The 72,089-nt window shown below is 49.1% G+C and overlaps 2 protein-coding genes across 4 annotated transcripts; both read left to right on the top strand.

Moving 5' to 3' along the window:
- Positions 1-31,784: 31,784 nt before the first annotated feature.
- On the top strand, positions 31,785-70,056 carry LOC122371609 (protein sidekick-1-like; the record flags this gene model as incomplete). The annotated part of the gene is made up of 6 exons (XM_043348033.1): positions 31,785-32,215; positions 39,992-40,239; positions 48,296-48,476; positions 50,372-50,495; positions 68,972-69,156; positions 69,872-70,056. Coding segments are annotated over exons 1-6 (1,014 nt in total), but the record flags the coding sequence as incomplete, so codon positions are not given.
- On the top strand, positions 51,341-59,083 carry LOC122371612. 3 transcript variants are annotated; one of them, XR_006254760.1, is made up of 2 exons: positions 51,341-51,835; positions 58,318-59,083. XR_006254760.1 is itself a non-coding variant. In XM_043348035.1 (2 exons), the coding sequence occupies exons 1-2, from the start codon at positions 51,805-51,807 to the stop codon at positions 58,258-58,260; spliced, it is 1,101 nt and encodes a 366-aa protein (XP_043203970.1). In that variant the 5' UTR covers positions 51,341-51,804; the 3' UTR covers positions 58,261-58,302. The 3 variants fall into 3 exon arrangements, 1 of the variants encoding a protein (XP_043203970.1); XM_043348035.1 differs by lacking the exon at positions 58,318-59,083 and adding an exon at positions 57,191-58,302; XR_006254761.1 differs by lacking the exon at positions 51,341-51,835 and adding an exon at positions 54,694-55,651.
- Positions 70,057-72,089: the final 2,033 nt, after the last annotated feature.

The following is a 72,089-nucleotide window of genomic DNA, read 5'->3' as shown; positions in this document are numbered from 1 at the left end:
CCTCAATATGTTGAGATGGTGGGATAGGCTGGGATGCTCACGAGAGAGGGAAGGGAAGAGGGAGGGTGAGGGTGAATGAGTAAGCGAAAGATTCAACGTTAGTTCATCTATATGTGCGATGCTCACTTTTTCTCGTGGCTGGATTCATCATTACCAAATCACCGTCTCAAAAATTGTCATTGTCTACACCTTTTCAACTTCTTACCAGTTACCACCCTCGAAATCTTATTGCTATGACGGCAACATTGTCCTAAAACAATGCAGCCAGCATTCAGCTCATCTGCATACAGTTATTGAAGCTCATATTATACAGCCTTAGCTAAAATTGCACAGTTGATGTTTCACTTCTCCCTCCAAGTGCCTTTGGCGCTGAATGCATAAAACGCCCCTCTTCCTCTGTCCTTAGAGAAATTGGAACATTTATCAGGGCCAGTGTGCGCTGAGATTCTATCCAAACAGTTTCTGAAGAGCTGAGCTGCTCTGATGAGCCGCAGATTGGCATCTCTGGCTGACTTAGCTGTTTCATCGGCAAATATGGTCGGACAGTAAGTCACTCTTAGCCCATAAAGTTACTTTATTAAATGCACAGGAGAATCTGTTGTATAGGGTGACAAAACATGGATGACTTGTGACAGCATAACGCCATGATTCTCAGGCATAAAGGCGTAGATATTGGTGCAGCATAAAACGTAAACATGTTTAAAATTACTCCGATGTGGTACTTGTTTATCTGGGCTGCATTTGAATAACGATCTCTTCAGTGAAACGACCACAACAACGCCATATTTGTTCCGATAGTCTACAGCGAAAGCTTTTTTCTCGGTAAGTTTGTAATATCGCTTGGTTTCCTCAGGAACCCATCCAATGTAATAAAGCCCCCCTAAAAAGCTGAGTCATCGCCAGTTATCCCGTCTTCAGGGCATTAGCTCTGCGCCTCGGAGCAGGCCTCCGGTTAGATTATTTGCATTCGTCAGCGCACGTCAAACAAACCAGCGCAGCTAAACAATAAACGACTGTGGCTACAAGCCATTTATTGGAGCTAAATACGAAGATAATTACGGATGTTGGGGCTTCAAGTTCCTTGCGGTGAGGGCAAAGTTAGGCTTCTCATTTCTGCAATAGGTAGGTATAGCTCTTATTCTATGCCAAAGCTGTCCTGAAACGTTGCAAGCACCTAGCAAACGTGCAGCTGAAACGGACCTTCTTTTGCTAGGTGTCACAATAAAAAGTGAATTCGTTTTTCAGTGCCCTTATAGGGTTTTATTGTCAAAGGCGGTTTTAGTTTAGAAATTCATTAATACCACTGGCTTATTTTGCACTTGATATTAACTGTTTTGTTTACTTAAATGCAGTGCAACTTTCCATGCTACTGCTATATTATAAATAGCGTTATAATTGTGCTTCGTTATTAATGTAGTTCGAATGGTAATGCTGGACGTTCTCATGTTTCTTTAACAGTTTGCGTACGCTCCCGCTTGTTGATTACTTACCAGTCAAGCATTTATTTTTTGAGGCTATATAGAGTTCATCCTTTTGGTCTCAATCATCTGTTATCAACCCGAACCAGTCTGTTAGAAGATCCCTATTGCCGATTATCCAAAAGAATACTATCATGAAATCTGCATTTTCTCTGCACACTTCTACACAGCCACCTGCTAATTCGTGTCTCTGAGATATACGGATTTCACTCAAACCTGGCATGTGGCCTACCGGTTCGATTCGAAAAGAGATAGTTTTGAACCTAACATCTATTCGAACACAATCGAACCAGTTTGTACCTAACGTTTAAAGTTTTAAAGTCACGAGAAATTAGTCAATTTTAACATAAACAGGGGTGATGGCTTTGGTTCAAAAGATCTCAAGGAACAATCGTTATCTGGTGAACAAAAGTTCAAATCAGCAGCATAATGCACTCTTTGTGTATGGTTGCAAGAAGTGCACTTGAACTTCAACTTCGGTTAAGTGCAGAAAGTTGCCGTTTAGACGTCTTGCACTTAAGATAATTTCCGCAATATAACGCTTTCCCGAAGCAACTAAAAGCAATTTCAACAAAAACAGCACTAATGTTTCAAATGGATAACGGATGTCGAATAGTTAAATGCCTTAGAAGTGACCTATGCCTTATTTATGATGCCAAGCGACTTCACATTTGACTATATTTTGATTTGACTGCAGCCACCTCAGTCCATTATTGTTTCTTCATGTTGATATAAAGCTATTTCAGAAATCTAATTTCCCACTAATATTCTATGAAAAAAATGACTTAAATCTGCTTACAACTGCATTCGGGCAAAATATAAACACATCAGTGAGTGTTTATAGTTCGTTTTTTTTTTCAAAAGGACTCTGGCTCCAAGTATGTTTTTCGAAAAAGCACGCGTTTTAGCGAGCAAAACGAGCAAAAACTGAGCCTGAGAAACTCGAACGTCGCCTTATTTTAACATGTGAAGCATTCCCGATGATTTCCATACGTGCGTTTCGGAGCCAGATATGAGAACAGTGGTGACGTCATGCTGACTAACTTGTATTGCAGTGTAACGTATAACTATCATGGACGAAACCGCTTACTCGATTATAACCTCGGCAACAGTGAAAAACGAAGTATCCCCCAAATTCGTCAAAACTTTGTCCCATCGTACGGACATTGGGTGCCTGCTGCCACCAGTGACGTCATCATAGTATGCTAATTTTTCAGGACACAATTTCCGGGTACTTACCGTGCACAATTTGAAATCGGATATTTTTTTCGATAAGAAATTCTTGGCCAGACGCTGAAGCTGCCAAAACTCACGTGAGAGCTTCGGTAATGCACTTTGAGCCAGCGTCCTTTTGAAAAAAAAAACGAACTATAGTGCTTATTTTATCAAAATGACAACATTTATGATTTTGTGGAGATGAATAATGAAGTTCATGCAATGAAAAACATCAATAAGTGAGCCTATCCAAAAAAAAAAAAACGCCAATACCTTTCAAGATCGGCATGTCAAGACCAGAGGTTGCCCTAATGACAAGCTGTTCAGGAATGAATGGCGCACTCGCAAAAACTCAGCTCCCCAGTAAAATGCGTCAGTCTAAAACCCTTTGTGGAAGCCCAGAGATCGTCAATCATGCAAATTTCTGCGCAAATGAGAGCAATCATGGTGGGAATTCTCTCCTCAAAGCGCCAGCGTTCACGGGCCCAGACTACAATCAATCATAGAGCTTAGCGGCGGATGCAGCTTTGTCATTAATTACACCAAATTTCACTCTTCCTGTTGCTTACCGCTGCACAAGTTAAGCATTGGAATTCACTAGCGACGATATAATTTTGATACCACCTTATGCCGAATATGAGTGCTATTTGTGGTATTCTAGCTGATGTTTTTCTTCCACATTCGCTTCCCATTGTCGAGCCGTTCTGGGAAAGAGCATGGCCACAAGGGCCTGCCGCTCGTGTCGACTGTGATTTACCAGATGTTTCTTCTTGGTGAGCCTCTTCAGCCAGCCTGGGAAGTTTCCTGCAGGGTTGCGCGCCCCGACGAAGGCTTTTATTTCCGCCCCATCGAGCAAGTTATCGATGTGCTTCGGATGGTCGGCGGAGTAACGGCAGCCCCTGCCTTTCGATAAACACCGCGCAACGAACGGAGGAGAGCAGAAACGAGCTGAGTGCAGGCTACGACGGTGGACGGCAGAGAAGGGTTAAACTCCACACGTTAACGCAGATTAGACTTCCTTAGGCTGGTATAACAGGCTAATCTGTCAATCATTCACATGTTATAGCTAGTGTATTAGCTGTTCTCTTTATCACGTTGATCTGTCCGTGTGGCGATAGCCATGTTCATTTCCCGCGGCGCCTGTTCTTTGTCCGTCACCTTCTCAGGCCCAGTGGCCGGCTGAGCCGGTCCACGCCCCGTCGCCGGCCCAGATCGCTAATCAGATATTGCGTTTCTGGGTGACGCGGCTTCTGGCTTCGGTCGGCTACACAATCACACGGGGCACACGCAAACAGACCTACTGGCCGCCGACCGACCGCGACTGGCCGCGACTGGCGCTGATGAGAGCCGCCGAGTGGGCGGCCCGACCCCGGCCGTGGTCACTCCGGCGTGGTGTGGGAGCAGAAACAGCCCCTGCGCCCGCCGTCTGCCCACCACCACTGACAGGCGGCTCCAATACCGACCCTCTCGGCTGCAGGACGAGTGGCAACTGTCCCTCATCCGCTCCGCTCTGATCAGAGTGGTGGTCACTGGAGCGTCTACTGCGGCCTTTGCCCCTGGTCGACGGCTCTTTTGGCTCGCGAGTCGCGAGGACCGGAAGATAGCGTGGAGGGGAGGAGAGGGAGGCTTCTGGTGTCTGGGTTGGGGCAGGTCGGGTTTGGCAGCGTCCGAGCAGGATGTGGGAGTAGTTATTGACAAAATGCATCTGCATTATGAATGCTGCTGTTAGTAAGAACGAGCGCAGCACTTCAACAGATTATACTGGTCGAGTTTTGAGTAGTGATATTATTAGTAATTGCTTTTTTATCATTGCTGTTAGCATGTGTACTGCGGGGGCATTCCCGTACCATTTGCTGCAGACACCTCAAATTTCGTGATAGAGGAAAGTAACAATTTCGACAATCAAAACGGTGTCTAATGGCGTGCTTAATGCGGTCATATCTCTATGTTTTAATTTCAATTTCCCCTTTCCCATCTATTTCAGATTCTCAGAACGTTCCTTTGGACTGTGGCCGAGCATAATTGCCATTGACATGTCGGGAAGAGCATGGCCGTTAAACGAAATAGCTCAAGCGCTGCGGTTTGAGACGGATCCAATTAAGTTGGTACAAATTGAAATTCAGTTAGACTAATCAGGCTCGTAGGAGCAATAATTTCTGGCTGGTTGGTGCTGCCGTTTGAGTCCACAGCGCGGCGAGCATCCGTGGAGGTTAGATGTGAACTATTCAGGATATCGTCAGTCACCATTGCCCCCGAACGGGCAGGGAAGCGGATCAGTGTGTAACTGGCCGTAAAAATTCATGGCTAAGAAATGTCAGGTGCGGGAGGGTCGGGACGTTCCTTTTTGGTCTTTTAGGAAATATGCTAAAAGAAACCCTTGTAGTGGCGATAAAAGCACATAAATCAGTGATGTATTAAAGACGACCATACACCATAACAACATTTGTATTAGCGTGTCACTGGGTTCAAAAGCCATCAAGCCAAAAATACGTACTAGATGAAAAAAAAATATATATATATCCAAGGCAATATGCAGACCCGATTTTCGAGTTCAAGGGAGTTCCAGCCCTACCGTGCGCATGTGCTAGCTGCCGAGATTCACATCATGTCACAGGTAGGTTTTGGACACTTTCTGTAAGCGTGGCAGGTATCTGCCAGATGAGCCCCGTGACAGATATCTGTCATATGCACCCGATGACAGATGACTGGCACCGGCCGGCCCTGACGGGGTGACGGCTGGCGCCCGCGACAAATCACAATGCGCGCACCGGTTCCTCCAGCGGTGCTCATATTTTTACCCGTTATTGGACGGGCGCTATATCAACTGCTTTCAGATCAACCGGCCCAGAAACGTCAGCGAAGGCACCAGGGCCCAATCTTACCAAATGCCGTGAATGCGCATTCACGGCATTGGGTAACATTAAAAACTATTCAACGCTCATTTATTCATTCGTACGGGCAACATGCATAATCAATATAATTCACGCCATCAAAATCATTGGACAAGATTAGCTGGATGTAAATAAAAAGGAAATCATTGATATCAGTGCCGTTAGCCCCGGCCAGTGCTGCCAAATCTTATTTACGGCATTGGTAAGATTGGGCCCAGGATTCATAGCAGTAACGCACTTCTGACTGTTAAATGAACTACATGTTGTGAATTCATGGCCTGCAATCAATCGCATTCAGACTTTAAATTATGGGCCGAGAAATAGTATTCACTGGATTTCCTTTCAAACTTGTCCAATTCAACGTGAATCATCATCAGGCATTTCCACATTTTTGATGTGAGAATTTATGACGCCATTATCACCTTGTAAAAAGCTGCACATTTTCTGTTGAATTTATACCATTTAGAATTCGGGTGCAATTTATCGAAAGTTCATGCCGATCAATTATCGCCCAGCTAAGGTTAGGAAATTAATTAGGGAACTTTAAGCCTATCGCAGCTAACTCCAAAATTAATGGTTGTTCCTATCACATTTGTGTTTATGGGTAGGAGGCACTCGGAATGAGCATGTCTAACTTTTACATTGAGATGTATGGGAGAGCCGCTACCCCATCTAAAGTAGCGTAGGGCCCGAGGGCACCAAATCAGTGAGCCATTAACGAGAGTATGAAAATTTATCTGTTGGCTTTGCTTGCACATGCCTACGTATACACAGTCTACTTATGTCAATAATACAGCCGGCCCTATGGCAGTGTAACACTGTCACGGCTGAGTGAGGTCGATCTGGTGAATTGGAACGACTTTTAGCGAACTGAAAGTTCTGAAAGTGTTGACTGCTTTTAGACAGGGAAACTTTCTATGGTGGTGCATTTCCCGCACTTGTAATCTTCTAATCCTATGAATACATTAGTAAGCCGATCAAAAGCCATTTCCAATGAAAAACACTTCTTTCTTATTGCTAAGCCGGCCGTTCGGACCCGGTGCCGACAGCGAACTTCCATTAATTTGCAGGCCACCGGAGTAGAGGAGGCAAAGTTGGGCCAGGCATCTCTCGATGGGGGCCGATCGAGTGTTGACTGAGCCGACACCGGAGCCAAACAAGTGAAGGCAGCCCGACCAGGGGCCGCTAACGGACACAAGAACCCGACTACGGGCGGTTCGGACACAGGAACCCGGTGAGGGAGGGGGAGAGGGCCGACCAGCAGTCACGGTCACAGCAGCTCCGCTTTCAAAACTCCCTTCCATCCAGTGACAGGTCAGACAGACGTAACAGGCGACAGAGCACAGTGCACGATGTCGCTCTTCCTCTCCCTCTCTCTCTTAGCTATGTTAAATGTTTGCCTTCAGATACATCTGCTTCTAAACAGAAGTACATTCATCGTTTCCTTTCCTTCGTTTGTTTTTGTCTTCGTAGCCACCAATCCTTGATCACAAGTCTTCCTTACACTGACCTGGCCCACGCCCTCTGCAGTCTGCAGAGCGCAGACATGTAAACCCTCTGTTGATGTTGACGGCGCGGGTTCTCCGAACCCCTCACCATACCGGTCAGCCGTGGTTGAGGTGGGGTCGGGGGTGGGGTGGGGTGGGGTGGGGGGGGGGCTGCGGAGCTCGCGTCCCCCTCCCCCTGGGCGGGGAGGGCTGGCTCGCTCGAGCCGCTCTCGCCACACAATAGCGGTCGTTCCGGAACCGCTGAGCACCGGCCGGCCGGCAATGGGCGGACATATTGGCCAAGGTTTTTGTTCTCTCTGTGAGCCGATATTGGCGAGACCGAAGCCTTCCCTGTTCCGACCGCTTTCACTGTCATGAGTCAGCCAACAACATGGGACTTCCCACTCGACGAGACAGCAAATAAAAGGACAGCTTCGGCCGTGTTAAATGTCAACTTTTGTTGGACGGCTTTTACGAGCACGTCAAAGGCATGGTTATTGAGCTGCTGCATTTTTAATCCTTTTTTTCTTTTTCTTTTGCTTGGGTCGCTAGTTAGTAAACGCACATGGACCTGCAATCTGTCACGGATTCTGCCTAGGCTCTGTGTTATATGCAGGCGGATTGTTTAATTATTATTAAATCTTTCGTCAACTAGTAAATCAGGTTTCTTGTGAGTGCATCGTCATCGGTCTTTCATCTATATTTGGGAAAAGTCGACAATTGAAATGTCGTGTCATTGCAACGCGACAGAACAAGCTTCGGCGCGACCTGTATCTCTACAAAGAACGGAATGTGCATCTTCCTTTGATTTTCACTTACGTACAAGTTATATGTTATAACTTGTACATTATATTATAACATATGTGTTATAACTTGTGTCTTGTGAGGTTCTAGCAACTTCAACAGCTGGCTTTGACTAACGATTTTCAAATACGGAGTGATCAGAGGAAGACAGCAAAAGATGAGCTCGCAGCTGCAAGGATTGGATGGGAGTTGTAAGCTTCATTCCAAGTTTCTTGGTAGTCTGACAAATAGTTCATACGATACAGATGCAAAGCTTAACCACTGCTCACACCTCACATTACTATAGCGGTGGCCTGTACTTGCGTATTGCAGCTATTTTTCAGCCAACTCTTGTCCTCAGCATCAGACGATGCTCATCAGGCCACTCAGGTGGGGCCAAATCACTGTGTCTACCGTGGCTGAGTATCTGTGAAATTGAATCTGCGCCGTCCGCAACTGACATGTTTTTCACTCTGCGGTTTCAGCCCATCTCTGGCGTTGATTTCTGTCCGTGTGAGGAGCGTCTCTAATGGCCGGCATTGGCTCAGCAACACGGCAAATCCTTAAAACGCCTCTGCGCCCGGGGCGCGGCCTAACTGGGAGGCCGCCACCGGAATGTTAATGGAGACAGCTAAACGGCCTGAATGCGGCGCTGATTTCTCATTGTTGTTGCCCTGATGGCGCCGCAGGGGGTGAGGCTGAGGGGTTGAGGGGGCGTTCTGTTGGCGGCTCTGGGATGGGACGCTGCCGATGGCGGACGGCGTCGAGAGACAAAACGGTGTGTCGAATGGCTGTGAAGCACGCGAGAAATGGCGTTATGAATGGGGTGTTCCTCTGGTGTGTAGTGCTGGAGCGTTCCGAAAGCGGGTTGGATGTTGGTGGTATAAGTAACAATTAGTGGTAAATTGAGGAAACCACATTTGCTGAGGAAACTTCGAGTACTCTGATTTTGATGCAAAGCGCTGTTTTCATCAATGTAAACTGGCATATGGTGGCTGAAAGAAATGGCAACCCATCAAGATCCAGCGAGAAATCTGATTATGAACCTTAGCTCTTACTACCGGATGTCCGAAGCTATGCGGACTGAGCTATGAGACGAATTATCCAAAAGAGAGTCCAGAATTCATTGCATGCGCCATACCGTTACCCCTTTGTCGACAAACTCTTGATGACAGCCCCACGAGTCAGAAGTTTTTTTTTTACCACGCCGGCGCGCTGTTGCCTGTGTCCTTATCTCCCGATTACACCGCCGTTCCCCGTGGGTAAATCGCCTCTCCCCATTCGCCCCGTACCCCATTATATTCCCTCGTGCTATCGCCCTCGCTCCGTCCCGTCTCTGGCGCCTCATAAATACAGATTCGGCGTCTCCAGCTCGGCGGCTGCGATCTGGCGGCTGGTGATGAAATTGAAACGGCGCGCAGTCTCATTGGCATTCGTCACCTGGGTCGGGCCGGCCTCGATGTATGTTTACTGTGGTGGCGGTCGCATCAGGAGACGTCCGATGCTCCCTGGTCGACTGAGGGCGACGTGTTTTTCAAGCTATGTCAACCCAATACATTTCCACTTCTCCGGCTACCTGTGACGAGGGTATTCGGGAAACCTTGAGCTGCTCGCTGCAGCACGAGATCATTTTCCAGGGGGTGTAGTAGGTATGGCTGTAGTCGTAGCTTAAAAGAACATGGGCTTTAGCTCAGTTTTTTTTAATGTGTCGCTTATCTACTCGTGCTTACTTACTCGTACACCGTCCTACTGAAACTGACATTGAAGTTACTGCTCATGTTTGCCCATATCTTACATTGGTGTCTCCCCATATCAGAAGCTTTCAAGCGCTGTAGTGCGCAGTGCTCTTGGGCGTTGGAACTTAACCCGCGCGGGGCTGGGGGGGGGGGTAAATTTTACCCCCCCTCGCGAATATTTGCGATATCTCAAAAACGGCGGCGCGCAGCGCCGCCAAACTTTCAGTACCTTTTCTTACATCAATTTGACACGTTCCCTGAAAATTTGAGCGAAATCCGTCGGAAAATTTTTGAGAAATTGACGTTTTAGTGACGTCATGTTCGCCATTTTCGCCTCAAAAACGGCAAAAGTTCAAACGCCGCTAACATCTTCATTTTTAAAGGAATCAAGACGTAACAAAAAAGGTTATACGTAATTTTACTTTGTCTATCAAATGGCTATCTCGGTTTTTTGAAAATTTTGGATTTTGGCCTAATTTTTTTTCAAAAAACTGATTTTTTTGGGAAAATCATTATAAAATCCAAAATTTTGAGTCTATCGAAAAAACCGGAATATATGTCAGAGACGTGGTCTATGTGCACCTACATACCAAATTTTAGAAGAATCGGTTCAAAAATGTGGGAGTTATTCAAAATTTTATGACGTCAAGACACACAAATTTTTTGAAAAATGACTTTTTTGGAAGTTCTAGACCTCGTACGGAAACAAAAATAGCACCATTCGATTCGCCGTGAAAAACTGCAACAGATAGACACCTTTTAGGCCTTAACAACCAACTTCAAAATTTGACCTCACTTGACCTGACCTTGACCTGACATCGACCTGAAATTCATCCAGAGGTGGTCCATATCACTTATTGAGTGTGCCTATTGAATTTTATGAGTAAAATGACCCATAAAACATGTGTCGCACATGCCCTTTTCTATATTTTGTTTTTTGGTGACCTGACCTGACCTGACCTGACCTTGACCTTGACCTCTGAATGATATTGTATGCAACGAATATTGTCTTGGTAGCCTAAGAACACGTTTTGGGCGATCAGTCTCAGTCCATGACTCCATTCTTCGGCAACTACGGTGCAAGGCCGATACTGTAGAAACTTGCAATTTGTACCCTTGACCTGACCTTGACCTTGACCTCAAACTTTAAATTAAGTACATGTTTTAGTAGTTCGTGATGAGAGCTTTCGATTGGCGTTTGAATTTTCCAAATCGGACCATTAGTTCGGGAGATAACAGGGGGGGGTAAAATTTACCCCCCCCCCCCCAGCCCCGCGCGTTCGGCTGGAGACCCCAGCCCCGCGCGGGTTAAGTGAATGTGATGTTTGTATTTGTGTGTGACAATGCACGAAAATTATTGCCCAATGAAACATGGTTGATTCACAAGCATGTGCATTGTGCATTGTGCAATGTAAGACATTCACGAGCAATTTATGAACAGCTTAGAAACACATATACGAGTGGAGGCAACTCGGACAGTCATTTTTAACTCGATAACTTGCTTTTCAGAGCTTAAGCGCATAAGATAATCCGCTGCTTAATGTCAACATTGTACGCCACCTTTTATAACATCAGTCATCAATCACTACAAAATGTTCATTTTAAAGTTTTAAGTACATTTATTGAACCCAACAGCCAAAAATTGTTCGAAAGTCCACCTCAAAGCATGTGTAATATACATGAACCAAAAAAGTATTGAAGAGTGGCATTGTTTTTAAAAGATTCATGTCCTTCCCTGGCGTCGATGGAATGGCACGGCGAGACATCTCCTGCTTCTCTCTCTCTCTCTCTCTGTCTCTCTCTCTCTCTCCCTCTCTCTGTCTGTCTCTCTCTCTCTCTCTCTCTCTCTCTCTCTCTCTCTCTCTCTCTCTCTCTCTCTCTCTCGCTCTCTCTCTCTCTCTCTCTCTCTCTCTCTCTCTCTCTATTTCTCTCCCATCCTCTCTCCTCCCCTCCTGTCTGGCGTCTCCACCTGTCCTGTGTCCATGCTGTTAAATTTCACAGCAGCCTCACATTCGTAACCAGGGTACCTACCTACTCACTCTCCCAGCACAGCTCCATCCCGTCAATACCTGTGTCGCCCTCCCAACAGCGCCAGCTCACACCGGTGCGTGACGCTTCTGATCGTTCATTTGGCGCTGTGTGTTTTCAGCCACGACTCACACTAAAGTCGGGCTGTGCTGACATTTAATTTTCCGAAAATTACAGAGCTGGCGTAGGTCCGCTGGACGGCTGACTCCTGACACCCGGGGCCGGTGCGTCACGGCGATTTGATGCCGCTGCACAGAGCTGACCCGACGCTACCGAGGCGTGAGTTAGACTGGTGTAAAGGTAAGATTGGCTTCAGGAACAGAGGCACATTTGACATTGAAGTCGCATGGGATATTGAAGGACACCGCTACCGAGGCGGGAGTGAGACTGACGTAGAGGTGTAGTTGGTTTCAGAATCAGAGTCGCATTTGACATTAAATTCGCTGTTTGTTGGGACTGGAAGCTGATTCGGTGTATTGGCTGGTCTGATACTACGCTTTCAAAAGAAACTCATCCATATTTTAGACATTATCGGCAGATTTGTAAGGATGGACTAACGCAGTCTGCGGACTTAATGGCTCATAATTTAATTAAGAACGTCTGCAGATGCGCATTACGGCATACTTTTGCTGTTTTGGTAATACCATGTAGCATGTACTGAGCAACCTCTCAGTTGCCACCATTTCGTTAAACGCCCATTCAGCCATGTGCAACCCATGGCTCATTCTGGGTCAACACTTTCCTGTCGGCCGAGCCACAGAACGCATCTAGGACGAGTCGGCGGCTAAATCTCCGGGTCATCATCTGCAGTAATGTGTCGCCTTTTCTCCACCGCCAGGTGTGATTACAGCCCGGGACACGCCGACAGTGAGCCCGTGGAGAAATAACGGCGCACACTTGGTGGCATTTCTGCTGTCCGCCGGGAGAGACAGAGAGAGAGAGAGAGAGAGAGAGAGAGAGAGAGAGAGAGAGAGAGAGAGAGAGAGAGAGAGAGAGAGAGAGAGAGAGAGAGAGAGAGAGAGAGAGAGAGTGAGATAGAGATAGAGAGAGAGTGAAAAAGAGAAAGAGAGAGAGAGTGAAAAAGAGAAAGAGAGAAAGAGAGAGTGAAAAAGAGGAAGTGTGTGTGAGAGAGAGAGAGAGAGAGAGAGAGAGAGAGAGAGAGAGGAGAGAGAGAGAGAGAGAGAGAGAGAGAGAGAGAGAGAGAGAGAGAGATATGTAGAGGTAAGGAAAGAGAGAAATAAAGATAGAGATAGAGACTGAAAGGAACTAAGATAGAAATAGAGATAGAAATAGAGATAGAGATAGAGATAGAGGTAGAGATTGTGAGAAAACGAAAGAGAGAGGGGGAGAGGCAGCATGAGAGGGGGAAGCAGTGCAGCGGATAGACAAAGGAAACGGGGATACATAAAAATAAAGCGATTCATAGTGGATAGAACACAAACTTTGAAGATCCACCATTGAAAACTGAGTGAGGAGCACGTCTCAGCGGACGCTGAGTCTCGGCGCCTCTCCAGACGGCGTGCTTCTCCGCTCCATTGCCGTCCGGGGGGCTGCGGCGGCTGATGACGCGCCGAAGGGCGTCATCAGCGGCGTCCGCCGGCGGCGCGCGCTGACAGACGCCATCCATAGCCAACCGGGGAGGCTGACGGTGTGATCAAAGCCGGCGCTTTTTCCGCCGGCAGCCATCGATACCCGCAGGCCGGCTCCAGCTCGGCGCGGTTGAGGGTAAAGAGGGACCCATTGTGCCCTACTGGGCCATATAACAACTAAAAAAGCCCTGATTTATGGCAGGGGCTCAGTGAGCTAGATTTATTACGCCGGGGCCAGGCCGGTACAATAGGCGAGCCGTAATACGAGCGAAACATTTTGGTTTAGTTTGTTGCAACTTATGCTTTGTGGTTTGACTACTGGAATGTGTATCGTTATTTCATCATTTATTATCTACTCACTATGACAGTTAATCTGTGCACCGAACGTCATGCTGGTTTTATAGTCAATTGGCGCACTGGTAATTTGTAACATGATGTGAGCTATGTGCTTCCACCGGAGATGTGGATAACTATTTCGACATAATGACGGTAAGCGTTGGCGGTGGTACTTACCGGCTGGAAGCGCATTATAAAAAGCAGCAATTGCACTGAATTGCTACCATCAGATATCTACATAGATGGGGACAACAGAGGTTGATAGCTATATTTACGTAAATTGATCTGAATCCTTTTTTAAATAATTATGCTCCTATCTATTAGGTCTTCTTCGCCTGACATTTTTCGACTTTCCTGTGTAATGCAATTGTTTTCGTGATCAATTGAACACCGACACAATGAAGCTCACTGAACATTTATACCGAGCCGGATCTGCTCCTGAAATAGCCACACATCATCATCATCCCCATGACATACAGACAGCGCCGCGCTAGTCCCTTAGGTCAGTCCACTGGCCCCAGTTCACCAGTTCACCAGTCCCCCAGGCCCCAGTCCCCCAGGCCCCCGTTCCCCCAGTTCACCAGTTCTTACCCCAGCTCCCAGTATCTCAGTCCCCCAGCCTGTTCCCCATCTCCCAGTATCCCAGTCCCCAGTTCACCAGCCCGCAGCCAGTGTCTTTATTTACCAGTCTGTACCCTGCAACTCTCAGTCCCCAGAACCCCAGCTCCCAGTTCACCAATCCACCAGTTCACCAGTTCTTACCCCAGCTCCCAGTCCCCCAGTTCACCAGTCTGTTCCCCAGCTCCCAGCTCCCAGCTCCAGCCACCTCGACTCTCAGCTGCAGCGGCCTCGGCCTCGGTCACCGGGTTAGTCAGGCCGGGATTTACGCGATGCCTTCAAATCAGGGAATTAGCCGCGCCCGTGAACCGATTACAAGTTCTAAAGCCGAAATAGCGGGAAAGATGTATGGTAGAGGTCTGCACCGGCCGGCTGCAGCCGCGGCTGGCTGCAGCCCCACGGCTGTGGGCCGGGGCGGCTGCAAATATCTCCAAGAACACGGCTACGGCTGTGGCCACGGCTGTGAGATTTCAAGCTCAATCTTAAGTACTCAAATATAAAATTTTAAATCCTTAATCTTACATTCTGATAAGCAGTCTAGCCTGTAAAAATCATGCAAAGGATGCCCAGCAACATTGAAAAGTGGTGAAGCCTTTGAAAACCTGTAATGGTTTTACCATTTGCTGTAGGGGAGTTTGCACTCTGGTACAGAATACTAATTATAGGTACCAATTGTTCCTTCATCATCAAGAGCTTGACAGTTTCAGAAAATGCAACATGTTGCATTGTCACATCCCTCTCAAATCAATATCACCTGGTCATTAGGAGAGCACCTTACAGCTATTGAAGACGAGCATTCAATAATTCTTTCAGGTAATAGAAAAAGAAATCACGCCTAGGTAAAGGCAGGTAAAGGCTTCATAAAATATTATCTAAAATAACTCTTAGATGTATTTCTGGATTTTCGGCAAGTCCAATTACATAATATAAAACTGGCGCTTTATGTTCTAACTGGTGTGTGAGTGACCGCTAACAGAAAATGCTGATCAACGAAACCAATGGAATTCGATTATAAGTGAGCATGAACCTTACTTACGGTGAAAACCCTGAACACGTAATCCACATGACGGTGAAAACCCTGAACACAATATTTCTTACGCGAGCTGTTGACTTTACTAATAAAATGACGTCTTCTTCTGAAAATGTAAAACTTGACAATTAATCTTTGTTTGAGAGCAAGTTTTTAACTGTATAGCATAATTATCTATTAATTATAATTTTTATGGCTGTTTATAGTGACACAAAACAATCAATTGCCTCTTCTTTGCTATTGACGTCATTAAAAACTCAAGTAAAATTTTTGATTGAAAGATTGTGGCTCGATTGTGGCTCGCAGGCGTGTTTCTTTTTTCCAACCAAAGGAAGGCGCTATACCCGAAGATGCTTCTTGGTAAACAAACCAAACAAAAACAAACATAACCTAACCTCACCTGACCTAACCTACAACCTACAAACCTACAACCTACAACCTAACCTACAACCTAACCTACAGACCTACAACCTACGCGCCAAAAAGTTCGGCCGGCGGCGGGGATCGAACCCTAGTCAATAGATCACGAGGCGAGTGTGCTCACCACTACACCACGCAGCCAGCTGGCCGGTGAGAGGTGTAAGTCACTTTTAAATGACGCAATGGGATATTCTCCGTATAGCGCCTTCCTTTGGGTGGAAAAAAGAATTACGCGGCTCGCAGGTCCTTGGGGATTTGAGCAAAGATCATTATTTGGAAAAATCAGAATAGATGAATGTTTTTCTTTCTTGGATGCTCACTAGTGTTTTGATGCCTTGCATATCAAATTAGTTTGAGACTTGCTCAGAAGGCTGCTTCAAGCCTGGCATATCACACCCCAGCAGGGGCGTCGCCGACGGGGGGGTCGGGGGGGTCGTGACCCCCCCACTCTTGAAAACTGGGGGTGTCGACCCCCCCACTTTTTGCGATGCTGAGTATGCTTTTTTAGCTTTTATGTCAGTGAAGCAGGCGTCAGCAACACCAACAAATACATCAGATTCAAAATCGCTTCAAGAGCTCCCTAAAGCCAAGTAGCCAATTACCTAAAGGTAAATTAGCTGTGGGCGGGGAACACCAGCACAACAATGTTTTAAGTAGCCCCCATCCTAGTACCTTTTTATCCCTCAAAGGATTGAACGCGCCAAAACTGCCCCGAGCGTTCGTCTGATCGTTTTAAAAAAAATGGTCGCAGTCGATTCGTCGGATCAGTACCTAACTACAAAACTACAAACTAGCCTCAGCCCCATGGCTACCGTCACAACTAGCTGTACAGTGCACATGTAGGGGAAAGGGAGTCAGATGGAACCGTCTCGGGCTTTCGCAAAGAAGTCGCGCAAAAAGGAGCCGATTGTAACAAAACTTCCGGTGCGCTCGAGTTAATCACCTATACTTAAAATAAATCGATATCCCTGATTCAAATAAAGATGACCTTAGTTCACTTTTTCATAACGTGCTTTTAATTGATATGGTAGTTTTTGGAGCTGATTTTGAACTTAGCGCCCATCTGAACATTTAAGAAGTAGTTGTGTTGCTTATTCATATAACATGCCAGGAAGCAATCGGTGGTGGTCATCCACTATTAGGTACTGGTCGATCTGACCTGACCTGATCTACCCCAAATGCATGGAGTCATCATCTTCGTTCAAACTAAGATAACATTCGTAATCAGAACCCCGAAAAACCATCACAACTTACATTCGTTAAGTTCTATAGCAGGTCCCGAGTTTCTCTACTTATTGGCGATGACCTGAGTCCTGAGATGACCCGAAAACTTGTAAATGGGTATCATCGGCTTTCTCTCGTCACGGGCAGCAATAGCATGCTCTTTTTTTCCGCAAACCTGTAGATCGATCAGGGGTCGAAAGCATGCCTCAGCGTTAGTTTAGTATACGTTATACGTTAGCGACTGGGAAACCATCAATAGAAGGGCTACAGTGAAGCAGAAAACTATTCGATAGCTCTTTTACCGCTCTTTCGCTAGCTTCGCGTTAGATTTCATCTCAGGTCTATGTTTGGCCCATAAGAAGGCAAACAGCTAACTGGACAGATTCTGCCGAAACATCTGCTTTGCAATAGCTTTCGATTCCGTGAATTTGTATGGTATGTACATATGTTGTCTTGTCACCACCGTCTTGATCTCTTTAAGACGCGTCACATGAGTTAAAATTTGACCATTCAGAATTAACGTTAAAACGACCTCAGGTCAACGTTATGTCCTGATCGAAAAAGGACCTCCTGCTGCATATGAATGGATCCGTGTTGTTGAGCTGAACAGTGAACACCTTCCATGTGCTGTCATCGCTCTACCGCGTCTTCGTCGAAAGTTGTAGAAAAAAATACTGGTGGCCATCGATGGACATTTCCACTAATGACCTTTCGAGTCATCACTCGCCATAAGTTGCACCCTGTCCCTTGGCAATGATGAGCTGATTTGTCATGGCTCCAAAGATATTTTGCGTTTCTGACGAACTTTTTCAAAGCAGGAGGCATTCGTGCTTTTTCTAATTTCTCATTATTTTCTAATGATGAGGTCACGTATTTGACCTGCCTTCACATCATAGATGTAAATCCTCAGTTAGAATCATGAATTGCTGACACGTATAACCCCATACATTAGGTACCTATACACTACAGTGTACCAAATTTCGAAGTTATGGGAGAAAAGCTACAAGAATGGCGAGAGGGGAAAGTTTTTATAGAGGTATACCGTGTAACTGAACTTGACATGGCGACCTGACCTTAAGTGACCAGTGATAATTTTTACGCAAGTGATGTAGGTAGGTATACCTACCTAATAGGTTATACCAAATTTGGCGGCGCTGCGCGCCGATTTGTTACACACGCACACACACACATACGCACGCACAAAACTGGGAAGTGTGGCAAAAAAACACCCCTACCCATCGGGTGAAGACTAGAAACCCGACCCCCCCACTCAAAAATCCGTGGCGACGCCCCTGCACCCCAGAAAATATGCAAGGTAAGAAAGAAGCAAGAGTTTTGACTAGACAATCACTGTTTGACAGTCCATCAACTTCAGTTTCATTTTCCATACCTAACATTGATAATGAAAAGCATCAGGGTCTGTTGTTCTGTCCCACAACCATGCTTCAGGATTTGGCATTAGATGTCTACACTGCTAGTGCTTCTATTCTGGTTCGTTGTTTATGTTTTCTGTTGATGTAGGTACCTACCTACCCATCTTTCTTAACCCCTTGCAAGGGCTTGTGTAGGCATGCGATGCGCATCAGGCTTCAGGCCTTCGGCCTAAAGCCAGATACACAACTACTTAACCTATGATGCTTCATGAGCTTGAGAATCTATAGCCCATTGCAATGTGCTTTTGGCTATATGTTTCAACTAAGAACAACTTATTATATACTATTTGGTTGCATTTCATTGAAAGTATCCACGGCCGGCTGACGGCTGGCTGCCCACAGTTTGCCACGGCTGTGGGCGGCTGTGGCTGTGGAGCCACGGCTGTGGGGCGGCTAGGCTGTGGAAAATTGCAGCCGTGCAGAACTCTAATGTATGGCGCCTCGTCATCGGGCGGTCCGTATATCGCGCGCGCTGGGACCGCCCGACAGGGGGAGGGGAGGAGGAGGGGGGGGGTCGGTGGCCAGAGGATCCTCCTCAATACGGGGGAAGAGGTAATGGAAATAGGTGTGGTTAATCATGCACCTAAACAAAGTCATGCTGCATATCTTGAAAATTGGTTATCTAAAAAACTGCCCATCTAAAACAACGTTCATTCATTAAAAAAATCGAAAGTTTCATCGCTTTAATTGAGATGCATGAACATAATTATTTAAGATATTTTGCGCTCTGGGTTGGTGCTTAAGATCGACTCTACATAGGTTTGTGTTGGGTTGGTGCTGGACTAACTCTAGGTGGGCTTTGGGTTGGTGCTGGGCTAACTCTAGGTTGGCTCTGGGCTGGTGCTGGACTGACTCTAGGTCGGCTCTGGGCTGGTGCTGGACTGACTCTGGGCTGGCTCTGTCCGCCGCTCGGCGGGTATCTGCTCCCATCAGCCCAGTCGGCCGGTCAGATCAGCGCGGCCAGCCGTCACTGCTCGGCCATCGGGGCTGTCATCAGCCGACTAAAGACACCCTAATCCGGGGCTCTGTCGGCCACAGCACCGAGGCCGTGCAGACGTGCCGCCGCGCCGGTCAGCCCGACGGACCATTGCGCCGCGTTCTGCGTGACCTGAGACAGAGCTCTCGATCGGAGCCCGCAGAGCCGGGGCGCCGGGTATTTCACACAGGCCATTACCATTCTTCCGTGAGCACTGAAGGCATGTGCATACATTGGTGCGAGTTCCAGGTAGTCACGGGTCGTGAGCTCCGAAGAATGTAAGGCATGCGCTGCTGCCGTTAACGCGCCTCAGCCTCGGTGTTCGAAGACCAGGCCGGGCGTTAAGCGCATTGAACGGTGCTCAGGCAATGAACTTTGCGTACCTATCCAATAAAAAGTTCAGGGAGTCTCGCATACGAACGATTCCGAAGTTCAATCATGCATAATGGAAAAGCGGATACACAAATGGGCATTCTATTGACTAGAACTGCACACTGCACAGTATTGAACGCTTTTAGCTATGCTAAACGAATGCGAACCGGTCACAATCAATATAAAAAAGTTGGCGTAAGAAAATCATTTGATTCTAAAATGTCGTTCCAGTATGTCCTGTGACCTCCAAAAGCCCCCAAATCAGTAAAAGTAATGCGCATTAAGGCCAATCTAGCGAAAAGCCGGGACCTAAACACAGGTTTTTCCCGCTTTCTCGGATTTATCGAACTCCTACACTACGCTTGCAAGAAAAGCAGGTGCTGCTGTCTGAATCGACACTGTACTGATACCCTATGCTCGTTAGGTTTATATCACAAGGCGTCGGAAACCATACCAGCGGGACTGTAGCGTAATCGAATTTCTTAAGTTCTGTGCAGTAATCAACAGTTGCGAAAACTTTCTGACCTCGTCATGCGCTGTAGGCTCTGATTGCTTCGAGGGATGCACGACGCATGTGTTTGTATATGCTCAAGTTTTGTCAGCTCCTGAGAAAGTTGGGCGCCCTTAATTTCGGTCCATTTCCTTCATAAAATTTTTGAGGGAGGACATTATAATGTCCTTTCTATAATAAAACTTGAATGCTCCTTGGGTTCAGCTGTTCTTGTAAGTCATCAGTAATTAATTCAAATGATTTACTTGGTTACATGAAACCGATTTTGAAGGAACCTTGTGTTCGGAAATGCGTACCTGAGCTGAGAGCTCGTCATTTCACTGTGAAGTAAGTAGTGCAAAGGAGAGACAGAAAAGAAATCATTGAACTTACTCCTAAGTTTTTGTTTATTCAGGTCCCTATAAAACGCACTGCTTGCATTTGAATATAACTAATTATTACAAGTTGATTCACTCCTCGCATTAGGACGGCAATTTGGGCGGCCTCTGTATAACGGCCCTGGTATGTCGCCGACCGCTCTGCCATTCCCGTCTCCCGTCCTGCCGGCATGTGGCTCGCTGGCGCCGCCACAGCCCTTGATAGTGTCACTCATATTTACACCGGAGACCAGCCGGGCCGATTCTCATTAATTTGGACGATCCCGGCTCACAGCGACAGGACACGTCGGCCCAGAGAGGGCCTCGGCGGCTCGCGACCGCTCCCACGACCCGCTGCGCACTGATGAATGTCCAACGGTTTGGCGGCTAATTCTTTTTCATTCTTTTATTTAATCAGGCATTGTTCGTTCTTATAAGAAGCGTTTAATTACATGATAAGTAGCCACTTGCATTCTATATTTCAAAATTCATAACGTTGTGTTTTCTCTTGGAAGCGATGTGGTTCAAATATGCTCACTTTCATGCCAGTGCCGTTTCACTAAGTACTTCAAATGCCTCGTAAACCTCGAATTGGATGATGTTTATGCAAAAATAGCAAGAATGATATCAAACATAATTACTGATTCGCATTTTGAGCCTCATCTTCAGACGTTTTACGGTAGCCACGGTGTTGATGAAATCACTTACCTATACCTATTCCTTGTAATTCGACGTAACACAAGGCTTTGTGACATATTTGGTTCCAAGCCACCTGACCCTCTCTTCAAATAGATGGGCCCCATCAGGTGTGTCGAATGTCGGTCGTCCGGACGTCCGCTCTTTTCTGACCACCCACGCCCCGCCGACCGGGTTAAATCAAACGTTGAATTCCGAGGGCCGATGTCCGCAATCACAACAGAAGACAAATGAGTCCAATTAATCAGTTCAGTCGACGGCGTCCGACCGCGCCGCGGAGGGTGGAAATGGCTCGGGTACCACTTTGGAGGGAGCATGCCCGATAAAGATCTTTACAACATTGTTTTTGTAGGAGACAAATCAATGCCACGAAATATTATGTAAGAGGTACTTGCTGGTATGAGCGTCTGACTCACTCAAAACTTTTTTACTACCTCCTGGAGAGTTCATTTTCATCAAACTTGCAAGATAATAGTATATTGAAAGGGTAACTCGCTGCTACCATTATGTGCATAGTAACGGTACGTGGTTAATATGAACTTATTCGCCAGCGAAGAGTATTATTACCATGTAAATATCAATATTACTCTCGCGATCCAGAACATCACGAAAACTCTTTCCTCCTGGGTATCGTGACTCGGGTACAGATAGTCGTTTCATGCGTGGATCTTGTTTACCCTCGTGAAGATGATATTTGAAATGGAAACAATCAGCCAATCAGAAACGAGATCGGCCGTTTGCGGTTTGAAGGCCGCGCGCATCTGTCAGTTTTCGGCCGTTGGTCTCCGAGAACGGATGTGAGCAGTGTCGGTGCCGCGCGGCGTGGCCGTTGGTGATTGTGCTTGTGTGTTGTTCATCGCCTATAGAGCCTCTGTGGACATTTTATTGTAAGTACCGATGTGCTAGAGCATTGCGTGCCGTTGAGTGGTGCTAATTTGACCTGGTTAACAGGACCCCGTGCACGGCCACGTGGCCTAGTGTTGTGAGTACGTACATTAATTTTGTTGTGATGCTATAAGTTTATGCATTTTGTTGGTGACTTTGAAAAAGCCTTGCACTGTAGTGATCCAGTCTCATTATCTCACGCAGACGGGCGACCACCCAGGAACGCCGTCGCTCGCTTCAAATATTGTGCGCTCTGCCTAATCCAATATGAGGGCGCTGAATGTCTTGTATTCATATTCAAATTGCATTCAAGTTGTATCGTGGTGTTTATTTACCGCTTGTGCATTGCTGAACGCTTTGTATAAATTTGTATGAATAAGTGAAGAGTCTCACAATGTTCATGGTTGGTGTGCCCCTCGTATTGTTTGTACGGAAGCCAAATATACCTACATTGTTGCTCTTGAAACATTTTTTTTTTTTTAGTTGGTGAGCTCCGGTTAACAGAAGCTTCGTGAAGCTTCTGAAGGAAGCGTCTGTGGGTCTGTTACCATCCTCTGGGGGGTTTACACTAAAGGAAAGAGTAAACATTACCATGTGACAAAGGGTAGGCCATAAAAATATACTCTCTGTAGGAGGGTAAAGCACAGAGTAGATGATGCGTTACTCCCTAAAAAAGGGTTCCGTTAAAGATTTACCCTTTCAAAGAGTGTAACCCAAAAAATGTTACACTCTAGACAAGAGTAAATCAAAAGATTTTACCATTCAGAAGATGGTAAAAAACGTCTGTGTGTCATGTTACCCCTCCCTGGCGAGTTTACTCTTCATGAAAGAGTAAAATTTACCATCTGGAAGGTGGTAAAAAACGTCTGTGTGTCAAGCTACCATGCTACGGCGGGTTTACCCTTCAGAAAATGGTAAAAAAGTTTTCAGTGAGCTTTTGTGCGTTTATGCGTAGGTATTTGCGTTCCAAGTATGATATTAAGTTTAAAAGAGGAATGAATGCAACCATGCAAACAATAATCAACTTACAGCTATCCAATCCAATTGTATCCCTAACTCAGAATTCCCTGCACAATAGTATTCTGTGCAGGGCGTATTGAATGCCTCGTATGAGGATATCGACGTCGGGACGTCGAGCGCTGAAAAGGAGGCTGGTTGGCGGCATCGCTCCCTCATCAGATAGTTGATCCATGTTGCTGGGCAGACTCCGACGAAACTGAATGCCTTCCAATGTATACCGCGCGCTGACTACACGAATGCAGCCGCCGCTCGCCGGTTCTCCGATCCGATGTCGACCGGTTTCAATGCTCTGTCACGTGTCGTATCCGGTCCAACTTTTGACCAGGAGGGCTCCCTGGGCGGCCGCGGTGAATGGTTGTCACTGGCGACAGAGGCCGGTGTCAGTGTTGGACGGCAGGTATCAGCACCAGACACAGTTGACAGACGAAATGCACTTCGGACCAGCGAACTTTGCCGCCGTCCAACTGGGCCACAACTGCAGCCCGGCAACTGTCATATCTGGTGTATGGAGATGGGGTCGGAGCGGCACCGGGAAAGCTGCTCTGACTGGACTCGGCCATTTCAATAGAGTACGAATTCATGGGATTGTCATGCGTGATTAGATATAAGAGGTAACTATAGATTAGCATATACGGATGTAAACATGACAATGCCACACACAAACATATACTAGGTAAACAAACAAACATATACTAGGTATAGTAGTTAATACTGATGAACTATTAGTCAGAATTGTGTCACTTACAAACTGGCACATTTGCTCGAAATTCGGGAATGATTTGCGCCATCTTTGCAAAGCTGTGTAAGTGTGTACAGAGTTTACTCCCGGTTCGGGATCTATAAGGGCTCCGTTTAAAGCCATTGCTGTCTATGTCGGGGAAGCCCAGCGCCTTTTGAATTAAATTACTGCGCCTCTGACTACATATTCCTTATTTCGAGGCCGAACATCAATTTCGTTCGTCTGAAGCACAGCGTTAGTTGCAGTTGAACGTCTCAAGGACGTCCGATATTTATGGCAAACGATTTTCACGGCAGCCAATAGTATGAGCGGGTATGAGTTTGAGAGCGCTATCTACTCAGCAGTCACCGGCTTAAAATAAGGCAGACAATTTTCATGGCACTGTTTCACGACACTATCACTCGAAAGAGTTGAACAACTTCAACATTTATGCCAAGGTAAATGATGAGTGTCACGCTTTTTACTTATAGACAGACGATGCACTAAAAAAGGTTCCACTTGATTCCCTTTCATATCTATAATAGGCGTCTTTGTTGCTGAGAAACAAAGCCCAGAACATACAACACTGTCCATTTGTGAGTCAACGTGCGACGTTAGATCACCACTATTGGATTGGATGTAGCCTTTGATAGTGGGGATTCCCAGTGCCAGTTCGGACGACATGTCTGGACTCTTACCGTCAAATCCATCACCTTGGCCTCATCACGAGCACATGGCGGCCTCGCGCCTGACCTTATTCAGTGCACTGTCCATGTATGTATGTACACATTGCACATACCTGTAACTACTGTATGCAACTACTGTACAATGCAACTACTGTACCCTGTAGTTGCTGCCGGCTGGCGACATGGCTCGTCGGCAGTGTTGCTGCCTGGTGCTTAAACTTCCTGGCTGTATAAGTGAGCCGGACGTCAGGTGGTCTTGCCGCTTCATCTGAATTCTTTGACCGCGCCATGAGTTGAGACAGGGAAGTAACAACACGTGAGGGCAGTCAGAGAGCCGTAGGCTAGGAGAGAAGAGATATTTCGTGGAACCTTGCGGTCGTTGTGTTGTCTGTGTGTTGTTATAGTGTAGCACAGTTTTACGCTGTTGCAGTCAGCTTTTGCGAAGCAAGTTTACTTTCATGTATGGAAATGCTTTCGCAATATGGTTTAAATGAAAAATAAGATTTAACGTTTAATGCTTCTTTATTGATGTGGATGAGATTGACAACTAACTTTTGACATGCTCATGTTGAATTTGTCTGTATTTAAACGCACCGTTCCGTGCAACACTATTTCAGTTTGAATCCAATGTCTGTTGTTTAGCCAAGACCTGTGTGGGGGTTTATGATAGTTTGTTTCACATGCGTTCTTAGTTGTTTGAATCACGAGTGTAGGAGTTTGTGAACAATGGATACCCACTTCAGGGTTGTGTGTACCTGGTGCTCGGAGAAGAAAGCTACTCCTCTGGAGACGTAGCTGGGGTCTCTGACCGTCGGCAGCTACCGCAGTATCCACCGATCCTTTGTCGTTCTGTGTCTGTGAGCTCGGGACCATCGATGCTACCCTTCCCCTCCTGGGGAGAGCCCTCGGGCGCCGGCGGTGCGTCGTCCTTGGAGAGCTACACACACAACGAGAGCGGCCGTGGCGCTGTGTACCCGCGGCATTAGCCATTAGGCGGCCAGCCGGCGGGCACCGGGCCGGACCCGTGCCGCCGCGGCCACCCCTTCTCCTATCGACGCGCTCCATCGGTCGAGCGGCGGCGGCGACGGCGGAGGGTGAGGAGGCAGCGACGAAGGGCGCGGTGCGCGGGCATCGGAAGCTCATACAGCACGCCGAACACGAAGAGAGCATGGCCCACCTCTTTACCCGACGGCGACGGGCAATCGATCGGCGGGCACAGGGATTCCCTCCACGGCTCGACCCGTCCCCGGGGGATGACCACTCAGGAGTCACGTGACCGGCCGGGCCCCGGCCCTTTGATGGGGATAAATTGTGGCGAGTGGAGGGGCCAGCACGGGGGATCAACGCTGGGTGCTGGTGAGAAAAAGACATACGTCCGCCATCAGTGTGACCATCGACCAAAGCGGCTGTCGACGGCCGTCAGAGAGTGAGTGGAGGGTGCCAACGGGACGGGTAATTACCTCGCACACTCAATGGTAACTGATTGGATGCGTGGCTCTGTCAATTTCCCCACAGCAGAGCGTAAAATGAACAGCACTTTGTGTCGCGTGCGGTTGAGTGAAAATGGGGTTCAAATTGCCGCCGTAGAAAATGAGTCTTTTCTGTTGTGGGACCGCTAATGTAGTGTGAGGCGATATGTTGGAAATTGAGATTCTTGACTGAAACATGGACCCTCGTCCAGGCCCAGCTAGTGAATAAGTTTCAATAATGCACATCTGCGTCAGGAAACACGTTGCAGCTCTCAGCGAATGGTTCCTAACGTTAAGTTATTTACGAACTTCGATAGCATTAGTTGTGGAAAACGCTGAGATATAAAATGCTTGCATTTCTATGCTATTGAATGTACTTATATCTGTAGTGATTCAAAGCGTATAACAATCAATATTAAATTGGCACTGAACTAAATGCTCCCACGAATGTGACCCAGTAGATTCCTCGCCTGAACTTTGGAATTCGATTCCATTTTGTAAGTCTCAACGGGCTGAAGGGCAGACTTTCTCCGGATTGAGTTGGAAGATGTTTGATTATTCTGCGACTCTTATTTCCGGCGCAATTTCGTTTCGGACAGTCGTTTGTGCAGAAGTGCCGCCACACACGTGGAGAAACTTTGGCCATTCGATTTCGTGGTACTTGTCCATGAATCGATTGCATTGTAATATGATATCGCATGGAGTAAAATATGTTAATGCTTGGTGTTATCCGGTTAATCTAAATGAATCCAAAGCTTGTTAAACTCTTTCAAAGTGCACGATTCAAATGGTGTTACAACTCCAAACCTAGGTGCAAAAATAGCATAAAAATAGCTAATCAACCCATCAAGTCAGCGATAAATCACCAAAACATATCCTATTTTATTACATGAATCGTCATCGAGACATTTTGTACTGTCGTTCTGGCTAATCCTTTCCCCAAGATGAGTCGTAAATGATTGCGCCTATGCGTTCGTTTGTGGTAGGACTCAGTCTTTGTTTGTTGGATATCATCGGGGACGGATGCGGGGCGGGGTGGGGGAAGGGGAGAGAGGGGAGGGCTCGGCGTGTCTGGCCGTCGGTACGACCGCCTCGGGCTGTCTGCGTTATTTACCCTCAGGCTACTAGGGTCGAGGGTAGATGGGGTCGCACCGAGCAGAGGAGGGCGAAAGGAGAGAGAGAGAGAGAGAGAGAGAGAGAGAGAGAGAGAGAGAGAGAGAGAGAGTGAGAGAAAAAAAAACAAATATGAGTGAGACAGAGAGAGAAAGAAGGAGAGTGAAAAGAAAAGAGAGAGAGGGAGAGAGATGTGTGAGAGAGAGAGAGAGAGAGAGAGAGAGAGAGAGAGAGAGAGAGAGAGAGAGAGAGAGAGAGAGAGAGAGAGAGAGAGTGAGAGAGAGAGATATGTGAGAGTGAGGAGACAGAGCACCATCCGATCCGACCGGAAGAAGACACCGGATGTCCGCAAATGCGTCGGTCCACTGAGCCTGCAAACACCGACTCCGATAGGGTTTGTTTGATCCCGAACGCCAACGACAGGTCGCCGGGAGGGCCTTGTCATCCGTCGGTGCCGATGACGCCGCCGGCTGTTTGCGGCTGACGAACACCAGAAGAGTGTGATCTGGCCACGCTTCCGCTGAAGAGACCCTCTTTCTCCTTCTCTCTCACTCCCCTCTCCCCTGCTCTCTCTCTCTCTCTCTCTCTCTCTCTCTCTCTCTCTCTCTCTCTCTCTCTCTCTCTCTCTCTCTCTCTCTCTCTCTCTCTCTCTCTCTCTCTCTCTCTCTCTCTCTCTCTCTCTCTCTCTCTCTCTCTCTCTCTCTCTCTCTCTCGATTTCAATGTTTGTGTAATGATATCACTAATGATTATATATTTTTGAGCATTGAATTATTATACCTTTCTCAGTTCGGCTCACTCGATCATTCGACTACAAAATCCTCAATTTGTTTAAATCAAAGGCACGCACCTTACCACGCTCTTTCGGATATCTTTCGTCCGATCCGACACCGTTCCTCTAGCTAGTCTCACTGCGTGTCGTATTACCTCTCCCCCCCGCCCCTCCCTCCGCTGTCTCGGCGGCGCGAGTCCAATTTGCGGTCGGGCCCGAACAGTCGACGCGGGCTCCGGGCGGCCGTCTGCAGTGCCCCGAGGGCGTCGGCCGGTGGACGGGTCACGTGACCGCCGGTGACCGCGCCGGCTGAGGTGATGGCCCGGGTGGGCCGGCCGGCCGCACAGGGAGCCAGGCCGGTCTGATTGGAAATGGTGCCACCGACCATCTCGTCGGCCTCGTGGAGCAGGAGGTGCTTCAGATTGGTGTAATGGTTGGCGAAACCCTGCAAGCAGCAGTGTTGCGGCTGCAAGTATGCGTGGTCATTGTGTTTTTATTCGATGAAATGATTGAAAATGCATTTACAGTACCGCATTTTAAAGTCTCTGTCAAATTAATTAATTTGTAAGTAAAAAAAAATCAGAGCCTTTGGGCAGAAGTTTTACTTACTGAAATTACGTTCCCTTTCAATAATATTAATCATTTCCCATTTATTTTTTGGTAGCCAGGTGAGGACAAGAAATATGCACGCAGCGGTTGGGAAAATGCTGGTTTGACATTTTCGTGGTCGGCACGGCGGTCTAGCGGGTTGTGTCGCTGTAAAGCATTGATCAGAGCCCCATGGACCGACAGAGCCTGCCGAATTATTATGGACCTGCATGGCCAGCCCAGTTTGATTTATGTTTGGCCCACTACGAGCCTGCAAAGTTGTGCGTTAGTGCATGACTTGGCTGCATGCAAGTCACTGAACTGTAAGCAATGATGCATTGTCTCAGAAAATTGGTCCATCAAGGTGAAAATATTACGACAACATTGTATATGACCTTTCAGTTGGCTACATTGTAAGCTTTTAATGATCGTCCTCCATTTCTGCAATACTACTTTATCAATCTGATGCGTTCTGGGGGAGACGCGCTCCATTCGTCCTATATAATTTACCGAATCGTTACCGTTTCATTGTGATCGTTCTTAGCTGTAAGGCATAAGGTTCATTCTGGCGCAAGGATGCATGCTGTTTTCATTGGTGCACGTAGTATTTCACAGAACACTAGGTACGTCGTGACTGTGAAGCGGCACTTGATGTTCACTGGGTTCATATCACACATGAATATAATGGTAGTGATCACACATTGCGCACTCGAGTTGCGAAGGAGCCCACTCGATGCTAATGGATGCTGGATATAAACAAAATCATCCATGAAACTTGTTAGCAAACCAAGGAGACGGGCATGAATGCACATCTGCAGACAAGTATGAGGCGAAAAAAGTGAGAAGGGCGCATACAATTGAAATCCATTTTCTAAAATCTGTGTCAATTTCTTTCTAATAAATAAGTTGACTGAATAATCATGAAGAACACATAATCAAAGACACGCTCCTTTTCAAAGTACGGAGATTCAGCTAGTGCATGCCTCGGCTTACGTTTGTGAACCAGTCTAGATACGGTTATCACAGACCGTCAAGTCCAGGCTGCGTGGGCGCTATCTCTCTGCTTCAGTTAAGAAAGCACTTAGCCATTTTTCCGAGCGTTGCATTTACTTTGCAGCTCGATAAATAACCCTCGCCCCGTTGGGGGGGCCATTTTGGCCCCCCCCTGTGGTTTTTCCTGAATAGCAAGAAAACGGCGGCGCGCAGCACTGCCAAATTTTCAGTACCTTCCAGAGCATCAATTTGACACCTTCACACAAAATTTCAAGTCTTAGGTCACCTTAGGTCAGGAGTTATTGAGGTCAAACTGAGGTCATGTTCGAGCAAAAATGAGCAAAAAACATGCAATCTTTAAACGCTCACCAAATCTACAGTTATCAAGCAATTTCAAAGTTCTTTATATGATCTAGTAGACAAAAAGCGGCGCTACAAAACTGTTATCTCGGATTTTTAAAATTTTGGGTTTTTGACCAAAAAAAAAATCAAAAAATTGATTTTTTTTAGAAAAAAAAACTTTAAAAAATCCAAAAATTTTCCGAATTTCGAAAAAAAACGGTATATATGTCGTAGTCCCTACGCTCTTCTATATACATACCGAATTTCAGATCGATATCTCGTTTTTTGGCCAAGTTATAGCGAAAAAACTGTTCAAAAATGATGACGTCAAATTTTTGAACTCAATTTTTAGCGATTCTACATAGACCACGTACGGCAAAACAAAGACCACCATTGAACTCCCCGTGACGAGCTGCATCGATTCAATACCCATTTTATGCAAAAATATCAACTTTGAAATTTGACCTAATTTGACCTGACCTTGACCTGACCTTGACCTGACCTTGACCAAAACGTGACCAAAGCTGGCCCTAAGGGCTGCCTGACCCACATAATCGCATTTGTCATGTAAAATGGACCATAAAACATGTATCACACGACACTTTCATATTGTGACCCCCCAGTGACCTGACCTCTGTGACCTGACCTGGTATCATTGACCTCAAATAGCAAAATATGTGTTTGAAGAACATGTCCCCATCGATGATTTTCAATGAAATGCATTTTACTCGATTTTACAACGCATTTCTTGAAATGCCTGTAAACGGTGAAAATTCGACCTTTGACCTGACCTGTGACGTCATCGGTTTGACCTAGGTCAATAAAATTGGGTCACAAGGTAGTTCCCTGATAGGGCTATCCAACACCGTTTGCCGCTTGTCGCTAGGTTGCGTGGTTCTTGAGATCTTAGGGGGGGGCCAAAATGGCCCCCCCCCCAACGGGGCGCGTTGCTCGGCAGAGCCCAACGGGGCGCGGGTTAATAGTTTGGTCAAGATGGGTCAGCTGCCCTCTCCAGCCACACTGAAAGGTCACACCGGGCGCCTGCCTAATTCTCTAATCCATCCTAATCCCATTTTGCCAGCCAAATCACAGCTGGTGGTGGGTGGTGACGAATTCTCTCGGCCGTGCTAACTTTTATTCACCAGCACCACCCACGGCGCTATGTTTTAAATCACGTCGAATTCGACACTGGCTCTGTGAGTCGACGATCCGCCGCCATCGCGTGGGCCGATGCTCCGTCGGGGGTGCTCGTTCGCAGAAGTACCGCCGGGCGTCGAGCGTCAGACGTCGGTACGTGCCTGGACGGCTGGAGGACCCGATCACCAGCCGCTAATCTCCGTACATGGCTGGAGGTCTGACTGACAGACACGGCCCGAGCAGCGCGCGTCAGCGGCCGAGCGGACCGGGCCGACTGCTGAGCGGCCAGGGCCCGTTCTTTAACCGGACCTGTCTGCTTCAGCACACAGAAATGCAACATGACTGGACTTCAATGACAAAACTGACTTAAGAAAACATAGCTCGAGTTCTATATCAGGAATGAGTCTTTTTCAGGAAATTACATGCATATTTTTTTCTTGGAATTGCAATGCAAGTGTCATTTGACGCCTGTTAATTATCACTTATCTTCCTCTCCCTTTCAAAGCCTGCAGTGATCTTGTGTGTAGCAGGTTTAAGATTCCTATAGTTTATTTTCCTCTCCTTTCTAAGAAAACGCGTTCGCTCCCGAAACAACATTTTAAGGTTTAATCTTCACTTTTCTCCGCGTCCACTGAGGCGCCCGTCTCCCTTGCTACAGCTATCGCGCCAGCAATACCTCCTGGCCAGGCTTTACGAGCGCGGTCACTGAGACCGTCCACCGCGCTGGCGGAGCCCCGCGCGCCGCGCTGCACTGCCGAGCTTGCAGCGCGCGCCGTCGAGCTGTCGGCGGGCAGGCCGGTCGTCGTCGTCGACGTCGGCAGTCGACGCCGACGAGGCCAGGGGTGCGCCGCGTCGCCGCGCCGTGCCCGCTGTGCTCGTCGTGCCCGGGCGTGCTCCGAGGAGATCGTAGGTGTTGTATTCGACTGTGTCCAGAGGACAGGACTTTTCTGTTACTGCACTCACTGCTCCGGCCAGCCCTTGCTGTTTGGATGTGAGTCGTTGCTTTACGAGTGACTGTTTCAGAGCTACGGGTGATTTTTGGGACTTAACTCTTTCCGACTCTCACTCATCATATTTTGATAGCGGACAGTTACTGCTGAAGCAACTCATCGTCTTTGTGAACTAATCACGTGGATAATGGTTTTGACAATTGTGGTTTACGGCTGACCAACTCTGTACCATTGAAAAACGATTGAACAGTGCTGTGGAGCTAAAATACCGCCTATGCTCCGAACAATGGCAAAGAGAATCGGGTCTCAGGCAACGGCTTCGTGCGGTCTCTTGGCGCTGCTTTGTTTTGGCCTACTACCAACTGGTGAGTACGTTGACGTTAATTTTTTAGCAGAAAGTGTGTGAACTGGTAACACTGTCAAGTTGATGATATAAGCTATGAATGAAGGTAAGTTGTCAGTGATGACTTACATGGTCATGCATTTTGCTTGGCGTAGGGTGAAAGCATATTGCATGCATTCCATGCCGTGACATTGGTCTTAATTCCATTCAACACCTAGCCACGTTGCATCAAATCAACTGATTTTTTCTTATATAAATTGTAAAATGTGTCTTACATGTTCTACCCAGAAATAAATATTTATCGGCAACAGTAAGCTAATATGGATCAGCCCGGTCTCGAGCCGCTGACAAGTTAGTTAATTAAAATCTGTTGAGCAGGGAGCAGCTGGCGCCGGGTGGTGCCCTCGCCAGCTGGGTGCTCTGCTCCTCCCTCCCCACCCTCACTTACACTCAGACTGGCGCAGACTGTTGTTACAAACATCGACAAAAGCAAATCCCAGCTCTGAGGCTGTCTCCCAGTTCACTGACCCCTCACTCCCCCTCCTCACGCCCTCTGCCCCGCCCCCTCTGTCCGGCCGACTGGCCCGTCCGCAGAATAATGCTTTCAACGCTGGATTTGTGGACCACTTCGAGACACATATGAGAGACAGTAGCGGCAGTAAAACCTGACGTATTACGAAACGTTGGTCACATCTGGTGTCGCTGTCGGCTCCTATTCGACAACTGATGTGGGCCGACGCCGCAAATGTCAAATCAAATAGAAAATGTCTCGCAAACATCCTGCAAATGGAAGGGTTTTGTTCGCTGGAGAATTGTCCTTAGATAGAAATTAATGACTGGCTGTTCTTAATTAGGTTGTGATGTGCATTTTCGTTGTGCAGTAGATAAATTCAAATTCCTCATTTTTCCAACTGAAAACAGTTCAATATATTTCTTGCCAGATGCAATCGTCAACTGCATCAATTTTTATTCGTCAACAAAGCTTAAGACTCAATATATAGATCACACTATTATGCAATGCTCAGAGCATGTGCGTAATATTCATTTCATCTTCATGTTTGCTCGATGCTTCTAGATTGAATTATTAGCAATTTGCCACTCCGATAATAGTTTAACCTTTTTTGCTCATGTTTCTTTGTTTTCTCATTCCTTTACATCGTTATCTTTCGTGACTGAAATAAGTGTATCTCGTTACAAGTTTTCAATTGTCCCTCAGCGTACATCATTGTTTTTAACTAACTGTAAGTGAACTGAAATGAAGTAACTGAATTTAACTTATAACTGAACCTAGCCTTGACATCGATCCCTACTGTGATTGGTACAAAGGTGCGACTTCGTTTGAACCTTGTTTAGCAGTTGTTAAATTGTTCTCCTGAAATCCAATCATATCAAATAACCTACTGTGGCCTTTGATCAAACTTTGACTTGACCCGTGACATTCACTAGAACAAACAAGCGTGATTTGAACAGATATTGCCGATATCTTTTGATGATTATCTTCAAATGTGTTTGCGACTCGGATCTAAGAGAAACTTGTTTTTTTTTTCATTCATTCTTTTCGAAAGAGGGTAGTGATTCGTATGATAAACGCATTTATTTTTATTTGGTATTGTGCACTGAACACCGGCCAGCATCGTCTAATAAGCATGTCTTCGTCCCAACTACTCCTTTCCTCACTAACTGCAGCTGACCATGATACAAAGGGGGATAAGGCAATGAAAAATGATACACTCTCCCTATTGATTGCAACGTTTGAATTCAAAAGTGGCATCAAGCGTGGATAGCACAATATGAATACAGAACTGCCAGAATGGCGAACAAATTACGTTCGCTTGCAACACGCCGAAAAATATGTCAATGAATCGGAAAGACCCAGGCAGGTCTTTTACGAATATTTCTCTGGCGCATCTGAATATTTTTAGTACCTGTGTCGTTTTTTCTATAGAGCAAATAGAAAAGTGTGACTTTGGTAAGTGACACACGCTCCAGCTGGAGCACATTCCATTTAAATGTCGCCGTTCACTTGGTCTAGACAATGCATAAATGCGACCCAACACGGAACAGAGTCACAGGGACTAGTTCGTGGGAAACGGTCGGCAATAATGAAATGCTCCGTCTGACGGCTCATTTCGAAGCCAGACGCCTGTACAATAGGTCCAGTGAGCTGCATGGGACAAAGTTTAGCCGGCAGCAACACGACACAGTTTGTGTGCAAGTTCTGTGTAGAAGCTAGAAGTCACGGATGTTGCCACAAATAAGCGGCCGAAAAACATTATCAACGCAAACACTGCAACAAAAGTCTGCGTTTTCAGAGGAAACAGATGAATGCTTAGGCTTAAGTGCGTCCGTTTACAGTGAATTAACTTTAAATTGTCCTCAGTGAATTCCAGTGTACTCGTTGAGACCGTTTTTGGTAGCATTTAAGCAAAGAGTACACCTTACCAAAACGCTTCCCAGGCGTCTCCTCATTTATCCCTGCCGCCACAGACCTGTCGGCACTAACTATTATCCATGTTTTGCATGTTATAATGCATGTTTTGAAGTAAGCTAAACGACTAACGCTAAATAGACTCGCATGATGCGCAGTGTTTCGATTCTTCGTGCAAAATAACTGGTCGCAAAAATATATAAATGTGACAAAGTGCGGCAGCTTATGCTTGTTTTGCTGTTCCGACAAAGTAGGATCCAATTGCCTTTAGGCTAAAACGGATAGCGGAAGCCATGAGGCTAACAACTATTTCTCAATGCATCCACTGTGTGGCTTTCACTCTGCTGTCTACCGCCCAGGCTTGCGCCGCCTTTATACCTGGACACCACCTCCGCACCTGTAACTCGGGACACCCTCGCGCCTCCTCCCCCCCCCCCCGCCGGCGAGGAAGCGACAAACAGGCCCGAACATCGGTGATTGATTCGCGTCAGAGTGGCGCCGACTATCGGCCGCGCGGCCCGCTAATTAACGGCGGCCCCGGGGACGATCGCCGTCGACGGAGCCTCGTCGCAGCCGACGACACCGGCCGACGCCGGTCATTATCGCGCCGTGTTCGCAGCCGGGGGCGGGGCACTGTGTGGAGCTAAGCAGGGCGAGAGGACAGGAAGGGTCAGACAGCGGGAACAGCCGGGGAATGGGGCTGGGGCGATGAATTTCATACTAGCGGAGGCAGTTGGAACTGATGATAGGGCTCTAACGTTTAATTACGAGTTCACGCTTGATTCACAGGTAATGTTCCCGACAGGCTGATAGCAGCTAAGGGATTCCTAACAGCTTTCCCGGAATCTGATTTGATGGGTGATTACCTGATTGCCTGATTACCTGATAACTTTGGATTGACGTCAAAAGGTCACATTTCCTACCCGCGAGTGGAATAAAAATGAGCCGGAGCTCCGTTGGCGTCCGCTGGCGTCAAGACTGGAGCGTCGAGCTATGCGGCACAGCATACCACTGCAGGCGCTCACTACTAGGGCCATCTAGCGGCAGGGATAGCATGAATTTGAGAAACTCGGCCGCGGCCGAAGCGTAACCTGTCGAGCGTCGTTGATTCAGAGTGTGAGGTGTCTCAAAGATAGACCATTGTTACTATTTTAAACATAGGGGAGAGTGGGGAAAGATGCCCAGGGTTTTACTATGTCATATATAATTCGAAAATGACGATCGGAAAGCAAAAACTTGGAGTTTCAACGGAAGCCGACATCATTTTCTCCAAAAATATCACACTTTCGTGCCTGAAATATGATAACTGTTTTTGCTATTAAGCATTTTCTTAAATAAGTCAAAGGGGGCATCTTACCCCACAGGGTGGGAAAGACGCCCCCTGGCGTTGGGGAAGATGCCCCCTGCACTATAAGTGACATAAATGGGCACGTGAATCGCCTGAACGAATAAGTAGTCCCTTCGAGCCTGCAGTAGACACCAAACGTCATCGTAAGGGCCCTCAAAAGTGGTCTTAAGGGGCTTCAGAGGTCATCGTTAGGGTCATCATAGTCCAGCGCGGCCAAACAAGCTTTCGTGGTGGCGTTCGGAGACCACTGTGGGTCCCTTATAGGTGTTCATGATGCTTGAGGGCCCTCGAGCCCATCGTGGGGACCTCAGATGCCAGCGCGACCCGTGGAGCCAACGTGGGAGCCCTCAAAGGATGTCGTGAGGGGCACTGGAGCCAATAATGGGGCCCACCGAGGCCGTCGTGAGAGCTCTCAGAGTCAGATGCCGCCCAAAAAGTCGCTGTGTGGGCCGAGAGACCGGCATGGAGAGCACCCGACCGTACTGGACTCTCAATAGTCCCAGACCGGCTTTTGTCTCTCATCACAAGCATAATAGATGATTTGACGGGCTGCTTGAAGGACAGCCTACGGATTTAGGGGGGCGTCTTTCCCCATCAGGACAGGGGGCATCTTACCCCAAGGTACCGAAGTAACATTAAATCAGTACAATTTGTTAGCCATAAAACTACACCCTGAAACAAACTGTTTGGGACACAGTACACGCATGTTAATGTATCACGACTATAGCAAGGGACGCAAAAATTATCTACCTTCTTTGATATTTACAATGTTTTGACACCAAAATATTTTTCGAAAGCAGCAAATAAAAAACATGCATTCACCAGCCAGCCGTTGCCCAACTGAGCTTCGCAAATTTTTGTGCAGTTAACAAGGCAGGCTTCCGCTTTACGCTAAGAACATTAATTTCCAGGTTCGATTCTTTGTTTTGCCGCTAGAGGGGGTGGGGCGTCTTTCCCACCCTGGGCATCTTACCCCACTCTCCCCTACGGACCAAATAGACCACTGTGGCACTCAGTTTGTGCGGTCCGTCATTGTCAGCGGGCGGGTATGGTCGGTAAAACGGACTACTGCTGGACCTGGCCAATGTGTTTCAGCGCAATCCAAGAATGTGGCCAATTGGTACGGTTCACTGAGATCGGTACGGTCCACTGTGGTCCAGAAGTGTAGCCGGTACAGTCCACTGCGCTCGGTATGGTCCGGTTGGTCCAGGAGTGTGTTGTACACGGTCCAGCGTGGCCCGCAAATGTGGCTACTGCGGTCCGGACGTGTGTTCGGTACGGGTGTGAGTTCGGTCCACTGTGGTCCGGGAGTGTGTTGGGTACGGTCCAGCGCGGCCCACAAGTGTGGTCGATGGCTGCATTGAAGGTGTCCTCTGTGGCCACCGGCAGCCGGTTCACTCACACTCAAAGGCCGATCCGATACTGCAATCAATAGCGCGGAGCGGGCACCTCCGCCGGCCGAGCATGTGTCGCTCCGCCCGTACCCCGTCCCCCGCCGCGAGCCGCGGTGTCACCGTCGAGCACGCCTCGCCGAGGCTCATTCATCAACGCGCGACGTCGATTCTGTCCCGACAGGGCGCCGCCTGCGTCTCACATATTCACGCAATCTAAAAGGCAAGCACACTTTCAGGCTCCAGCACGACCTTTGCGCTAGGAATCGACACACGCACATCGCATGTGCCTTTGACATTCGCACCCCAGTATTGGTGGACGACATGCAATACAGCATAGTCACTTGCAGCAGCAAGCACGAGCTAACGTTCGCTTTTATCTGGGAACTGAAATCCGCACGACTCTCTGACAGCCGAGTCTGTTAAACCTGGCTGCAACTCAGTCGATAATTAGATTCGTTTCGTGCCGTTTGTCGCCGAGCCCTGTTGATTCAGCACCGGTTCGAGCGGCTAACAGCTGCCTAGTGGCACAATATAAACTGATGATTACGCGGAACTTTAACTGCTACTGTAGCGTGCCAACTGCACTGGGATAGAATTTCATAGGTCAACTATTTATGGTACAAATTCCACTAGACTCGTGTTCGGGGTGGTTTTCCATTCGTGGGAAAATATCCCTATATTTTGGTAACATTGGCAAGATAACATTGGCTGCGGTGTCACAAAACATTAGCGCATCATCGACGAGCACAAGCATGACATCTTAATCCTTCATCGCGACACCTTTACGCCAACATCACATCACAAGCTCGCCACCACGACATCCGTCGCATCACCACGTAGCCATCACGAAACTCCCACAGCAAGTACGCGTGTACTTTCACGGAACCACCACAACATTAGCATACCTCCACGACAGCTCTTTCACGACACCGCCACACCACCAGCACGCCTCCAGCACGACTCCATCACGCCTCCACCACCGCCCCAGCATGCCTCCTTCGCGGTACCATCCAGGGTAATTTACTGCGTTTCCTTAGTTCCCTGACGAGGGGCGTTATCCATCTAAACTGGCACGGCATGGTCGGTTCCGCGCATCCGGTCAGCGTCGTGGGGGAATGATTCTCGGCACGACACCGCCTGGGAAGCGGGTGTGTTCTGCTCCCAGGACCGTGGAATGAGCCACAGGTGGTGGGCCGCTGATCTGCATACGGGCTCTGGCAGTGAATAAAGCCGCAGACAGGAGCGAGATGATTGGGTAAATGTTATTGGACTGAAACAATGCAGTGGTGGTGGTGTGGATTGGCTTAGTTGTACGAGGCATTATTTGAGTGACAGATATGCGGAGAGTGACTGTTAGGTATTTGTTTTATAGGAGTTTTTGTAGCATGCAATACTGGCTTCTTTGCGCCAGTCCGTAGGCATGCTGACTATCGTGGCGAGAATTAATGAATAAAGTAACAAATGCGGGAAATCACCAACAAACGAGTATGCTGCCACTGCCTATTCCTGGACAGTGAAGGCGAGAAGGATCACTCAATATGACTGTTGCTTTGCTGGGGCCAAAATAATGTAAAGAACAGTAGCACGAAATACGCCCACTCTCAATTCCTCAGCTGCATGATAACTTTCGGCGTGGGAGTGACAACGGGCTCTTGCAAGGCATTCCTACATAAGATACAGCGCAATCAATGAAGAATGGCAACACACTGGCAGCCATGTGGGCGTTAAGCCAAATGAGATCTCCAAACGATCTCTGGTGTGAAAGATGTGGGCGAAGCTAAGGCACTTCGGAAGTTCCGGTAAGGTGGAAATTAGCTTCGCACAATTTGAAAGGATCTTCACTCACTGGATCGAGGGTATGCAGCGCAGGAATATGATACATTGAAATGTGATGGATCTTAGCTGGGCCCGATAACCCGGACAAAGTCATTTATAAACCGGCCACGTGGAAAAGCGGGCTGTCAGCCGAAGTCAAGAAGTGGCACACTCGCATTTGCTCTACGCAACACTGAAACAGCTGCCTTTACGCTTCATCACTTTCTAGTCAACTCAAAGTTGCGACCTTTATTTAACTGCAATACGTTCGGAAAAACAAACGTCTCGTAATGATTTGACTTCAAGTTTTCTTGCATTTCTGAGCCTACCATTGGATTTCATTCCTCCATGACTGATTGCTCGCCGTCTTTTCTATCGTTTTTCTGTTCTTGCTCTAACTATGGCTTATTTTAGCTGAGCTGCTACCACAAGGTAAAATGAATTAAATCAAAAGAGTTTTTGCTTGCTTCCGACATAGTGCCAAGATCACTACGAGACATTTTCCCGGTTGTTGACCTTGTGGCTTGCAGTTAATCGTAATCCCGCTGGTAACGTTTGGTCTTCTTAACCAGCGTCATTTTATCCTCAGCCACATTCCCTTCCCAGCATCGGCAGTCAGCGCTCTACAGAATCCTGAACATACAACTCACAACTGCCGTATGTGGGTTCACCCAGCGACCGTGACCTGTGCCGACAATATACCGTATACCGGTCGGGACGAGAGTAGCACGCGTCCGTCCTTCCGCCTGTTTGCAGTGCTCACTAATCGCGTTTGTCGGCGCTGACCGATGCGGTGCTGATCATGTCCGGCAGGCGACTGCGACACACTCATGAGAACGGTGATGGCGACGGCAGGAGACAACGTCACCCTGCCCTGTCCCGGCCTGGCGGGGTCGGCCTCCCCTCCGGCCCCGGGAGCGGTCAGGGCCGGATCCGGAGCCAGGATTGGAGCCGGAACCAGGGCCAGGGCAGGGACAGCCGGCCACGGTGGATACCTGGTCTCTCAGCTCACCTGGGAGTGCCCGGGTCGACGCCGATGTCCCGCCGCTGCCGACGACTCGGTGAGTAGAGCAAATTGTGCGTTCTTTCTAGCATATGACTTTGAATGTTTTCGTAAATTAACAATGTGCTTGTGATTAATTTAAGCAAACCGCTGTCGTCATGTAACAAATCCTTAATCGTAAGGACTCCAAGCCCACGTGCGACCCTGAGTGCATAAATAATTATTATAATATGCAGCCACACCGTCGTCTTTTTGCATGCCACCGCCACTCTGTCATGCCATCTCATGGCATGTGTCAGTATGTGCAGAGAAAACATGGAACCATTTGTAAACCAGTGAAGGGCGGTGTCCCTCTTATTAATGACCGTAAGCAATACCGCAGTTCCTGATTGCAGGCGACATGCAATGAATTTGATTGTAGACTGTCTTATTGCACTTGATTAGGGGCCGAAAATCACACCCGATTATTCGCGACACAGTAATTTGAACAAGTAAATTTATTGCGTGAAGTAAATTCTGGATGTGATTTGTGACTGGCATTCAGTCCAGGTGTGGAAGCCATTAAGGCTTTATTGTTCTGACCCAGACCAAACTGCAGTTCCATTTTCGTGACGCTTATAATCCACAAGACACACAGACAGGTGGTAATGAGGTTAGATATCTTCCAATTCATTATACATTTAGCATTTAATGTCAGTGTACAGTTGACCATGTAGCTCTTCAGTTTCTCCTTAACTAGCTCATTATTTAAATGCAACTCTAAAAAGTGTGATAGTGCAAATAAATTTTACTGTTGTTGTCAAAGCTAATTCATTTTGTAAGCACAGAGCTGTAAACGCGTCGTACAGTGGTGAGCTGCAATAAATTACAGATTGTGCCATTTAAAATTAAAGCGAATAATTTAACCACTACATCATAACATCACAAAATATTCATATTTATTGCAAAACATATCAGAACGATACACCAATTCACAGATCTTTTGCTAAGCGTTACAGTTGAAATTAAAAGGCAAAGGGGATCGGAAGTATTTTTCAGGTTGATCGTGGGATTTCTGCTCGCCACTAAAACTATTGATCAACATGTCAGAAAAGACAATTTGCAGGCAACAAATACGGTATTATGGGAACTGATATGCTACCTGATTCGCCTTGGCCTTTAACGTTTGGTGATTAGCGGCGGCTGAAACCTGTAATCCTTTTGGTTGACGCAGAGACGAGGTTTTTAATGTCAGCTCCCGCTGCTTTATGTCCGATTATGGGCCGGCCAGCGGCCCGTGCATTTGTACCTGTCGTTCGGTGTCAGGCCATCACCGTTAGCCTTATTTATCATGCGCTGATGAAACTGACGCTCTAAAAGCGGTGTCCGTCAGCGCTGACCGATCCCTGTGCACCGCAGCAACCGGCCGGGGTGATGTGTCATCAGTGGTGACCGGTCAGGGTGATGTGTCATCAGTGGTGACCGGTCAGGGTGATGTGTCATCAGTGGTGACCGGTCAGGGTGATGTGTCATCAGTGGTGACCGGCCACTGTGACGTGTTATCAGTACACTGATGTGGCGTCCGGCCGGAGTGATGTTCATCAGTGGTGACCCCTCCATGGGTTATGTTCCATCAGATCACTGAACAGCGCTCAGATCTGCCGAGCTGCGTACGTTCGGTCTTACACCGGTCACCGGAGGCTCAATCTCCAAGCTCCGGTCTTATTTAACTAGACAGATAATAGCCGTTTTCACGACGGTCTATCCGGCGAGTGACCTAATTTGACTAAATCTGTACCGGATCTCTTTTACAGCACAATCTTTATTTTATGAATTTATTTCAGTGTTTTATACGACAATACTCTATGATAATATGACAAAGCCGGCATATAAGCAAATAATGCATCCCTAGCTGATAGCTACTAAGAGACACACTGAAACTAATTTGACCAAAGCTGCACCTAATCTGCACCAAATGTGCACCAAATGTGTACCAGATGGCCGTCGTGAAAACGGCTATTGTGCCACTGAATCAGTCCAGTCCATTATCAGCTAACACCTCACAGTGTCAGGAGGGTCGCGAGGCGTCAAGAGCCAGATCAGGGGCATATGACGACGCATCCACAGACGCAAAAGCTGCACAGATTGTTCGCGGAGCTGGCGGAAGCTGAAGATGGTGAATGTAAAGCGCGCTCACATGCAACCTAGATAAAAGATAACTACACTATTGACACGTTTGCCCACGGTTACGATAGATAGGTATGTACGAGAGCTACGAAGTGAGGTGCGGAGTGCGGACTACGGAAGCTACGTGTTGATCTAAAGAGAAGAAAATGTTTGAGTTTTGTAGCTTGAATAATCGAGTTCAGTAAGAATAAATGCAGACACTGAACGCAATAAAAAAACACAGAAGCTGCCAAGCCAGCACAAGTTGGATACTTGCACTTGTTTGCAGCAATATGAAAAAATGCTGCAGGACAGGGAACTGTATAACCATAAAGTGTAGCTTATCCAATGTTTTTATTTGACATTTTCATTCATTTCATCATCGACCTCGTCCTTTGGAGATCAGATCCATTCCGTAATGCGTATTCTTGCAAAAGCGCATCACGCAAAATTGCATCATTAGCCTCGTCTTCACTTACTCGTATATCTGCAGTGGGTTCGGCATCCTTTGTACAGACCTCGTCAGTATTCTATGCACAACCACTCCTCGACGATTCATGTTCTCCTCTAATAATCCGTAGGCCACTGTTATGTCTCATTATGTTGTTCCCATAGTTCAAGGGCTTTTCATTTCGTCCGTAGTTCTTTAATTTAAACTCCGCCGGCTGCTTTGTTCAGCGAACGTGCCCTAACCGCGCATACCACGCGAGTTAACTCAGCACCCATTAGGTCTTTTCAAAAGATCCATTTCCGTTGAGTCGACTGTGCCGCAAAGTACAGGGTGCTATCACGGGTCGGGGGAGGGGGAGGGCAGGAGGCTGTGACGTTAGCCGCCCTGACAGCGCCCCCTGTCACCAGTGACACGCGATGTCAGCGAGGACAGCCATCTGACAGGATGTTCAGATGAGCGGGTGACAGTGTTCACCCAGGCCCGGCGCGAGCAGTGATGGCTCCCGACTTCAGCCTCCAACTGACACTGCATGTTTAGATCTGAGAAAATTTGATTAATATGCACGAATTATTGTATTCTGCGACTAAAAGATCGGTAAGATCAGCACGGTGTGCGGTTGGTTTGGTGACATTTTGAATAAACGGAAAAACACCTTGACAAATATTTACCCATGTTGATAAGGGAATTATACTACATAGTACATACCTACATCAATCTTGATCTAGGAAGATATAAACCTTTACAGCTCAGAGTTACCAGCTATCTACTTCACGACTTTCTCTGCGCTAGAAAACAGCCAACACTAGCCAACATCCTAATACATTTACGAGTAAGACAAACAAGCTGCGGCCGCCGCTATTGGGTTTACTAGCTCACTGCGACACCTTCAGACTGGTGAACTTGCCGAAATTGGGCCGCAACTCTGGTGGCATTCCGGACGACCGGTCGTGTGGTCAGCCTGCAACTTGTTCTGATGCGTGCCGCGTGCCGTGCGCTGCCAGCTAAAAACATGCCCCAATTTACGCTGGTGTCTCGGGCGGCCGAAGGGGCCGGCGCCCGTCCGTCGGGGAGCTGCCAGCGCTGGAGAGCGGCCACTCGGAGAGCGGCTGGCTGCCGAAAGCGGACGGTGAGAGACTGAGTAGCGGCCAACGCCGAGCGGCGACACACTGTGGAATTACACGCGTCAGGCGATTTCTGCTTTGTCCGCTACGTCCGCCAGCTCGCAGCTCTCTGCAGCTCGGAGTTACCGGGACCGATGGGCTGTTCGTTTGTGAACGGGCAGCGAGCTTGTTTGCCGAGAGAGCGGCAATCAACGCCGACGGCTGGACACGCAGCACAAGATAAACACAAACGCGGCGCAACGGCGGCCGTGCGGCGCGGCCGCTGACACTGCCGTACTGTTTGGAAAGGAGAGAAGGACAGACCACTGGACAGTGCTCCAAGCGCCTGCTAAATCTAATAGCTCTTCACAGTAGGGTGGTTACTTTTGTCGCAAAAAAGCCGGACAATGCTGCAGGTGGTTTACGAGTATATTATCGTTCTGAATCACCATATGGGCACTGGTGAAGAGTAATATAACCTTCATTGTGTCTAATTTTTATTGAAAGCCTAAATATGCTATGAATGGATTAACCCGCGCCGTGCTGGTGGCCTGAACTTTCCGCCGAGTGCTGGGGGGGGGGCGTTTTCACGCCCCCCCGTCTAACTCGGCTCCTGGGCCACGTAGCGACACGCGGTAAGCGGCAATCGAAAGAGCGTCAAAAATAAGGACGAAAACACTTCGGTCATTTTTTGGGTCAGGTCAAAGGTCAGGTCACCAGAGGTCACCAAAGGTAAAATGTTGACTATTTCAACATTTTGGAAACTGCCAAAGGCTATCTCGGGAACCGATAGAGCTACAGCGCCGCGGAAAAGCGCATTCGATAGCCCTTTTACAGACCTTTCTGAGTAATGTTCTCAGATTTGACCTCAGGTCAACGGTTTAGCCTCCAGAGGGCAAAAACTCCAAAAATAGCCGTTTTTACGAAAAACGTTTTTTCGTCAATAACTTTTGACTCATAAGCGCCATGACATTACTTTTGCCAGCATCGTGTTCCTCTCGTCGAGACGCGTCGAATGAACTATTTGTTGACCTTGAAAGGTCATTTTGAAAATTTGACCTCAGGTCAAGGTCATGACTTGACCGAAAAGGGTCATGTTGCATATCAGTCGATCCGTATCGTCGAGCTGAACACATCTGACGTGTTTTCACCGCTCTAGCACGTCTCTATCAAAAGTTATAGCCAAAAAACTGCTGGCGACCGTTCATGACCTGAGATGACCTCAGGGGCACACAGAGGGGTCACAGGTGCATTTTTCCTATTCAGTGTGTCATGTTTACCTATGAACCGATGTTTGAGAGCGTTTTGAACGATATTCGTCCAAAAGAGGCGCATTTCAATTTTCTCCCATTGACTTATAATGGAGAGGTCGCAAAATTGACCTGACCTTAGGTCACAGATATCAAAAATCCGAGATATACATTTTATACATACTGTTACTCATATCAATCGCTGAAAGTTTCAAAGTGATCGTTCAGTCGGTGTAGCTATAGCGAGCCTTTGAACTTTTTCTGAGGTAAGGTCACTTGACGTGACCTGGTGACCTGACCTTGAACGGCCTAGGTCTGAAATTTTCACAACATGTGCGGAAATGATGTAGGAACACGTGTACCAAAAACGGCGGCGCTGCGCGCCGCCGTTTTTGAGATATTCGCGAAAAACCTGAGGGGGGGGCGTAAAAACGCCCCCCCCCCAGCACGGCGCGGGTTAAGTAAGATGGGAAATGATGAACTGATCAAGAACTGTTTCCTTAATTAATTGTAGTGTACCCAGATTGATTTTTGCACTTGTTCTGAATGGCTGTTGACACATATTATCTTATGTCATGTGGTCACGAATTGTCTTTGTTTCCAATTCTTAATTATAACCACGAGGCAAAGACGCACGTTTCGCAGCATGAAGAATAGCCATGTTACATAACTATGAGCAATGGCTGTAACGGCAGATATATCCGCATTGCATAATGTATAATTCGTTACGGCTAGATCATAGCAATATTCATGCGCAAGTTACTTCCTATTGCGATGAAATTTTCATCAAGGCGTCAATGTCATTCCGGTACACTTGCAGGTCAGTCATTACCAGGGAGTGACGATATTTTGTCGTTGGTGACCTTTCCATGATTACTGATCACGGCTGCTGTGTAGGAACGCCCTCCGGCAACAGCACAAAACATGAGTGCACACAATAATAGCACGAAGGCACACGCCATACCACCATCCCTTCTGGCTCCCGTAACGAAACGCCACAGTTTTTTAGGGCTAATAATAAGCTTGGTCAAAATCAATTAACAAGCCTGAATATAAAGAAAGGAATACTGCTGTCGCACACCCGGACTGAATTTCGAAACTCGTAAGGCCACTGTAAAAAATGTGTACTAATTTCCTAGTTATCCGGCCACTTTTCACTAACAAAATGCGAGTTGACTTCACTTTTCACTAGCAAAATGCGAGTAGACTTCAAGTCTACTCTGTACTCGCATTTTGTTATTGGAAAGTGGCCGGATAACTAGGAAATTAGTTAACATTTATTACAGTGCAAATTGATTTTGAATTGTACCTTGTCATGCAAAAATAGGACTGTCCAGCATTTCATACTTTGCTGAATGTCATGGATGAAAAGTCTTACCGTTCTTTCTACTGTCAATTTAACTCATAGATCAAGAAAGCCAGCTCTACTATCCGCATCATCGTGGCATCAGACGGCCTCATCGATGCTTATTAGTCGCTCGACCCCGGCTTTACACCCTAATGCGAGACGATCCTCTAGGTGCAAGGTCTCTCGGTCGGCCAGTCAAATGTCTGGGTTCTGGGCGCACCTGCGGAATTATGTAGACCCGTTCCCGTCCTCCCTTTGCTGCTTCTAACGCACCCGTTCAGTTGACCCTTTATTTGTCCTGCCTTGGACATATAGCACAGGGTAAGCACCATCTCGCCGGCGCTTTGCAGAATAGCCCACGTTTACTTTGCCTTAGGACCATACGGTAGCTCCGCCTGCGTCTGCTCTGCTTTTGGCGCCATTCTGCAGAGGGAGAGCTGCCATATGGGCGGTAGGGCTCAAGTACCACAGGGGCGCCATCCTGCAGCATGGCCCCCTATGGTCCATGAGCCCTACGGCAGCTCTCCCTCTTCAATCCTCTCATGGCCGCCCTACTGAGGACCTGCAGGACCCGCTCGCCCTCATCCGGCGGAGCGGAGCAGAGCACCTGCCGCGCGCCACCGCCCTCGTGAGTCGTGTCTCTCTCCCGCTGCCACGCGGCGGCTGGGCTCTCTGTTGTCTCTCTCTGACGGACTCGAGTGGGGCGGCCGCTCCCCTCTCGCTTTGATGCCGACCGACCAGCGCTCGGCGGTGGGGAATCGTGTTATTATCACCGGCTGCTGTTTTCTCTCAGATCCCACTTCTGGTGCGTGTTTGGAGGGCGAGAGAGAGAGAGAGAGAGAGAGAGAGAGAGAGAGAGAGAGAGAGAGAGAGAGAGAGAGAGAGAGAGAGAGGCGAGGATGTCATCTACATGTCCTCGGCCTGCTTATACGTAAAGTAAAAAACGTAAATGAATGACGATTAGAATTTGACGCTGCAACTTATGTCGTTAGTCAGTAGTCACTTCTATATATTCTCTGCAGATAACTTCACTTCCACTGGACGAAACGACAGACGCAAATGCAAATGCAAATGCAAAAGCAAATGCAAATTCAAAAAGACAGTTGTGACGCGGTAGCTTCACAGCCGTTTGGGACACGTGTCATATCTCGACCTAAGGATGCTAGTAACGCAGCACTCGTGAACGGAATCACCGTTAGACACACATCATCATCATATTGGCCAACGCTTAGCGACCATAGGCTGACTAACGCATCAGACATTCCATGCAGCTATCAGAATGTCATTTGCTGTATCTATAGTCATTAGGCACTTCATCTGTCTGCCAGGATTCGGGATACTGACACGATCTGACAGACTATTTGGAAGATTGAGCGCCCGGTGCATCCGTACGGTGCAATGCATTGATCCGGTGTGGGGCTTCTGTGCGGTCACTGAACCCTTGCAGCATTGTACCGCTCCAGTGACTGTAATGGTGATCCAGTGTGACCCCGATATGACTCGTTGTTACGCAGTGTGATGCGATGTGACCCAATAAAGCCCGATTTGATCTCGTGCTAATCGCCGTGTTCTAATGTTACCCAACGTGACCCAACATGACCCGGTGCAACCCTATGTGACCCAGTGTGACCCAATGTGACCCGGTGTGGCCCGGTGCAACCTGTCAATACCAAATCTGGCCCAACATCAAATGCCAGTCATCTTTTCTCCGTGTGAGCCAGTGTGACCCAGTGTGACCCGTTGTTACCCAATGTAAATACAAATGATCCGATGTGACCCGTTGTGACCCTTAATTGCCCGTTGCTACCCTCGTCCCTCAGGGTCGTCTGGCCGAGTTCTCCGGCGGCGCCGTGACCATTCTGGGAGACCAGAGGCGCCTCTCAGTAGACCGACACAGCTGGTCACTCACCATCTCACCGGCCCAGGCCGACGACAGCGGTCACTACAGCTGCTCGTTCAACAGTCAGCCCTCGGAGCGACGCGTCGTGCTGGTGGTGCTAGGTGAGTGTTGGACCCTCCCCTCCCCTCCCCTGCCTCCTACTCGCCCCCGGCTACCCTCCCACAATGGCCCGCCAAACTGTAAAGCCCTCGTTAGCCGTTAGTTTAGCTGGGTCATTAGCTTCCTTTATGCTAGCGCAGAATGTGTCAAATTGTACCCGATATGAGTCAATGCCTAACACGTTTGGAGTTAGGATAGTGAATACGGCCTCATCCATAAACAAACATTTGCGCGTGGGAGCCTGAAATATGGCGCCGAAAGCGCGACTGGTGCCGTGTTCTGGTGAGAACTTCTGAATAATAGCAGGCACCGCTCGGAATAATCCATCTGTGGCCGCGGCAACGCGGGTCCGGGCTCCGGCGAGCGGCCTCCACCACCCAACATCGATCGATTTCAACGCGGCACCACGTTAAAGGAAAGTCAGCGGCGGAATTTACGGCGACGACGCCAAACGCTCCGGTGGAAAATTCGGCGTCAGACTCAGCCATAATCAGCCATTAATTTTTCACCTAATCAGATGCCGTGCTGGGCTTGTGCGCTGACCTCCCAGGCGGCGCTGCGCGACGGGAGCAAGTTATCTGTCGAGTTCAGCCGTCGGGGGCCGGGGGGGGGGGGCGGACGGGGGCGGGGCGCCATGCCGCGCCTGGTCTCGATAATATACCGATTCATTTCAGCTGCGGCCATGCCCAAGTGGCAGTGCGGTGGAAACCGATGAATAATGCCCTTATGGCACGAGCCAGTGTTGGCAAAGTTGGCCGCTCCCAGCTGTGGGCTGCGGCGCTGCCCTTGGAAAAGCTTTTTCCGTTGTCTCTGCCTCTGCTGTCTCTGCCTCTGTCTCTGCCCCTGCCTCTGCCTCTGTCTCTGCCTCTGTCTCTGTTTCCGTCTCTGTCTGCCTGTCTGTCAGTCTGTCTGTCTCTGTCTCTGTCTGTCAGTATGTCTGTCTCTGTCTCTGTATCTCTCTCTCTCTCTCTCTCTCTCTGTATCTCTCTCTCTCTCTCTCTCTCTCTCTCTCTCTCTCTCTCTCTCTCTGTATCTCTCTCTCTCTCTCTGTATCTCTCTCTCTCTCTCTCTCTCTCTCTCTGTATCTCTCTCTCTCTCTCTCTCTCTCTCTCTCTCTCTCTCTCTCTCTCTCTCTCTCTCTCTCTCTCTCTCTCTCTCTCTCTCTCTCTCTCTCTCTCCCAGCCTCCAGCCTTCATCTTGATCTCTCTGAAAGTGGCACATTTATCTGACGCCTTGCCCTTGCCAACCATTTTGCAATAAGCGGCCTACGAGCTGTCGCGTCGGGGTGGCCTGGCATCTACCATCTGCGTGCCTCCCGCCGACGACCTCCAGAGATTCCAAGAAGAACTCAGTCAGCACAGACCAACACTTTCCCCCACTTACTCTTTGCTAAGAACGCTGCGCTTATACCGTTCATCGTGTTGCTCTCGACGCACGGTGGCATCAAGTGTTTTACAACATGGGAGCATGTTGCCAGTGAACTTTTGTCTCAAGGCGTGTAAGTGTGTTCTTTGTCTGATGCTGTCAAGCGTGTATGTTTTGTGCCTCATGCTGTATTGGCGATTGTCATCTGCGTCTCATACTGTGTCAGTATGTTCTGTAACTAACGACAGGTGAGCGAGTAGCCTCTGTGCCTCCTCCCTACTTGTGTCACGGCGCGTTACTGCCGACCCCTGCCTCGGTATCGTGCTGTCATGCAGCCATGATGCGTGACATCTACCGTGCTGCCCGTACCGCCGTGCTGCCCGTACCGCCGTGCTGACCGTACTGCCGTGCTGACCGTACCGCCGTGCTGCCCGTACTGCCGTGCTGTCCGTACCGTCGTACTGCCCGTACCGCCGTGCTGCCCGTACTACCGTCCTGACCGTACCGCCGTGCCCTCGGCCGTGCTCCACAGGCGTTCCCAGTCCTCCCGGCCGGCCAATGGTCATCAAGCACACGTCTCGCCGAATCGACCTCAGCTGGGCCCCGAGCCTGCAAACCAACAACAGCCCCATCAAACACTACATTGTGCAGACCAGGTGAGTGCCCTGAACCCGGGGCTCTCCGGGTAACGGTGTTTTAAAGTAAAAACAAAGCACGAGCACACGAGAGTGAGACGATAATGGGGCCGAGTAATTTCCATAGAAATTCTATTTCAACAAGTTTAACTTCAAAGTGATGGTCTCAAAGGTTACCTTGTTTTGTTTTCATCATGGGTAAAATAAAATAAGTAAAATCGAGGAATTAATTGTATCCGTATTGTAGTCAGTTCATTTGAAATGTATTTTAAGGCTCTTGCGATGTGCGCCTTCATTCAAACGTCAATCCTCGCCATAAGTTTTCCACCCTTATACAGAAACTGCCCACTAAAGCAGTGAGCGATATCTGGCAGTGCAATATGTTGCACCGACTGCAGTGTGGCGCCCTCCCCAAATGTGTTTACCACTGCAGTGCGCCGCACATCCGCCGACAGTTGTGGTCCTCGGCTGCTTTGTGACTCTGCCTGTGAGCCTACCGCGGCTCTGTCTGCGCCGGCATGCGAGCGGTGCTGCCGTTTGCCGACCATATTTCAGAGGAGTTCCAAAGCAAACACTAGAGATGCCACCCCAGAGTGTCATACTGCTTTTGAGGCTCTCCGGCTGGTGGCACTGGGAAAACAATAGGTCGCAGGATGCGTGCGTTTAGCTAAGTGATGTTCTTAGCAGGGTCAAACTAATAAGGTCCCAGGGAAAATAAAGTCATAAAGAGTTGCTGGGAAACCTGATCATTTTGTTTCATTCATAGCGTTCATACGAGGGAATCTTATTTGGATCGAAACGCTAAGAAATAAATACGTGATACGCTCCTTACGTTTCACATTTTAAAGCTATCAAAATGGCACCGTGCTGTGCAACGCGATGCAGCACGGAACATTAGCGCCGGACGGACGGGTGTCTACCGGCCGGCCCACGCACACCGACGGGCGGGTGCCTACTGGCCCCGCGCGGAGAGTGTCCGTACACGGGAGCATAGATGGCGCGTCGAGCGGCCAGAGTTTATTATATATCTAGGGAGCGCAGCCTGAAAACAAGTTCTATGGGAAAATTGCTTTATTATTTAATACTTATCGAATATTTAGCCAGTCTTGTACACTGCCCTACCACCACGAAATCAATATTAACTAATTATTATGCGCTTTGTTATTTCGCGGAACGGCAACGCCGCAACAGCCTGTTGTTTGAACATCCGCCCGACAACGGCACGCCAGAGCAATTTTCTCAAATAACGAGTCTAATAGGGATTTTACGCCCAAGCTGTGAGTCAGGAAGGAACTAGTGATAGTGACGACCTTACACATCACTTCTGAAGATGCCCAGGCGACGAACGAGACAAGGTCCAGGTGAGACAATGGGACGAACGGTTCGCCGCCATGGTGGTACCTTTCAGACAGCGCCTCGGTGTTTTAAGGGCCCGGTTTCACCCTCTTGGATAACATTCTATCAGAACGTAAGCCATAGTAATAGAGGTCCTTGAGGGAGTGGATTACCCCCGGTCGAGGGTCTATAAAAGATCCAAGCTTGTTTGTAGAGCTCCGTCCTCGGCCAGTTCATGTCTGTCCGTGCAATGTTAGACCAGCATAGTACCTGTCCAGGTATGCCCTTGGATTAATCATGCATTCGTTTTGCACACCCACACAGCCATGTCACACTGTTTGTCTCGGGTGCGCCCTCATGGCACAGGACACAGCACACACTGTTTGACTCGATTGCACCCTCAGGTCTAGTGTGCTCGAACCCAAACACTGTCTCGCAACACCCAAATCAAGATCACATTTGACGCCTTAGCACATGTCAAACCTCGCACTCTTGGCATATTCATAGTATTTCCTTGCAATCTGTCAAACACGGTGTTCCACCTTGACGTTAGGACGTAATCATATAATGATGATAATAATAATAATAATAATAATAATGATAATAATAATAATAATAATAATAAAATAATAATAATAATAATTATGATAATAATAATACTAATAATAATAATAATAATAATAATAATCATCATAATCATCATCATCATCATCATAATCATAACAATAATAATAGTAATAATAATAATAATAATAATAATAATAATGATCAAACACATCTTCACACCTTGCGCCCTCAGGTCACTGGCTCTTTTCCCCTCATTGGTTCAGGCGCGCCCTCAGGTCAGGGTCAATGGCATGCCACACCATTTGGCTCAACAGCGCCCCCCAGGCCACCAGCCGCAGCACCCCCAGCTTGGCTCGGGTGCGCCCACAGGTCACCAGCCGGGTACACTGGTTTGGCTCAGGTGCGCCCTCAGGTCACCGGTCAAGTCTCACTGTTTGGCTCAGGTGCGCCCTCAGGTCACCGGCCATGTCACACCGGTTTGGCTCAGGTCGCCCTCAGGTCACCGGCCAAGTATCATTGTTTGGCTCAGGTGCGCCTCAGGTCACCGGCCAAGTCACACAGGCTCAGGTGCGCCCTCAGGTCACCGGTCAAGTCTCACTGTTTGGCTCAGGTGCGCCCTCAGGTCACCGGCCAAGTCACACTTTCGGATCAGGTGCGCCCTCAGGTCACCGGTCAAGTCTCACTGTTTGGCTCAGGTGCGCCCTCAGGTCACCGGCCAAGTCACACTTTCGGATCAGGTGCGCCCTCAGGTCACCGGTCAAGTCTCACTGTTTGGCTCAGGTGCGCCCTCAGGTCACCGGCCAAGTCTCACTTTCGGATCAGGTGCGCCCTCAGGTCACCGGCCGAGTCACCTTTTTATTTTCTATTTTATTATTCTTTTTTTTTTGTCGCAGGTGCGCCATTCCGGTCACCGGCCAAGTCTCACTGTTTTGGCTCAGGTGCGCCCTCAGGTCACCGGTCCCAGCGACCGCCGACCTGCTAACCTGGACTGGGTCCTGCCGCGCGGCGGCGGCCAGCGGAAACTTATGTGACTGGCACGCAGGTGCCATTAGCGAAGGCGCCTGCGCCATCAGGCGATGATTGTGTTGAAGTAGCGGTGCCCCCTGATAGCGGCAGGCTGACGGCTGCGGAACAGTTACCGTCCGTACCAGCGGAGTCTGGTATTAGCTGGTGATCGCCGGTCGGGCCGGTTGCCCAGCGATCGCGTGATCGTGACGTCAGCGGTAGGTGTGGACACCTCCAGCGCTGGTGGCGCCGCGGCGGCCGCGACAGCAACTGCTGGTAGCCACGTGGCCGTCCGTGGCGCAGGCGCGGGCGTGTCATTACGTAACCGTCATCTGCGCCGTGAGGCGGCCCGGGTGACTCACTCGCCGTGACGTCAGCTGACCGTGACCGTGACGTAGCGGCCTTTGGCCCGGCGCCCGGACCGCAGGTCCCCAGCTGATCGGGGGTCGTCTTGCACCGGGTCTGCAGCGGGCCATCTGGGCTGGAGTCAGGTCACTGCTGGCCGTATGCCACTCTGTGGGTGCAAGAATGACTGCATGCTGCATGCCGGCATGCCGCCAAGGGCATGTCCACTGATCGTCCCACCTACACCGGAACTCGCGCCTATCTGCCTCTCACCGGTCTGGTGACCGTCGCACTCCCACTGAACTCATCTGCCCGCTGGCAGTGTGTAAGGTACTGCGAAACTTGTCCATCGACGCAGCCTGTATTAGGTCCTGGCACTGACTGACCGGTGCGGCTCACCGGCCGGTTGCGATCGGCCACTGTGTGCCCGAGGCGCCGAGCGTGCACAGCGGTCAGCGTCCACGCAGGGACGCGTCAAGGGTGTGCACAGATGTCAGTGCACACAGACAGGCCGCCAGCCGGCACAGAGTCCCTACACTGCCCTTCCCGAAGAAAATGAGCCATTGCGCCGCACACCAACACACAACTATGTAAAAAAAAAAAAAGTTTGTCACATTGGTCTTCTCACCCGCCCCCTCACCTACGTCACCTGTCGGTTCACCGGTCACAACACTCGCACCAGCGCTCTCGCCTACAAGAAACTCAGCCCTCATTCAATGCTCATTCGTTACAGCGGCTCTCGTTCCGACGCTCGCGCCGAACACACCGCACATGGAGGACGACCAAGCCGGCACTGCTGCGGCTGACGAGGCGGGGCACCTTGTACCGCTGAGGAGCCATAGCTCCCCACCTGGAGGCGGCGAGGGACGCGTGACCTCCGGCCGGCGCAGCACAGCGCGACCCACGGGTACCGCCCGCCGCGCCCGGCAGGGAGACAGCCGGTCAGCCCAGCCCGACACCTCTCGAGGGCGCTCCGCTCGCCGACATCCGGTCGGAAACAGCGAAGGTTCAAACGCGGACAGCCATTCCTCCGAGGACGACCGGTCACTCACCAGTGCTTACACTAGCTCAACCACGGAGGACAGCGAGATCGACCGGCCGCCTAGGAGGAAACGAGCACACGCCCGTTCATCGAGCCGCCGCCACCGCCGCCGGGCTCGCAGCACGGACAGTCACCGGCGGCGCACTCACACGCCGACACCAGCCATAGACATGCTGGACATGAGCCGAGTCCCGGTCAAGTCCAAGCAGCCGCCGCCACCGCGCGCGCTGAAGCTGCCGACCATCAGCGCTGCCGCCATGCAGGCACTCGCCAACCGTGCCACGATGGTGTCTGTAGACGAGGTAGTGTTCCCGCACGCGCCACCCGTGGACGGTGCGCGGGGACAGCCGCGGTACCCACCACTGAGTCCAGCAGCATACCTCCGCGGCGTCACCGCCATCGCCACGTACCGAGCCTACTTTTTCCCAGGTGCTGCCATCCAATGGCTCAGCTACGTACTGTGGCTGCAAGGTCAGGCCGGTGACCTCCCTACTAGCGCCCTACGCGACATAGATGTCAAGGCGAGGACGCACATCGCCCGGTACCATATGGAGTACCAGGACCCAGCCTCGCTGACGGAAGCCATCGGACAAGCGCTCGCGGCACCAGCAGTGTACGCCCCCGCGCCAGCCCCGGTACAGGCACAGCCGTATGCCACCCAGCAGCAGCGGCAGGGAAACGAAATATGCCTCCGGTTCAACTACCACGCACGATCATGCCCACCCGGAGGCGCATGCGGGCGCCGACACGTCTGCCACCGCTGCCAAGGGCCGCACACCGCCAGAAGCTGCCCGACGCAAAGCGCGCGCCCCCTGGCGCCGGCACGCCCTCCGCAGCCGACCGGAGCACGGCCCCCCCGCCCACTGTGGCGGTAGATCCCACGGTAAGCCAGTCGCACGCCCTCATCCGGTCATCCCTGCCCCCTCCTACCACACCTATCGACATACCTTCCCTACATGGCGTAGCCGCCGCAGCAGTCGATCCCGGCCTTCTCCGTACCGTCCTCGACCGTCTCCAGCGCGGAGCCGACATAGGATACACGGGCCCACAGATATCCACCTGGCGACCCAACAACCTCTCGGCTCGGTCGCGACCGGCAGCAGTCTCCCGGGCGGTGCAACAAGAGGTGGCACGGGGACACACGGCTGGCCCATTCCCATCACCACCGTACTCCCCGTTCCGCTGCAACCCGCTCGGGGCGAGAGACAAGCCCGACGGCTCCGTCCGCCTGATTCTAGATTTGTCCCAACCGGAAGGACTCAGCGTCAACAGTCACATTGACAAGGATTCCTTTGCCGTACATTACACCTCCATGGACAGTGCTATTGCTCATATCTTCTCCGCCGGACCCCAGAACGCGCTTCTCGCAAAAGCCGACCTCCGACATGCCTTCAGACTCATCCCCGTTCGCGCGGAACAGCGCTGGCTGCTCGGTCACCATTGGGAGGGAGCATATTATGTTGACCTCCGGCTACCATTCGGTTTGCGGTCAGCCTGTTCCATCTTCAACGACTTCGCCGATCTGCTCGCAATTGCCACACGACACCACGCCAACCACGCCAACATTCATCACTATCTGGACGATTTCTTTTTCATCGGACCGGCAGGTTCGGACGCATGCGGCGAAGCGTACCAGACGTTCCTTGACCTGTGTCACCGATGCCGCATTCCCGTCTCGCCTGACAAATGCTGCCCACCATCCACCCGCATGGAGCTCCTCGGTTGCGTGCTGGACACCGCAAGCATGACCATCTCACTGCCGTCCGCCAAGCTTCGCGCTCTCATCCAGCTCCTGGAAGAGGTGCGAGCCTCTCGCACAATCCGGCAGCGGCGCCTTCTCAGCCTCGCGGGCAAGCTCATTCATGCCGTCAAATGTATCCCAGCAGGGCGCAGTTTTTTCCGACGGCTCCTCGACACAGCTCACACCGCACAGCGCCCCCACCACTGGGTCAATATGAGCACTGACACTCGCAGAGACTTGAATTGGTGGCTCTCCATCCTACCGACTTGGAACGGGTCAGCCCCCCTCCTCCACCCGCACTGGACACCGCCCGCCCACCTTCACCTCCATACCGACGCATCCACAGTGGGGCACGGTGGCCATTGCGGGCCGAACTGGTTCTCCCAGCAGTGGCCAGCAGCCACGCTGCGCTGGGCCTCCAGCATCTCCTGGCTCGAGATGATCCCGATCCTGACAGTGTGCCTGCTATGGGGCCATAGTTGGCAGGGCATGCGGGTGTCCATACACTGTGACAATGCCGGGGTGGTCGGGGCATGGAGCAAAGGCTGGTCACGGGACCGGCGTCTCATGTCGCTCATACGCCAAACGCTTTTCGTCGCTGCCTCGCGCTCATTCGACCTGCGAGTGGTACATGTGCCCGGCACAGACAACAGCTCCGCTGACGCGCTCTCGCGTTCCCAGATCGGCCGTTTCCGCCGCCTGCATCCAGCGGCAGCGGCCGAGCCCACGCCGGTACCGCCCGCGATGACGGCCTTCCTGGAAGCGCCGACGGAAACCTGCACCACGGCGTCGGGCTACCCGATTTAGACACGGAAGCGCGCCGGCTCATCCGGGACGGACTCGCACCCGCAACGCGAAGAGCGTATCGGCGGTGTGTCGCTACCTTCCAGACTTTCTGCGCCTCTCACAACCTCCCCGCTATCCCCGCCACAGAGCGCACAGTCCTTCGTTTCCTCGCCCACCTCAGTCTCAACAACACTTCCCCGGGACTCGCTTCATCCCATCTGGCGGCACTGCGACACTGGCACGCCACGCGGGAGCGACCCTGGCCCGGCCGGACGGAACGAATCCGGTTAGCGCTGCGGGCCATCAGCAGAGACAGCCAGGGGCCACGCCCGCCCGGCCGGCGACCGGCGTCCGTGCCGATCCTGCTGCGACTGCGCCGGCGACTCCGGCGGGCCTCGATGTCAGCGCATGACCGGAGGGCAGCATGGGCGGCAATCACGCTGGGATTTTTCGGCGCGCTACGCGGAAGTGAGTATCTGGCCCCAAGTGCGCACCGGTTCTCTCGCCGCCGCACGTGCGCCCGCCGGCATGTCACACTACACCGGGACCGTCTTGTGCTGCATATCCCGGCGTCCAAAACCGACCAAGCGTATCGGGGAGCCACCGTCGAGCTACCCAGTGTCTCCGGCCCCGGATGTCCAGTCCAGGCTATGCGGAGGTACCTTCGCAACGTCGCCGACCAGCCTCCAGACCAACCACTGTTTATCCGGGCATCAGGCGCGTACGGCACGATCGCCTGGCTAAACGGCGTACTTCGCCGTTACGCGCCCTCGGACGCTGGGCGGCTCACCACGCATAGCCTGCGGATTGGGTTCGCCACCGCCGCCGCAGCCACCGGCGCCTCCGACGGCGCGATCCGTGCATCCGGTCGGTGGGCCTCGTCATCGCACCTCCGGTACATCCGGGGGCGCCGCCTGGACGTGTGGGAAGCGCGCATCGCTGTCAACGCGGCCCCTGCCCCGTAGAATGGCCCCGCCCCTAATGACTGGAATACACTTTGGCGTTTCTTTGGCGTCTTTCAGCATGTAGCAGATACGGAAAGGAAGCAAGAACCGACAAAGGGACGAGATAGAAGTCGAGACCGTGATACGCCAAAACGCGAAAGCAGGTTAGAAGGGAAGTTCAATCCGTAAGTAAACCATCTTCTGACACCCGGAACGGCAAAGGTGAGCGCTAATGGCACCGTGCTGTGCAACGCGATGCAGCACGGAACATTAGCGCCGGACGGACGGGTGTCTACCGGCCGGCCCACGCACACCGACGGGCGGGTGCCTACTGGCCCCGCGCGGAGAGTGTCCGTACACGGGAGCATAGATGGCGCGTCGAGCGGCCAGAGTTTATTATATATCTAGGGAGCGCAGCCTGAAAACAAGTTCTATGGGAAAATTGCTTTATTATTTAATACTTATCGAATATTTAGCCAGTCTTGTACACTGCCCTACCACCACGAAATCAATATTAACTAATTATTATGCGCTTTGTTATTTCGCGGAACGGCAACGCCGCAACAGCCTGTTGTTTGAACATCCGCCCGACAACGGCACGCCAGAGCAATTTCCCACCCACCCACTGCCCAATACCACCTGTCCTACGTCCTTCCAGTCTCCTTCTATCTGCCCTTCGGGTCGGTCTTTCAGCATGTAGCAGATACGGAAAGGAAGCAAGAACCGACAAAGGGACGAGATAGAAGTCGAGACCGTGATACGCCAAAACGCGAAAGCAGGTTAGAAGGGAAGTTCAATCCGTAAGTAAACCATCTTCTGACACCCGGAACGGCAAAGGTGAGCGCTAATGGGATGTTTTCTCCATTATAGTCTCTAACAACCACAGAGGATAGTTGTTCGTAGGTTTTAAACTCAAAGCTTTCTTTGATTTTTTTTTTTTTGAAGGGGGATAGTGTTCTGCATAGTATTAGCCGTTTTCACGACGGCCATCTGGTACACATTTGGTACACATCTGGTGCAGATCAGGTGCAGATTTGGTCAAATCAGATTTGGTCAAATCAGTGCGTCTCTTTGTAGCTATCAGCTAGAATTGCACTAACTGCTTATATGCCTGCTTTGTCATATTATCAGAGAGCACCATCGATTAAAACACTGAAAAAAAAATCATAAAATAAAGATTTTTGCTGTAAAAGACATTAGGTGCAGATTTGGTCAAATCAGGTGCACTCGCCGAATAGCCCATCGTGAAAACGGCTTACCTATATCATATCAATGAACATTGAACACTGTAAACACCAAGATCATGCAAACAGGATAGCCGCAGAAATACCAGACCTCTGAATCAAAACCAATCACTTTTAATGTTCAGCATTATCTTGATCGAAAGAGATTCCGATAACATCCCTCGATCTTCAATACTTGACGCTAGAATTACAACAATTGCCCTAATCAAAAATAATGCGTTGGGAAACTGAGAGGATCATTGGTCAGATCGCTTTATTTAGCGGCTTGGTTTGTGGATCCTTCTTTATTTGTTCCTTTTATCAGGTTTACCGAGTCCTGAAAGCATCATTTCCGCAACCCTGACCAAACGACCACTGCGTCTATTGTTGAAGCCAAGATGGGAGAAAAATTGGCAGACTCAGAGGCCAGAATTTGTGTTTAAAGAGAAGACAGGACGATCTGAGGGATATGACGGTGTATGAACTGGGTGTGAGAACCGCGAGTGTAGCGCAAACTACTTGCAGCTGTCCTGATATGAAACAGCGCATGGTGAAGCACGTTGAAGCGGCGCTCTAGGTGCAATATCAGCCATAGGATCACGATGTATTATACGAAAACACCCATACCTACATAACTCTGATATCACCTACTGCACTTACCAGATAAACATGGTAATCCGCAACCGAGCAAAGTTCCATATAGTTTGAGGCAAATGAGATGACTGCCAGCTGATTGCGAGAGTTATTATGTGTAACTAATTAAAAGTAACGCGACTAATTAAGTAGAGTTTATTGGGTAGATGGCTGACGGTAGTTTGCCGGGTTGTTGTTTGTGCTTTCACAGCAGAATCCACGCCATTGAATGAACTATTGAGCTCCATATGCTTATATGCATTTGACACCATGCCTCCGGCTGTTAATCGCAATTATATTTTCATCATTAACTTGAACGACGAAAATGTTGACGTTTTCACGCATTGTGTTCCTGTTTTTTTTTTTTTTTTTTTTGACGTTTTGATGAACATTTATTACGAAACTGGCATCCAACGCCTTATCCGAGAAAGCTCGTTTATTACATTATTAATATCGAATGGCATGTCGCCCAAAATAACCGCTTGTCTGTGCTGCCAATGCAGCTCCGATGGACCGTAAAGCAGCATGCTGCAGAACGATGAGTAGCGTGCGGGCTGAACGCACTTCAGTGGCGTCATCGGTACAAATGACCAGGTTTGATAGATACATGAATATATACTTGGCTCTATATTTCAGGTGAATGAAATACGCTGGAAGGAAAATGCTCCGCACCACAAGTTGCACATGGCTTCATTTTGTCTAAGATTTGTCTTGCACTCTAATCCATCGTTTCTGCATGATTGTATGCGACCTATGAAATATTTATGGATCAATAGCAGTTAAACTAGGTTTGTTTTAGACGTTTTTGCTTAACTACATGACATTTTTATGAGCTCGAATCCAAGTACATTTTTTATCTGTTATAATGGGTTGTATGGTTATGATGTTTTTATAAATAGATAAAAACTAGGGTTACCCGCGTGCTCCGCAACGCGAAGGGGGGATTTTTTGACCCGTGGGTATTGGGTTGGTCTGTGTCGGTTTGGTTGGTATCCATTTCGTTCGATTGCTTTTTGACGGCCAAGCATTTTGTAATAAAACAAAAAGATACATCGCATCGAGGTGCCCGTGTCGTATTATCATGCGTTCTACTTAACCCGCGCCCCAGTGGCGGTCTCAGCCAACTTCGCCCTAGTGAGGGGGGGGCATATGTTACCACCCACCTCTAACTCAAAAACTAAGAGGGCTAGAAAGACGCGGTAAAAAGCAGTCGATAGCTCTCAATGCGTACGTTTGAAAGTATTTCAGTCATTTTTCACCTTAGAGCAATATTGGGGCCACCAGAGGTCATCAAAGGTCAAAATTTGCCAATTGTCATTATATTTTTCAGAAAACATGCCGTTATCTCAGGAACTATGGTAGCTAGAAAAACGCATGGAAAAGCAAACGATAGCTTTTCAACTCTTCTTTTGAAAAGGTCATTATCAATATTGACCTCAGGTCAACGGTTTAGCCTCCAGAGGGCAAAAACTCCAAAAATAGCTGTTTTTACGAAAAGTGTTTTTCGACAATAACTTTCGACTTAAAAAAGCCACGACATTTCTATTGCCAGAATCGTGTTCCCCTCGCCGAGACGCGTCGAATGAACTATAATTGGACCTTGAAAGGTCAACTTGAAAATTTGACCTCAGGTCAAGGTCATGACCTTACCGGAAAAGGTCATGCTGCATATCAGTCGATGCGTCTCAACAAGACAAACACAATGAGAACATCCCCAGCGTTCTATCTCTTTCCAATCGCGAGTTATTGGCAAAAAACTGTTTGTAGCCTCAAGTGACCTCGGATGACCTGTCTAGAGGCTATCAGCAAAAATGACATCTTGGTCATCACGAGTGGACTAAATCATTGTGATTCTGAAATATTTGGACTGTTCCGATGCGTACACACGGATCTAGAGGCATTTTCATTTTTCTCCATTGACTTGTAATGGAAAGGTCACGCCACTGACCTGACCTTAGGTCACGGATATAAAAAAATCCGAGATATACAAATTGTAGGCGCCCATAACAGCATACAATCTACCAAGTTTCAAACCTTTCTGACAAACACTGCAGGCTGGACATGATTGCAAACTTTTTTTTAGGCTTGGTCAGTTAACTTGACCTGGTGACCTGACCTGACATGACCTGGGGTCAAAAATTTCACACATTGTCCAAAATTGATGTACCAAAAGCTACTCAAAGCGGCGCGGCGCTACGCGCCGCGGTTTTTTATTCACACGCAAAAAACGCGACAGGGTGGTAACATATGCCCCCCCCCCCACTGGGGCGAAGGTTAAGAATGATTCGAAAACTGGCGTGAAGTCTTTTGAGGGCCATCGCTGAATTTCGCTAAAAATGACAATGTAATGGTTTGGAACATTCACATTTTTAAGAATACTGTTGCTCATCATGCAAACATGAAGAGTGAATCTTGGACAGAATTGAATGCTCTTTCCAACGGTGCCATTTTCAATTGCCAAACGTATCAGGTTATGCAGCAAAACCCGTGTAATTAATAAAGTGGCACATCATCGACAAACACCATTTTCTCTAGCGATTTGTAAGTACCACCTTGGCGTCGATCAATTAGCTATTCACAATTTTTATATGAGAGGCGGTACCTTTCCCTTGCAAATAGGCGTTGATTCAACTCGCCCCATTTAACGGTCACCTAAAAATAAAATTAATTCCAAAATCCCTCAAAAACCGCAATTTTTCAAATAAAAGTGCCCTCTCCGGTGCACGTGGCGCGTGCTATCCTCTGCATTGCACACCATTCAATAGCCCGTTCAATTCTGTACACGATGCTGTTTTCCCCGTGCCGGTCGGACCCCTGGTCACCAAGATATTGCACGGGAACCGGACCCGTGTCGGCCAAAATTAGCCGTTTTCGCCCGATTTCGCACGCCGATTTATACATGTAAAGTCTATGACGCGAATTTGCACTTTTTGAGCACGCGCCACGCGCTCCCTATCAATCCGATCGAGTTGAGACCCCTCAAAGGCACGTCGCGCATCCTTGATCTATAAGTTGTGCAAATTTCAGCGGGCTAGGTGCAACGGTCTGGCCTGTAGTCCACGCAAAGCACCACCAAGTCGGGACCCCGGTAACGGACAGACGCACCCTCCTCAAATAGTAGTATAGATAATGATTTTTTATTCACTTGTTTATCATTTTATCGCTGCCGCAAGAACCTGTCGGCCCATCAATGAAGTTGAAAGAAGTTATGAAGCCTTGGCCGAAAGTTATAGCTATGAGATGCTATCTAGGGAGAGCCATTTTTTGTTTTGTTATTTTTTGTTCAGCTGTTCATGATATATCCCAGCCCGGCAACTGCCACCATTCTCCCACTGTCCCCTTCTCCCCCCCTCTCTCTCTCTCTCTCTCTCTCCCTCTCTCTCTCTCTCTTTCTCTCTCTCTCTCTCTCTCTCTCTCTCTCTCTCTCTCTCTCTCTCTCTCTCTCTCTCTCTCTCTCTCTCTCTCTCTCTCTCTCTCTCTCTCTCTCTCTCTCTCTCTCTCTCTCTCTCTCTCTCTCTCTCTCTCTCTCTCTCTCTCTCTCTCTCTCCGTTGCCCACCGCAGCTGCCTGGCGGCGACGAACGAACGCTCTACTGATAAGGCATTGACAATGCATCATTTTCTCCGTCTCTGTCGCGAGAACGATGCCGACATATACACCGGAATGGCGCAAGGGAGACGATAGCGGCGCGAAGTAAACAGCGCCAATGATGGCGCGCGCCGCGTGAAATAGTGGGGCCTGTCGTACCGCGGTACACATTGTATAAAATAGTTCCGAGCCGCGGCTCCCCGACTCACTGCCAAGCGATAGCGGCTGTGATCCATTGCAATTCAGATGTGTTTTTGCGGTCTTAGGGAAGTTAAAAGCCGATATGCGTGTTTGAATGTGGATTGGATATGATTGACTAAACCCTGCAATCTGAATAATAATGAAATATTTATGTGAAAAGCATAACGCAAGAAGTGAATATTCGATTTACTAGGGACAGGGTACTCAAGAACTCGCCAACAAAGTCGTGGAACCCCAAAGATGCTTATCTGATGAGAGAACTCTCTTCTGATGCATCAACCGTCAGCCACGCTCTTGCGTTGTTCATTGGGCGGCACTAGCCTGTAGCCCTTACTGCCATTGGTGAGTGGGCGGCCACACTGAAAACAAATCGACACAGTGAGGGCATGTTCTGTACTGGTAACACATCAGTCATGTGTTAACCGCACCCAAAACACAATACGGCTGAGTATTTTCACGCTTGGCGGGACCTTCGACACGTTTGATAACACATAAAACAGAATAATGACACAATTTGATCGTGCCAAGCACGCTGGACGAATGTGATGCATCAGTGTATCGAAATCATGTGTTGTCGGATATGGTAGACGTGTACCCTTGCACAAATACACCGTGCCATCCACCAGTGAGCGACCTCTGAGCCTTAACTTCAGATGGGGATAATAGAGGGCGTTTTTCGAGCACCGACTTTTATGCTGGGTTTTTGTAAAAATTTGCCAAAGTGTTTTGAGAAAGGTCAAAATGCACAATACAGCCGAGGGAGTCGATATATGATAAATTGTCTAGAGCAATATGCGCTGATTATATCAAGTGCAAGCTGAAGCATAGCTAATTAACGTCTGCTTGGAGGAAGAAACTCCTCGGTCTATATAGGATATATTTGAAAAAATCGGTGGCTGTAAATTTATCCCGGCTGTCTGGACAACTGTATTGTATAGTAGTCCTCCAATTTGGGGCATCGTCACTTGGTGCTCTGATTGAGCCGTCCACGTGACGCGTTCACCCTTCGGCTCTGAAGTGGCCGACCGGGCGCAACTCCAGCTCGTGCATGGGTCGGCGGCCTCGTATGGGTCGGCCGGCCGCGTGCTCAGCCCTGACCGCGCCCTGACCGTATGGGTCGGCCGGCCGGGTACTCAGCCCTGACCGCACCCGAGCGCCCGATTCCACTCGGGGCCCGGCTTTGGCAGTCAGCCTGTCCAGCCAAAGCCAAAGTCCCTTCAACTGCGCCCCGGCAACAAACTACATAATCACCACGTGTTTCCTTCTTTCACTTGCGATTTGTGTTAAATTTAGTAACACATTTACCTTGTATTCTGCAAATGTATTCACACAAGCCTTATGTGTTGAAGACACAATGATATTGTGTTTTAGGACACAACACGACTGGGTTAACACATTTGTAAATTGACACGTCTGTGACGGGTCAAAAAATGCATGATGCAGGGTACACAAGAAAGCCTAGTTAACACGCTCTGCCTGTGCGTTTTTAGTCGTTTTTTGTGTCATTTTGTTTTCAGTGCAGAGCCCACAGGAGGTGCTTAGTTACAACAGCCGAACACGGGCGCTCCTGCTGCACAAAGGTCGACACCGGCACCACCGAGTGAGCGCGTGCCGAAATTTCCGCCACCGCCATCCATTTCACGCCGACTTGTTTAATTATACGTGTCTGATTTGTCGACCCTATATGAGCTTCTCGATAGCAATTTATGACATCATTATTTACACACTAATAGCGGTTCGCTTGTTTAGCTTCAATTTCTAGCGTCGCGCAGGTTCTGTTTCGTCGGATAACGGGCTCTTATATTTGATTCGGCCATTATGCCTGTCACCATTTCACACCTGAGTAACAGCCGATCGGGCTCACTGCTCAGCCCAACGCCCCCTCACCGCCCCCCCCCCCCCTTCCGCCCCCACCCCCTCACCCGTCTCGTGATATTGGGGACATATATCCCGTATTGGTGGCGGCGTTACCATTTTGTTCGGCAGCATGGCGTGCCGCCGTCGCGCGGCGGGAGCCAAATTTGGCGCCAACTGGAGCGCGCCACCACCTGAGAGGGGCTGTGGGTGGCGATTGGCGGGTCACGTGACCGATCACCGCCGAACGGTGCGGCCTGCATCTGAGCCGGCAGCAGATTAGCCGAGAGAGGGAGAGAGAGGGGCGGGGGAAAAGAGAGAGGGATGAGAGAAATAAGAAATTGATTTGAGGCCATATGAAGGCTTCAGTATGAAATATGAACACGATTTTCAAGGACAAATGAGCAAGTTCATGCAGTCATTTTACAGCATCTATCATCAATTTTTATTTGTAACATGATCACCTGACTGCATTGAACGATATTCAAATTAAAGCTCGGTGTCTTGCATTGAAACGACCAGAGGCCAACGAAAATCCAAATGTATCTTTTCACGTAGATTGCACTTTGGCTGTGCTGGTTCAACTTACATAATACGAAACATTTTGTTTTCTTGAACAAGCGCATGAGGCGCGGTTTTCCATTACCAGCTCCAAAGGAAGGAAACCCGCACAGAAAACATCCAGCATGCATGCGAGCGCTTTTTTTTTTTTGAATTTTGCTCCCGACAGGCCGAGGCCCTGGTCGGGGTAGGGGGAAGTTACTAGCTGGCAATTAGCCAGATCTTCCGTTTTACTTTACTTTAATGCCGGCTATGTTATTCCGGCCCAAGGCAATATTAAGAACAAAGTTTACGTTAGCCCGGCTCATGTGACGTCCGGTGGAAGCAAGTGCAAGGGAAAGCCAGAAAGGGTGCCAGAGTGGCAGTGCCGAGAGGGATTTTGAGTACTTACATTTCTTGCTGCTGAATCTTGATGCTGAGATGTGGTAGTGTTGTAATGTGTGCTGTTGTTGTGTTGTGAGTTCCACCAGGAAAGTCCTAACTAGAAAAACCTGGTGCCTATCTTAGAGGGCAAAACCTGTGCGCTTTTGCCGAATTGCACAGGAAAAATCCCTTTGCTTTGATATTACGTTACGTTATATCGCTAATGTGTAGGTGTGTTTGTGGAGCTATGTGTCTCGAGTGGGCCTCAACCTTTAAGAGGGATCCCTGTCGAGAACCGCGAGAGGGATGGGCAGGTGCCGATTGCCGCCGCCGCCGCCGGAGGGACGCAAACGCGCGCGCTCGCAAGCATAGACGAAATCACGGCGCAACAAGAACAATGGAAACAAAAACAATTACGATGAAACCACGAGAGAAACCAAGAGAAACCAAGAAAAACCAAGAGAAAATCATGTGTCCAAGGAGTTGGGGGAGGAGCCCACCGCCGCGTGCCAATGGTCCCCGCGGCGGCGGCTGGTGCCCGTAAGCTCGGGGCTCCTACAAAACCCCCACCAAGTGCTGACTGGTGCGCTTTCTCCAGACAGGTCAAAATGCTGATTTCCGTGATGCGTTCCATTGCTCGGTGCGTTGTTCCGCCTGTAACAAATGCTCCGTTCGGAGTCGGAGCCGTTTATCTGCAGCCTGGACAGCTGAGCTGAACGGCGGAGCTGCGCCAGGTCCGTCTCTAATGGATCCCGACATGCGATCCCAGCACGGGCGGCACCTGGGCGTCGTAAACGAAACCTCTGACCGCCCGGGCGCTGTTCGGGGTGCCAAGTTTTCTCCTCAGCTCCGGTTTCCAATCTTGTGTCGACGACTGGGCTCCCGTGGCTCCTGTGTGTCAGCCCCGTGGTCTCAGGTCATATCAGACTAAGATGCTGGCAGCGCGGCGGCGCCCGAGGGGGGGGGGGGGGCAGTCATGGCGGGGGTGGCAATAGATGCCACCCAGGCCATGGCGGGGGGCGGGGGAGGCGTTCGCCATCCATGTCGGAAGGGCAGGGCGCTGCAAAGTCTCACGTGCGAGGCGATTCGTGCCGAGCGGCAGTCCGGCAGCGAAGGTACCCTAAATCACGCCGGCAATTCGGGAAGGAATTGGCTGACACGACACACTGGGCCGACCGGCTGCAGACCGCTGAGCTTGACGCTCACACAGACCGAAATTGCTGCAATTTGAAAATTATTGTATGTGTGAGGGGATTGACAGTAACGCACTGCCTTTAACGTCATCCGGTGGGTTCAGCAGTTAGTTATTTGTACATTTACTACTTCCAGAAGGACTGGATTTTCTTGGTGGAAATCGATGGTTGAGTTTGAAAGTGCATTAAAGCTCTTCGAACTGAATTCATGATCGATGCTTTGAAATAATTAATTCCTCTTTGCGAGAGACACACATAGGTCACCGGCAAATCCATTGCGTATCGATCGAGGAGGTCTCCAAATTAGGCTCCCTGTTTGCGTGGACCAGCCATTTCAATTTGCCTGGATAACTTGAACTCACAGACCGAATCGGGACCCATTTATGTAGGTCGTCTTTGTGAGGTGTTTGTGGCAGGCGCACAACAACAACCGAAATCGGCGTGGGAGGTGCCACGCAAATCACCACACGACCAGGAGCGCCGGCGCAACGGGACAGAGCGGACTCTATCCCGGGCTCCGTCCAGCCGGTCCTGAGCGGCCATTGTTTGCTGAGCACACGATGCCACCTCATGAGCGGAGCATTTGCACAGCTAATGGATCCACTAGGATATGTGCATACATTCTTTAGGGCATCGTTGATTATTATTTATTGTTATGATAACATCAGCTCACTATTCCAGTGACACGGATGAGCTGATTCTTATTTCTTTCTCTTTTTGCTTTAGATGGGACATGATGGATTGCTTTGTGTCCTCACATAATCTTCATTCATATTTGGAAACTCACTTTATTCTGTAATCCACCCGAAACATCCGTTTCAGTTTGTACTCACCCAATGATTTACAACAACTACCCCGACCATGTGTTGTTCGAACGAAATCCCGTTCCTCCATCCGATTCCACAAGCGGCTCGCAGACCAGTGCAGTAGCCGGTCTTACTCACTGCTCCTATTCGCCAGATACTTACTGCCGACTGTGGTATGACGCTCTCTAGTTGGCTTCCGTTAAAATAACAAAGCTGGTGTCGAAACAACGTTTTATACATATGACGCTCTCTAGTTGGCCTGCTCACCATTGGACGTTCACTACAGTCCACGCTCTCTGTTCTGTTCACAGGTTCGGAGACAGCGGCTCCTGGCCGGCTGTGAGCGCCGGTCACCGCACACAGGGAGCGCAGACCAGCGCCAGTATCACGGGTCTCACTCCATTCACCGTGTACACGTTCAGAGTGGTGGCTGTCAACGGACAGGGTCACAGCCAGCCGGGCTACGCCTCCTACCCGGTCAGCACGCTCCGCGAACGTGAGTCCAGCCAATCAGCGGCCGAGAAACCTGCTCACGGAAACTGGTGTGTTGTGAATCTGAACAGAGGGGTCCCAAACTATTTTCTAGCTAGCGCATGAATCCTTAAATAAGGGATCTCTATGTTTTGCTCAAATCAACTGCATCATGCCCTGTGATTAAAACTCTGATTCCCGGAAATGATTTGGCAAAAATATTTCTAATATATTCTTTGAAGCTTTATCAACCATTATGAAGCCTTTTCCATTAGAGGTTAGCATTGCTCTGAAGTGAATGCGTCGGCTTTTTGTCTGCCTATACTGTTTTTGTCCCCTCGTTTTTACTTTGTTCTGCTTTTAAGGATCGCCTTCTTGAAGCGTGTACTTTGTTTTCCGTGCGTGCATCGGGCTACTCCGTGCAAGCCTTGAATCCATGTGTAAATGCGCACACTACGTCCACGTCTGCTACCGTTAAAATCACATCCCCTGCGTTAGTTCATGTTTATGTTACGCCTTGAGATCTGATTGCAAATTCTCCGATAGTGCCTACGTTACGTTCATCAGTTTGTCTTTGCTCGTCATGTAAGCAGTAGGCTATTTCTGATCCCTAACTTAATTTGATCCCCATCTATATTCGGCTGGACATCTATGTGGATTTGTGATGACGCCCTATGAGTTCTCCGTGTATTTCCGCACTGAAGTTAATCCCCCATCTGTCCGTCGGTTTTCTCCGGCAGGTCCCGGAGCTCCTCCGAGGCTGACGTTTGCCAGGAACCGTTCGTCCACGTCTATAGAGGTGGGCTGGGAGCCGCCGGCCAACCACACCCTACACGGAGAGTTCACCGGGTACCGACTAACCTACCGTCGTGTGGAGCCGGGCCGACCGCCGGGCCCTGCCGTCGAAGTGGCCGTCCATGACAGGGTGAGACTGACGGCTGTACCCCCCCCCCCCCCTGCCTCCCCCTCCCTGATGCTGCGTCACGGGCAGCAGGTCGGCCGTCAGATCCGGCAGAACTGCGCGTGATGTGAGCGATGGATCGCGCCGCTCCATCGGCGATGGATCGCATCGGTTCGATGCCGTCCGACACAAACAATGATACGATGTAGGGAAATGGTATAGCGCCGCACCGTCGCATTGCGCTACTTTTGCTGGTGATGGTATACCCAGCTACTCAACCAAAAGACGCCACGGGAAGGGAGGGCATTAAAATGTCATGTATTCGAGGATTCATGCATTTCCAAGGAACCATGAGGTAATCTGGTATATGAGACATTTAATTACCACAAGTGCTTATTATATATTTAGATATTTTCGCACCGAAAGAGTGATGCATAGTAAATGCTTGTCTAAGGCATTAGCCCGGCTTTCTTATGACGGTAATAACTATAGCGACAATCTGGGTTTTTAAATTATCCACGAAGTTAATAACTACCCTAGCTCATTTGACAAATTCCTCTCTCACCGTATTGCAATGTTGCCTTTTAGATATGGCTGTAATGGATGTACATCAGACATAGGCGCGGGAACCGGGGGGGGGGGGGCAGTGGGGCAGCTTGCCCCCCCCCCCAACTCTGGGGCCGTGGGGGCGCTGCCCCCACAACTTTGAGACGAAATACCGCACTAGTTATGCAAATGTTTTCTTTTTTTGTTGGAAAAGTCAAGGGATGAAAAATAAGTAGCCTAAAACCAGTGAGAAAACTAGATTTGGGGGTACCCTAGGTTGATCTCTATTATGGTGTGCCCCCCAGTCTGAAAGTAGTTCCCGCGCCCCTGATCAGAAGTGGATTAACAAAAACATTAACATTTTTCTAGTGCCTAGATCAATTAGATTTAGCCGATCTCTTTTCGAAAATATGGATGAAATAGGAAAACACTGCCATTATGCTACACATCAGCGTTAAAATTGGATCAATGTGCCAATACAGTATTATTTTGAAGTAGGTACCTACAGGGTGTTTCACTAAAAGTGTCAAAAAGTAAAAGGTCATAATGCTTATTAGAACAATGCTTTCTAAGGACATTTTCATATCATTTCATCCGCAATTGTTGGACATTTGAATATATAACAGCGATATCACCGTCACTCAAACCTATTCCACATATCCGCCCCTTCTTTTGATGAACCGTTTCGGCACGTGTCCGGAGGTGGCTCACAGCCCGTTTTCATATTCAGCGTCCAGACTGTCGGCAAAGCCTTGAATTGTGCTCTTCAGCTCCCGAAGTGATGCGACTTGAGTCTTCCTCAGCTCTGCGAGAGCTACTGAGTCACTGACCAAAACCAGAAGTCTAGCGGTGACAGATCAGGGCATCGCGCTGGCCATGGGTGCGGGCGGTGAGGCAGCTGATTATTTGGCCAGGAACTTCTGGTCCAGCCAGTTCCTGGTGGCTACAGCCGTCACAGTGGTTGTTTTTGATAACTTGTAAGGCCTTGGCTATTTCTGATGTTGAAATTAGCTTCTTGTTATCTTCAAAGGCCCTCAAAAAGACCCTGACCTTTTCAACGGTTTCCGCCGAGAGGTGGGGGCGACCCCGCCTTTTTTGGACTGGAACTGGCATCGAAGGAGCCCTTTTAAACCTCTTAAGAAGCCCTTTTTGAACTTTTATAATCTGGAACGTAGCGAGGTGAGAGAGTAAAACGTTTCCTGAAAAGTCGGCATACGGTTTCAATGTTTCTGATGGCACCAAATGTAAGTGTAATTCACCCCTCTTGTTGAGGTGTAAATGACCTGTTCTTGATCTGTATAGGGGAAAAAAAACGAGTAGTAACTTTGGCCTCCTGCCCTCGCTCCGTATGGGTGTAAAATACATCTTAAATGGACAAAGATAAATGTCCAAAAATTTGCAACAAAGCCACGTGCGCAACCACGTGATTTGCATATTTTATATATCCTTAATAAGCATTTACTTTTTGACACTTTTAGTGAAACACCCTGTACAAACGTACCACCCAGTGT

The sequence above is a fragment of the Amphibalanus amphitrite genome, unplaced genomic scaffold (genome assembly GCF_019059575.1).
Source record: "Amphibalanus amphitrite isolate SeventyFive unplaced genomic scaffold, NRLGWU_Aamphi_draft 001262F_arrow, whole genome shotgun sequence".
Taxonomy (NCBI): domain Eukaryota; kingdom Metazoa; phylum Arthropoda; class Thecostraca; order Balanomorpha; family Balanidae; genus Amphibalanus; species Amphibalanus amphitrite.
The sequence above is the reverse complement of the archived record's forward strand: the minus strand, read 5'-3'. Positions and strand labels throughout refer to the sequence as shown.

Excerpts from the sequence above, each read along its gene's own strand:
- LOC122371612 (XM_043348035.1), top strand. The coding sequence starts at position 51,805 with ATGCCCAGGCGACGAACGAGACAAGGTCCAG. Across the intron at positions 51,836-57,190 it reads ACGAACGAGACAAGGTCCAG|ATCGGCCGTTTCCGCCGCCT; the intron begins GTGAGACAATGG and ends TCGCGTTCCCAG.